This window comes from Thunnus albacares, chromosome 20 (genome assembly GCF_914725855.1).
Source record: "Thunnus albacares chromosome 20, fThuAlb1.1, whole genome shotgun sequence".
NCBI classification, from domain to species: Eukaryota; Metazoa; Chordata; class Actinopteri; order Scombriformes; family Scombridae; genus Thunnus; species Thunnus albacares.
Genome location: NC_058125.1, coordinates 1284837 through 1345784, shown reverse-complemented (window position 1 = coordinate 1345784; position 60948 = coordinate 1284837). Strand labels below are relative to the sequence as shown.

At 39.4% G+C, this 60948-nt stretch overlaps 3 protein-coding genes and 1 long non-coding RNA gene across 8 annotated transcripts; 1 reads left to right on the top strand and 3 right to left on the bottom strand.

Moving 5' to 3' along the window:
• Nucleotides 1-970: 970 nt before the first annotated feature.
• Nucleotides 971-10645, bottom strand: naglu (N-acetylglucosaminidase, alpha). Its single transcript, XM_044336790.1, has 6 exons — nt 10147-10645; nt 6681-6828; nt 6214-6360; nt 5820-5905; nt 4798-5054; nt 971-4558 (listed from the first exon to the last, which is right to left on the bottom strand). Exons 1-6 carry the CDS (start codon nt 10557-10559, stop codon nt 3354-3356), a joined length of 2256 nt encoding a protein of 751 aa, XP_044192725.1. The 5' UTR covers nt 10560-10645; the 3' UTR covers nt 971-3353.
• A 4024-nt stretch (nt 10646-14669) lies between these two features.
• Nucleotides 14670-18743, bottom strand: LOC122970652. Of its 2 annotated transcripts, none has more exons than XR_006399281.1 (2): nt 18678-18743; nt 14670-16877 (listed from the first exon to the last, which is right to left on the bottom strand). It is a non-coding gene; the product is annotated as an uncharacterized LOC122970652 (long non-coding RNA). The 2 variants fall into 2 exon arrangements; XR_006399282.1 differs by lacking the exon at nt 18678-18743 and adding an exon at nt 18243-18660.
• Nucleotides 18744-18759: 16 nt separating this feature from the next.
• tfam (transcription factor A, mitochondrial) lies at nt 18760-25284 on the top strand. Its single transcript, XM_044336796.1, has 7 exons — nt 18760-19018; nt 20041-20183; nt 20413-20483; nt 20695-20844; nt 21619-21714; nt 23477-23533; nt 23624-25284. Exons 1-7 carry the CDS (start codon nt 18933-18935, stop codon nt 23897-23899), a joined length of 879 nt encoding a protein of 292 aa, XP_044192731.1. The 5' UTR covers nt 18760-18932; the 3' UTR covers nt 23900-25284.
• Nucleotides 25285-25551: 267 nt separating this feature from the next.
• On the bottom strand, nt 25552-35590 carry zgc:171971 (uncharacterized protein LOC569690 homolog). Of its 4 annotated transcripts, XM_044336792.1 has the most exons (11): nt 35482-35590; nt 35286-35390; nt 34951-35058; nt 34645-34867; nt 33813-33859; nt 33533-33687; nt 33301-33425; nt 30475-30574; nt 30107-30393; nt 28668-28820; nt 25552-27636 (listed from the first exon to the last, which is right to left on the bottom strand). In XM_044336792.1, the coding sequence occupies exons 4-11, from the start codon at nt 34831-34833 to the stop codon at nt 27496-27498; spliced, it is 1197 nt and encodes a 398-aa protein (XP_044192727.1). In that variant the 5' UTR covers nt 34834-34867; nt 34951-35058; nt 35286-35390; nt 35482-35590; the 3' UTR covers nt 25552-27495. The 4 variants fall into 4 exon arrangements, with proteins under 4 accessions (XP_044192727.1, XP_044192728.1, XP_044192726.1 ...); XM_044336793.1 differs by having other exon boundaries at nt 34645-34852; nt 35286-35574; XM_044336791.1 differs by having other exon boundaries at nt 35286-35573.
• Between the last annotated feature and the right edge of the window lie 25358 nt (nt 35591-60948).

Genomic DNA, 60948 nt, shown 5'->3' with positions numbered 1-60948 from the left:
ATATATATATATATATATATATATATATATATGTGTGTGTGTGTGTGTGTGTGTGTGTGTGTGTGTGTGTGTGTGTGTGTGTGTGTGATATATATATATAGATGTTCAATGTCCTCTTGATGGTGGACTCATGAACATTTACTGTAGCAACTACAAGAGAGGCCTTAAGTTTCCTAGACGTTACCCTGGGGTCCCTCCTGACCTGCCAGAGTATTACCTCTTGGTGTGATCTTTGCTGTTTGACCACTCCTGGGGAGGGTAACAATGGTACTGGGCGTCTTCAATTTATACATGATCTGCCTGACAATTGACTGGTGGAGTCCAAACTCTTTAGAAATGGTTTTGTAACCCTTTCCAGCCTGGTGAGTATCAACAACTCTTCCTCAGAAGTATCCTTTGTTTGAGCCATGACACACTTCCACAAACCGATGTTGTGAAGCTCAGACTTTGATAGTGAAGACCCAGATTTCTCTTCTTTAAATAAGGCAGGGCCTTCCAGACTCACACTTGATTGTCATCTCATTGATTGAAACACCTGAATCTAATTACCCCTTCAAATCAATTGATAATCCTAGAGGTTCACATACTTTTGCCACACACAAATATGTAACATTGGATCATTTCCCTCAATAAATAAACAAACAAGTGTAAGGTTTTTGTCTCATTTGTTTAACTGATGTCTCTTTATCTAGTTTTAGGACATGAATGGCGATCTGATCACGTTTTAGGTCATATTTATGCAGAAATAGAGCAAATTCTCAAGGATTCACAAACTTTCAAGCAGCACTGTATGTGTCAGCTCTGTAATAGATTGGTGAGCTGTCCAGGGTGTATCTTCTTACTCAAAGCATCCTGGGATAGTCTCCAGCCCATTGCACAGGTTAAGCGGTTTAGAAAATAGATAGATGGATATACTTATCAGATGAATGCAGTGTTAATATCATCACTGAGCACAAATACAACAAAGAGGTGGAGAATGAAATGATTGTATTAGTCACATAGCCTTAAGACTTTTATGACATGCCTGAGTTCAAGAATCATACATTTAATTAATCAAAATACAAAAATATCATTTATACAATAAAGAAACTAAATATTGTGCGACATAGAATGTTTGTTGGCACAGTATGAATTTCAGCTGTGCTCATGTAATGACTAACACACTTAAAACATAATCATTATCTTCCCAAAATATTTCAATTGTCCTTGAGTAAAACTACATTTATCAAAAAGGGAAATCTTATCTACATTTTATAGTCATTCAAAACAAAACCAATATGACTCATAAAAATAGACAATATTTAAAGTGATTGCTGTACATGTGAAATGTCTGAGTTTAACACCTATGAATTTTCATATAAAAATAGATTTTTACAGAAAAAAACCCTAAAGGGACAGCAGGAATTACAGTATCTGCAAAGGTCCACCATGAGCCAATATGTCAGTGTAATTACTCAGCCCTAAACAAATCAATGTTCAGAAAACTTTTACAGAAACACATTGGGCCTCATTCACAAACCTGTGCTTAAACCGTACGTACAAACGTTTTAAGCACAAATCTGGGATTCATCAGTATGTTCTGATCTGAATTTGTTCTTACTGTGCAAAGAAATTTAGGACCTCCAAATTTAGACCATGCATACACACAAATCATAAATGTGTAACAGTCTTAAAAAATAATAGTCAATATTTATTCAATTTAAACAATACCTTAGAACCACAATTATTTAAAAAATGATTGGGCCTAAATATACATTTAAAAGTGTAAAAATTCTAATAATACACAATTTATTTACTAATTATAAAATTAATAGCTAAGACATTGTAATCCATAAATCATCATCATAAATGTAAGAAAATTATTAATTATTATATATTAAAATTGTCCTGTTCCCACTCCTAGATGGCAATGGCTTATATATCAGAATTTCCATACTAGAATGTGACATCGATTCATTTCCCCCATCAGATCTGGTCGTGATATATGCAGCTGGTTAACCAGCAGCCTGTTCAGTGTTCCTTACAGCCTGACAGTTTAGTAGTGGCACAGGGAGGGATACTCTGCTTTCAGTACATCACGGTCTGTTATAGACAGAGATGAAACATGATGCACACCTGGTGCAGCTGTAGAGATTTATTTAGATCAATTTCACAGATCTACATATTTACCAACTTTTTATTTTGTTATGGACACACTGCATGGTAGTGATGCAACAGATATGCGGGCTGTATACAGGCTTCACAATCAGGCTCCAAACGGTTGTGCCAATGACATGTTTACCAGCCAAATCTGCCCTTTCTGGCCTCTACTTCTGAAACTATTGTTTGCATTTCACTAGCAGTAAAGTTTTCCTACATTTTTACCATCATGGCCCTCTTTGCAATGAGTGACAGCTCTCTCCATTGCTGCACCACTCCAATAGAGCTTTCCTTATATAGAGAAATGGGGGGCACACACCTTTCCATTTAGAACGATTAGCTAACATAAGGGTGGTAGTAGGAACACAATTGGCCGGTGCGCACGTGTCATGAATCCGACGGTAATTTTACGGTAAGATCATTTCTACAGACATATCAGTGAATGAGGTGTGTAACGGTCCAATTTCACTGACCACATGAGCATGAAATTGTAAATTAAGTAGAGAATTGTTATACAAGATCAAAACCATCTGAATTGTTTGGTAACTGTGCTGCTAGCCTAGTTGTTCTGATGCTACTTAGTGCATTGTCTAAAAACATAAAGTATGGTCAGTCACTTTGAAGAGTAAGGCACAATATTCATATTTCAAATCTATCTAATTAATGAATACATGTTCCCAGATGGCCAAACATTTCAATATCCATCTACTACCTGCAGTTACTGTACAGTGCAGTGCCTGTAATTTAAAGGAAATGTTCAACATTTTGGGAAATGTGCATATTGCCTTTCTTTCTGAGTGAGGAGAGAAGATAGATACTTATCTCCAGAGATAAGAACTCCAAATGCATACTAATTTAATGTTTCTCTGTCTCTGCTGGATGTGTTTCCCAAATTGTTGAACTAATCCTTCAAGACTAAATCAACATGTTCACAGTCATCTGTGAACTACCAGCATGTCTTCATTGCCTTCATACCCTACTTTCCTTCTCCTCATTTATAAAGCATGATTGGATCAGAGTGCATGTTAGGTGTAAATCCATTTTTTCTTACAGTAAGCACAACTTTCCACCACTGATTTTACCACATGTAAAAAAAAAAAAAACATGATTGCCTTCACTAATGTTTGGGATATCCATGGAAAACTGGAGGTGGAGGAAGACATTCTTCTTGCTGCAACTTGAGTCGGGTTTTTCCAAAATGTAGTCTCTGCTCACTATAGTCTCTTCAAGGCCTGTGGGTAGTACTTTAGGAAGATCCTGCGGGCAATCTCATACATGTCTCCCTGAGGCTCGGTAGGGTACTTTCGGCCGTTGTAAATGAATCCCTTTTCTACCTGGAAAACTGCCTGGTTGAAGGAGTCCTGTTTAAATGGCTGTCCACTGTCCAGACACTCCACCAGTGTGTGGACAAACAGGCCCCATCGCTGGGCGTAGTAGTCCTCCATGAGGCCACCCCACTCTTTGCTGGCGTAGTCAATGATCTCACCACTGGGACCCCATAGAGTGAGCTGGTTTCTGGCATTCATCTCATAGAGCTGTGCCTCCTTCTCATCCAGGGCTAAGGATCGTGCCCGCTCAAGCCACGTCCCCAACAGGAAGTTGCGATCACTACTCAGCAGACGATTGAGCTCCGGCAAGAGGTCATAGATCAGCACCCCACCTGCAGTTAGCAGCTCTGGCAATTTCTGGTTCTGGAAAGCATTTGCAATATCCTGGTAAAATGATGTTGTCAGAACTTGTAAAACCTGCCGAGTTACATCCACAAGATCATACCGGAAGGTCTCCTTGGACATGAGAGATGGAGCTGCCTCAATAATCAGTTTCCAGGCTTTGTACAAGTCAGCTGTGTCATACCAAAGGCCAGAATTCATGTGAAATGAAGGCCGGCGCACCAATGGGCTATGGTTGTGATTTCGGTAATGTGGCACAGTGCAGTTATAAACGCTGGCAAACAGGAGCCTCCATACGGCGGTTAAGTTCTCTTGTGTGCTGCCATAGCGGCGTACTGCATACAGTGACACCCACTTGGCCAAGTTGACTGGCTCCTTACGCCAAGCCAGTTCGCTCATCAACTCATATATCACAGGATTCTGTTCAATGCCCTCGGGTGTCATGCCGATGCCGACCATGGTGGAATTTGGGAAATGCAAGGCTTTGAAGGGTCCTGAATTGATGCTCTCCACGGTGCCAAAGAAACCACTGTTGCCCCCAAAGTTTTGCAGCATGCACCAGATGAAGGGCTGTCCATAGAAAGACTCAGTGTAGGAGAAAATTGGCTCGGTCTCTGCAAACAAGTCCAGTACGATCATTCGTCCAAGGGGCACTCCATGTAGTAAGGCCTGAATTTGGGCTGGTTTCCAGAATGCTGCATCACTGAAGAACAGCCAGCCTTGCATCAGCCAAATTGCCTGAGGGTCGACTGAGGAGAAAATTAGACATGGATGAGAGATAAGAAGGGGACAGTTCTCAAACATGGCTGAAAAATGAAAAAAACAGTAGGGAGCTCAAGGGGGGCTGTCTGGGTAAGAGAATTGGACAACAGGTCATCTGTGGGTCATCAAACTGGGGCAATTATTGTACTTGTAACCCAAAATATCAGCATTCAAACAGTTTACAAGCACTGTCGGGTTTAAAACTCAAGAACCTAGAACTTCTCACCTGCAGTCATTGATGCAAAGACAGAGCGACTGACAGCGGACAGGTAGGTGGTGTCAGAGGAAGGTGGAGTCATCTCATTGAAGGTGTCAGTGTTGTAGATGTGGTCCGTCCCGAACTGTTTCACCACCTGGGACAGATAGAGGGATCCGATCTGGAGGAAAAGTGGGTCCTGGGGGTCCAAGATGTAGGAGCACGAGAAGCTGCAGTTGAAATGAGCCCAAGGGCCCAATCTTGTTACATTTGCTTCTGGATAGAGCCTGAAATTAAGAAACAAATCAGTGAAGCAAAAGTTTTGACTGAAATATTGCCTTCTGCATGGTTAGCTGAAATTAATCAGGGAGCTGAGACACAGACATAAAGCCATTAGAACATGCGGACCCTAGAAGGAGCCTGAGTTGGAGTCCCAACTTTATTTTCTTGGAAATCTCCTTAAAGTTGCAGTATGCCTGAAACATACTAGTAGTAAAGTGTTGTCCAAACATGTCTAAAGGCAATGTGGATAACAGAGCAAACTTTCACACTTCCACACACTTGGGTAATGTGTGCAAACAGACATTCAATTTGTCAAGCACTTTGTTTGAAGCATACTGACACCTTTAGACTCCTTAAATAGATGAAACCTATGGAAGTAAGCGTAAATGATTATACTAAGAAGCGACCTGCAAACATTTCAGAGCCACTTTTCAAGGGTTGAGAATCTCACACTCAAAAGATTCCCTTAAGATGTATTTTTCACATATGCATTATTTCAATATATGCAGTGAAGTGTGGGGATAGCATACTCTATAGGATGTGCTAAAAGACTAATGTGCAATAATAGATATAGAATATTAGAATAAATGCAAAAAATAAGAATTTGAAAATAAAATATAAAGATAAAATATGAAAAAAATATAAATATATGTAATATAGGTATTAAAATGTCTTAATTATAGTACCATCTAATAAGTACTTTTTGTATAGGGCATAAAAGAAATTGTAATTGCTTCTGAAATGTTGAAACATTGACAATTTTAAGTCACCTGAGGATTCCCTTGGGAATGTTCCCAGAGAAGGCCGGCAGCACTGGAATCATGCCAAAGGATCTCATTCGCTCCAAGATTTTAAACTGTAAAAAGAGAGGAAAGGTTGTGTAGTATCTGAAAGGATTCATTCCCAAGCAGCCTGTGAGCAATTGTAGGACAAAAAAATGTCATCAGTGAATATTTCAAACACACCTATGATTTCATGCACAAAACTAGTGTCTATAAAATGGCCTTTAGACATCTAAAGGAATGATCTCATATATACATACATACTTTCAGCCGATTCATTCTCAGATAAAACCACTAGGGGGTACCAAAGTCAGAAATGTTCAAATTCTATACATAGTTGCTTTATTGCATTGATAAACATAAACATAACACATTTCAGTACTTGGAGGTAGAGCTGGTTCACATGCCAGGACTGTGGCAGAGGTCCACCAAACTTGAACATGTTTCCCATTCGGTTCCAGGCAAGAAACGCCGGGCCAGAGAAGAACTCTTCAATCTCCGACTGGTTTAACCCAAGAGCACGGTAAACCTAAAGAAAAATAAATAAAAAATTAGAAGTCTATAAATCAACGTTAACATACTGCTGCACATATCAAGCTCTGTATCATGTATCTGCTTCTAAGTTTCTCTTCCTGCTCATCTTAATGACTCCATGTCCTCCCATCTCTCAGAATCTGACTCTATCTTCTGAGAATAAAGCATTTGAAATTAATTAATCTCTCTCACTGAATTTACAACAAAACCTAAGTATATAACTTATCTAATTCAAAATCTAGTATTATAGTGAGAAAGAAATATTTTGTAAAAAAAAATATCATCACTTTCAGCCTAACTGCTGTATACTCTTACCTCTTGCCACAAGGCCTCTTGGCCGGTGAAAGCAAGCGGAAGATTGATTCCATTCAGTGCCATCCAATCAATCTCTCTCTCCCATCTCGGCCAGTCCCACCACACAGAGGAATAGCTAAAAGTGCAGACGTTCTGGTAGTAGCGGAACCTAGACATAAGCACGCAAACATATTGCTTATTGTCAAGATGATAAGACTTAAAATGATATATATATGTCCAAAGGACATAAAATACCAATAAATACCAAAAAACTGAAGCTACAAGACAACAAAGAGAAAGTACATGACAAAAAGAAAACATGTCTTTTTAGCATTAGGCTGAAAAATGCAGCCTGTAATTCAAGCAGCTGTGAAAAGTCAAATATACCATTTAAGTGCAAAAAGCTATTCTGCTTTACATGCAATCAGTTTTGCACCTTGTTTCTGTTTGTGCCACTCATGTATTATCACAAGATTTGAATCAGAGCATCTAAATTTCTGCTGATCTTTCAAAAAAAACATGAAAGTTGTTAAAGAACAGACTCTCCTGGATCAAAAATTCTTCTGTGTGCTCCATCACTTTTAACCATATTTCACATTTAGTGATTCTATTTCCTAATTCAAATGAATATGTCACATATTTCCCCAACTCTATGGAAGTGCAATACTGAAGCACTAGAGTGCCCTTTAATACTTTTTTTTTTTTTTTTTTTAATTATTTTACAAGGCAGGTGTATAGCAAAGGTCCCCCTGTTAAACTTACACAAAGTACAGTCTGAAACTATGTGAAAAGTGAAATGTACTGGAAAATATAATGGACTGAAACAAAACAATAACTATAAAGTAAGTGCTGACTTTCAGTTTTCCTCAACTTCCTCAAACATGCTTTCAGCTAAAATCTTAGAAACCTTACTCACGTCACTGCTGCATTTCAAATCTGGAAGTACAGAGACAAAACTATAGGAAATGTATCATTGTCAAAATATTTACTGACTGCACTGGTTGACTCCATTTGATAAAAGTCACAAACACTTCTCAGTTCCTTATTACATATTTTAATATATAAATATGTGCTTATTGCTTGAGATTCAACCAAAAATACTAAAATACCAGGCATTTTGACCAGTAATTTCAATCAAAACTGTTGCAATATGATGTAGCTAAAAAAAAATGTTAAAATGACATAGGTAGTGCTGTCTTTTAAACCAGCGCAATCTAAGTTTAGTTACCTGCGGCTGTTAACAATTGAAGCTTCTAACTGACTAAAACTTGCTCTTTACCACTAAGACATAGTTATGGGAAATCCAAACTGTGCCATACTTGCCATGGCTTTTTCAGTCTAACTACTGTGCACATGACATAACTGGGGTGAGCTGATGCGGGTCTAATGCACAACAGATAATTGAAAGGAAGGGTCCTTTAAAGGGCCTGGCCGCAGCACAAGTGTCCATAGTGCTCACAGTAAACAATGAAAAGTAATGTGTGACAGCGCTCCATTTGTCATGCACCCATGGGTTTGGCTGTGCTGTGTTGGAGTGGGAGGAAGCTGGAGGTTACACGCCCCCCCAAATACTGCTCTCATAGAATTCAAACACATAGAGATACCATGGAAATGTCTCTCAAAAAGTTTGATAGTGTTGTCATGAAAACGCTTTGTGTCTCATTTCCTGAAACTCACATTTTCAGACATTCGTTGCTGCTGATAAAATCCAGGAACTATCTCTGCCCCTCTATGACTCTTGTGACAACTGGTCATTGGTAGTTGATTTAATAAGGAGTAGCTTCTCTTGCTAGTGAAGCTCCGTGGCAGCCATGGAGAGAGTTGGCACACATCCAATGGATGCCATGGTGAAATGGATATGGTGGGAAAACATGGTTTTCAAAGAAGCTGTTTTGCTGATGTCAGTGAAATTGGACTGTCAGTGAATTCCACTATAAGGAGTTCTATAGGGCATACATACGAGTCACAAAGATGAAGCGCTGCATTTATAAATGCAACAGCCACATCAGTCATCATGTGCCCCACCAGAAGAAGCATACTAACAATGTGACATAAAATGTTGTTTTTTTTTTTATGGAAGATCTGAATTTAAGGAAGGAGCACAGAGTCGGGCATGCAATTTTATTTTCATGATTCATGTAACTAATATTTTTATAGCTTATTGCCTTCCCTCTCTTCCAAAAAAGGGTACACTCAAACTTCCAGACAAGAAACAATTGTGGGAGAAATACTGAGATGTTTTACTAATGTATAAGTAGCAGAGCAGCAACAATTAGTAAATTAATTGGTTAGTCTACATATGATGTAGACTTATGTCTTATGACATAAGATCAATAGGCAACTACTTTGATAACTGATTAGTCATTTAAGTCATTTGTCAACCAAAAATGCCATTTAAAGGTTCTAGCTTCTCAAATGGGACAATTGGCTGGTTTTCCTTAAATTACATTTTAGTAAATTCCATATCTTTGTTGGTCGAACAAAACAAGACATTTGATGACATCACCTTGGGATCCAGAGACATTTACACTGGCATTCACAGGCATTTTAAACAGACCAAACAATTAATTGAGAAATTAATCTGCAGATGAATCAATAATGAAAAGTGTTATTAGTTACAGCCCTAATGAGTAGCAATACCTTAATGTGAGAATACTGACACACTACTCTGTAAGAAACATTTTAACAGAGCTGCAACAATTAATTGATTATTTGCCAACTATTTTGATAATCAGTTAATCATTTGGAGTCATTTTTTAGGAAGAAAATTTACTAATTCTCTGATTCCAGCTGAGACCATTCTGGTTTCTTTAGTCCTCTATGACAGTGAACTTGAGTATCTTTAGGTTGTAGACTATTGGGAGGGACAAAACAAGACATTTGAGGACATCATCTTTGGCTTTATGAAACAGTGACTGACATTGTTACCATTTTCTGACATTTTATAGACCAGTCAACTAGCCTACTTGATTAATCGAGAAAATAATCAACAGATTAATAATATAATGAAAATGATGATTAATTGCAGCCCTACATTTACATTTTTTATCTGGTCAAAGTAAGCTATTTTAGAATATTTCTGTACTGTTGGGTAGTTTAATCTATAGAAATACTTAGGAATATTTTTAAAGCTAATCACAGGTTTTGTATGTAAAATCTTGACCTAAAAAATAAATGTAGCCTATTGTACAAAGCACTTCCTCTATGAAATGTGGCGGAGGAGAAGTAGAATAACTACAGTGGAAATACAAGTAAAGTAGAGGCACCTTAATATTGTATTTAATTACAATACTTGAGTGAGTGTACTTACTTTCCACGGAAACTGAGTTGGCAATGTGAAAAGTTGAACATTTTCAACAGAATTTAAATAAAATACACTCTGACTCTGACTGGTATACTGGATGTATGCCGTATGAATGCGTGGATGATAATGGATCTTTAAACCGTGGATTTGTCTGTCAGTATGCAGACATTGTGAGTCACTGACCTATGCGGTGTGTTGATGCGCAGGACGCCGGTGAGCTTCGGCAGGGGACGCGGCAGATCCAGCTGGTCACCAGACCAGGAAACATGGCAGTTGCAGAAATATTTCAAATAGTTGTAGATACCAGAAGCCACGGCCACTCCGGTGTTGCCTGTGGCGACTATCTTGTTATTTTTGGTTGACCTGAGCTCACACACATCCAGGCTGTCGTTGGACAGGCTGCTGTTGACTGACACTATGAACTCCGTGGATCTGTTGCCGAGCAGGCGTTTCAACAGCTCGACCACTGCTATCCCCTGTGTCTTGCCGCTGGCTTTCGGTTTGATATGGTCCAGAGTGGGAAACTCACAATGTGCAGTTACACAAAGACACAACGCGACGACCAGAACCAGACTGCAGCCGTTTCTGGGTGGCATTTTGAAGCCAGATTTTCCCACCGCAGCACAGGTTTAAAAACAACTTTATTTCTCCATTTGCAGAATACCAGGAAGCGTTGCGTTACGGAAAGACTGGTGGCCAATCAGAAAGAACGCTGCTGCCTCAGTTATAACTCGCAGCCAATCAGAAGATGTAGTTTCTGTAAAAAAACACAAATTTTACGAGAAACCATTGTCATGTGATCAGTCTGTCATGTGATGATATCTTGCGAAGTGGCCTGATTTCAGGTACAAGATAATTGTCATATGATCGTGTAATAAAAGGAGAAGTGTTTTTAACTTGGTGAATGATTGACCTCAGTGCTGAAATCAGTTCAGCACACAGGGTTCACAAGTTGGTTTGTGGGTCATTACCTTGTGTTCTGGTGACAAAGACAGGTGACTTGACAATGTTTGCAGTAGTGTAAAAATGAGCATTAGGCTCTTCTGTTTACTGGTGAAATTGTTTTTTGTTTGTTTGTTTGTTTTGGCTTATATCTACTCATTACTCAAAGCCCCCTCATATGATGTGGTCAAATATTCCACAATAGATCTGTAGTGCAATTAATTTCATAAGAGTTTTGCTCAATAAGCACAAAACACTCTTGCATCAAGTGACACCTCTTACATAAAAGCTGATATTACAAGATCTTGTCAGAGGTTGCAGACTAACACAGAGATAATCCCCCCCCCCCCCCCCCCCCCCCCCCCCCCCCCCCCCCATGATAGACTGTAAATTAATTACATTTACTCAAGTAATGCACTTAAGTACAATTTTGAGATACTTGCACTTTTTTCCCACTAGAGTTATTTACTAACTAGTCACTAGTTATTTTGCAGATTAAGGTTTTACATGCAAAACATATGATAGCTTATAAAATCTAATGCATTGATTATAACAATAAATATAGCCTACTGATTACACATCAATGCATTAGTATATTGTGATGTTGTAATATTCTGACCCCCATGCAGCAGAGTGAGTACTGTTGCTTTTATACTTTCAAGTCCCTCTCCACTCAAAAATGTGCTTTTCGTCTTCTCGTTCCTCCAGTTTGATGTTGTTCTCTACTCTGTGCAGAATGATGTGTACTGCCTGATCGGTGTGCATCATCTGGACCACCTGCTTAAGTTTTCCTGCCGGCTGGCCTCCTGTGGGCCACTCATCTCTTTGGTTCTTCCCTTGGACTGCCTTCTTCTGCCTGACTGTAAGCCTATTTATTTGAACATTGATTTAGTAAAGTCCTTCTCCATCTGTTCTTCCTCAATATCTGCATTTGGGTCTGCATTTGTCAAGTAAATGTAGTGAAATAGAAGTGTTAAGTATTAGAACATGGAAATAATCAAGCAAAGTACAAATACATCAAAATTGTGGGGACCCCTTTTACCCTGATGCCAGCTGTAGAAACCACTGAGACACTGCTGTTATTTAAGTAGCCCTACGACTTACTTACAACCTACTGCCATATTGGCTTTATGTTGACAAAATAGTATATTGCCAATAGCTACTGCTTTACTCTATCCCATTTGGGTTATATTTAATTTAACCAATTTGAAAAATGAAAAAATTAGGAAGACGAGAGACGGTGTTGGTATTTACATTGTTTTTTTCTTGGTCGATATCTGATATCAAATCTGAAGTATGAGAGTTCACCTACCCATCTGTGACTGACCGATGGTCACAGTTTGGCTGTGCTCATGACGTATGTTTGTGGGTTATTATCTGTGTAGATTAAGGTTTTAAGCAAGGAACACGAGAAACTGCTGGAGTGAAGCCTGTAGTTCTTCTCGACAGGAGAAAAGTCCTTGAACCCTTAGTCTTCCGTTCTGGCACTGATACAGCACTGCACCTGGCCCTTGTTTTGAGGCATCAGTGTGTACTACAAAGGGCAGGTCAAAGTCGGGGTATGCTAGTGCAGATGGGTTGGTCAGTGTGTTAATAAGCTGGTAGAGGATACCCTGGTGCTCCACTGATGGATCGAGTCTGATGGATCTCCATTAGCCCCTCACTGATGACTAGCCTCTCCAATGGTAAGCTGTTGAATTTAGATTCAAATAACACCCATGAGCCAGAGGAATGAAGATCGACTGGGACTTAACATTTGACAGGCAATTTCACCAGAATGGATGATGGCCCCTCTCAGACCGACCTTCACCATAACCTATTCTTCCTCAGGTCTCTGGGTCGGCACAAAGCTCACTAGCCTCAGCTTTGATACTGTCCATTTTCATGGCCCCAGCGAAGAGATTTGTGAGGATAGACAGTACTTTGGGTCCACTCTGGTGTCCAATGATGAGCTCTTGAATTACACTGAATCCAATCAATGGCCTGTCTAGGTGTAAACAGCTCACCAGGAACAGCACGGGAATAGACAGGTCTGGATCATTGTTGCCTTGTAGACTTGTGACCATTACCTTGACCCATTGCATCATAGGGTATTTCGTCTCCTATAATGGCCAGAACATCCAATTCTTTGTCAATGAGCTCACTGAGAGATCAGATATCTTGGCAGGGTAAGTATATTTCTTTCCAGGTACGATTAAGGATTCTCACCTTGGCTCCAGTGTCTAATAGAATGGTGACAGCATAGCCAGCCATGCTGCATTTGAGCAGGGATTTAGATCCATTTAGTAGACCTACTTTGTCTGTGATTGGCTGAGTTTTGTTGGACAACTTTTCATATATACTGCAACCTCACACAAACCCACAATAGCTACTGTGGTTGTTAAAACAACAGGATAGTGTCTGGACTAAGGCAGTTAATAATTCCTCTCAAATTCTACATTATAATACTATAAAAATTATTTATTTATTTTTTCAAAAAAGTAGTAGTTTTGACAAATGAAAACCTAATTTGAAAGCATACATTATCAGCTCTAGAGTCACCAAAATGCAATTTACATCTTGTATTATCACAGCTAAGTGAGCACCAATGACACTGCAAACTCACTCAACTTCCCTCCAAGCGAAAAAACTACACTGCACCATTGCTCATATTATTTGTTGCTTATCAATATGCTCAAATATCATTTCATTGGAACTAGAATTCATACTAGCCCAAAAGTAAGCCTACTGACTAGTGATGCAACAGAATGTAGTTGATCCGTGATCCAAACGGATCGCCCCCAGGGTTCGGCATGCATGTGAACCGCAGATTAACTGCAAAATTTAATGTCTCATTGGAGACAAAGTAAACGAACTGCTGTAAGTACAAGTCATAGACAGACAGGGTGTTGCTAACAGGGATTTTGAAGAGCAACGACCAAACCAGCATCTAGCGGGTCTGAAGTGACATCTGCAGGTATGTTTACATGCCATTTAACACCTATTCCTAACTGGATGCGATGCGAATGAATGAGCGAGTGTGCGAACATCAGATTGTTTCAATGTTTCCCAAGATGTCTTAACCTGCTCCGTGTGTCAGACTGAGCGACATGTTGCTTGTTTGAAACACTGCTTGCCTTGGCTCTATTTCTGTGAAGTTTCGCACTCTTGTTCCACCTCCAACCTATTTTCATTGGTCAAAATCGACGCTGATGTCCTTGACATTTCTGTTTCCATTTTCGCTTCAGTGAACAATCAAAATGGATGAAGAGAGATTCTTATGAGGTTGAGAAACAGCACATTTTGTACGATCCTCAGCACCCTTTTTATTGGTCTATCTTAAAAAAAGATGATGTTTGGAAGGAATTCGGGAAGCTGTTGGGAGTTACAAGTAAACTGTCCTCCAACTATATAGAAACAAGGCTGACAAAAGGTAACTTACCATAGCAAGCTAATGCTAATGTTAGCTGCTTGTTAGCAGAACAATACTAGTGCCAACCTAGCTGAGTTTCAGAGGAACACACAACAGTAAAAGGCAATGTTGACAGGCTTTTTCAGGGATTGTATCATTAGTTGACTGAAAAATAGCAGCGTTGGCTAACTAAATAAGCTACATCAACATTTCTGAAACAAAACTATAGTCTCAGAACAGTTTATAACTGTTGGGTCCTAATTTGAAACTTAATAATATTATGCACAATACAGCACTACACATTGCATTATGTAAGTTAATGTGGCAATTTCATCTTTAAGTTTTGAAAAAGATAACAAAACCATGAAAACAGTTCATGAATATAAGCTTTTATTCTTTAACTGCACAGGCCTATATTTCCTTTGGGGGAAAAAAATGGAAAAAACTAAAACAAAGCAAAACTGATGGCTCAACAGCAGAGAAAAAAGGAACAAAAGAACAGTGAGGCAATGGAACCCAAACCAGCTTCCAGTCATGTCCTGATGGAGCTCTAGCCAGTTTCCAGGCAGATTTCAACTGGACATCAAAACTCTGACACAAGCATCACTTCCTCTGACTACTTCAGTCTGAGCAGGAAGAGACATACATCTACACCAGCCATTAATCCAACAATAAGTGAGCTATTTGCCATCCTAAGGAGTTCAATACCAAAAGATGACGAGGACAAAAGCTTTTTGATGAGCTTGGCACCTCAGCTCAAAAACATTGTAACTGATAAAGGACAGCTTAAAATACAGTTGTTAACCCCTATTGTAAACTGGGAGGAACAACAGATGGCGCTCTCTACTGCCTCCTCACAGCGATATGGCCCCAGCAACCAACAACTACCTTACCCCCCTCACCACCATCCAACCCCCTATTCTTGGCCAAGTAACCCTGAGTAACCCAAAATTTTTATTCTTTTTATTTCTTTCATTGTTAATATCGTAATTTGGAAAGTATTTGCTTACATTTTACTGATGTTTCAAGAAGTATAACAAGATGATTATACTGTGCCTTTCTGTGTTCTCTCAAAGAGGGCTCTTTGTTTACGTGTTATTGACTGTTTCAAGAAATTACAGTTACTTTAAGTGTTAACCACTGGGTAGCCTAATGAAAAATATATAGCATATGCCGGATGGTTTAAGTGTTTAACATGTTGATTTTGAGAGGTGAGTAATGGAGGATGGAAAGGATTTATTAACATTTTACTGATGTTTCAAGAAGTGTTATAAGATGATTATACTGTGCCTTTCTGTGTTCTCAAAAAGAGGGCACATTTTACTGACTGTTTCAAGAAATGGCAACTACTTAATTGTTGACCAGTGGGTGTCCTAATGAAAAAGATATAGCACATGCCAGAGCAACAGCAAGCCGTTGTTTAGGCTTGAAAGGCTCCCTGAATGTTGTTGTCTGTCTTCTTAAATCCTCCCCAACAAAGAATAGCAGTGTCTCCATCTGGCTAGCACTTATACGGAAGTAGTTTAAGAAAGCTGCCCTGTGAAGGTTGATTTCTTGCACTAGGTTGTGAAATGCTCCGTGTTCCTTCCTTTTCCTGTTGATGGGATGTACCCGTATGTGGTGTCTCCTTTGTTGCAGCTGCAGAAGTAGCCATGCAGCGGCTCTCCTGTACAGAGCATGCTGGTATCTTGCTTTTGTTAATATTAGGACACAAATTAGGACACACTGTTGTGCTTCTAAATGGCAGAAAAACAACAGAATAAAAACATTTAATCCTAGAAAGCTGTTATTCCAGGTGAGGTAAGTATAGAGGTGAGTGGACTGTGTTTAGTCTACTGGGCTGGTTACAGTCCCTTGGAGTAGGCAGCTGCATGTCTGCAGTGTGGGTGGTAAGTTGAACATTCAACTGGAGGAGTTTGTTGTAAAGCTCCTCATAACTGGAAAGCAACCCCTGCATATCAGGCTCATGGGTATTAGCAGCAGCTGTATCAGCCTGTGTGTGTGTCCCGTGTGTCAGTGTTCACACTAGTCATTTCAGTTAGTATTGATCCAGTATTAATACTAGCAGTAGCTCTGTCAGTGGGCAATGAATGCAGGTGTGTTAATCTCCTCAGTGTTTACCTGTTGAGTCACTGGACTCTCACTATGATTTTCAATGATCCAATCTATGTTATCTTTCAGGCACAGTAACCATGAAATACCCTCATCTTCTAACATCAACAGGGAATTGCTAGACATATAAGCAGACAAATAATCAAAATAACTCTCCTCGTATTTTCATCCAACTTATCTGATTCAAGCTCGTCAACTGGTCCAATGCTTTGAGTGAGATCCCTTCGGCTGTCAGGTTGTGAAGTCCTCTCTTTATCATCCAAACAAGTCTCCTCCTCTTGTTGTCAGACATGCTGCACATTGTCAACTCCCTGGAAACGTTGAGTTGCACTCTCTTGACTTGGATCCAAAGTTCACGGATCACTGGATTAGTATTTGTCAGACCACCTGGCACTGCCAATCCCAGACGAGCCCCCAAAAATCTGTTACAGTTCTCAGTTTGAAAGAGCCCACAGACAGGTGTGAGTGCCTGAGAAAACAGGAAAAATAATGAGGCAGGCATAGGCATTTTCTCGCTGTTCTTTTAAAGTAAAACAGCACACTTGAAAGTTCAACAAATTATCAAAATCAAAGAAATTAATACTCAAATAAACAAAAAAAATGTGGTCATACATTTTGTGTGAATTACATTTACAACGACAGGATAAAGGAAGGAACTTGAACCATAAATCATTTAATAGTGCTAATATTTTGAGTTATGATGATTTCTTACAAATATATAATATTGATTGTTCAGTTAGACAACATTCTTCAGCTATTAAAGCTTTCCTTTTGCACTGATCAATTGACAATATTAACTTCTTGGATATTAAATATAATGTCAAGAATATTTTCTTCTTCCAGTTAAAAGAAATATGTCATTTCAAGATCTTACAAGAGGCGACATTGTCAAAATAAGAACTAGGCCTAGATATTATTCATTCCTTTCATTTCCAAAAATTAGTTAAGAGTTAATTTAAAATGTGTTAGTTTCTGAGAACTAGGTTTAATTTGGAATTTAATGAATGTATATTTTGTGACATGCAAAACAAAGAACTGAAATATTTATGTAACAATGTTGCAATAGCTAAATTCTATATAGCCTAAATACATGTAGATATTTGAAGGTTACCCCAACAATTTCAGCCTTAGTAAATGATTTGAGATGTTATTTTACATCTCTAAGAAAACAACAATGGAAATATACCTTAAAGGACCAGTGTGAAGGATTTAGTGGCATCTAGTGGTGAGGTTGCAGATTGCAACCAACTGAATACACCTCCCCTTCCCCTTCCAAGCATGTAGGAGAACATATGGCGGCCACAAAACTCGTGAAAAACGCGAATGGCCTCTCTCAAGCTAGTGTTTAGTTAGTCTGTTCTGTGCTACTGTAGAAACATGGTGGTGCAACATGGTGGCCTCCGTGGAAGAGGACCCGCTCCCAACATAGCTATAAAGGGCACATTCTAAGGTAACAAAAACACAACAAATCTTATTTTCAGGTAATTATATACAAATTAAAACATAGTTATGAATATTACATTCCATTTCTGCCAAGTCTGTTCCACCATATGCCACTATTCTACACACTGCACCTTTAAGATGAAGCTGCTGCTTTCTTTATGGCAAACTAAGAATAAAAATAAGGCAATCCATCAACTTTTAACAAGACATCATAAGTACACCTTCTGCCTTATCATATTGGTCCACATATGTTGGAGATATTTGTTGGGAAAGAGTTTGGCTATTGCTGTTTTTTTTTTTTTTTGACTATATTTTTGAAAATATTTCACAAGTTTTATCCAACTAATCAGTATTTGCAGAAGCTCAAGAAAGACGATGATGTAAGTTGTACCTTTTGTGGGAAGCTCAGAGAGCAGAGAGATGTGTACATTTATTTTGGTCCTGCCCACATTCAAAACAACCGTTGAATAAATTGTCACGATTTATTGCTGATCATATTTACCATCATGACAGGAATCTCTGTTCGCAGTTTTAAGTGATTAAATTGCTTACTATTTTGACCAAATTGTATATTCTCAAATCCAATTCTCACAAAGCCAAACTTTTCAGAGCTGACTGTCCATATTAAACAATACATTTCTTCAATATCTGAATGCACAAACAAAAAAGTTGTTAAAACGTAGCACGTATAACCACTGTAAGCTTTAGATATTATTATTTTTTTGTCGTAGCCTTGAGTCCCCCTGGCGTGTTTGCGATTGCAGACTCAAGCTGTATACACCATAGGCCATGGCTATACACAAAGTACTGTAAACTTGTTGTATACCTCTATCAATAAAGCTGTTTAAAAAAATAGAAGCGGCTGCTTTCTTTGACCTTTTTTTCCCACAATCCACTGGGGGAGGGTGAAGGCGCCTTTTGCAGCTGCTGCATGTCAACAAGGAGAAGAGTCTTTATATACATCTGTGGTTTCAACCAGAAACATCTCATGTGTGATAATAGCGATACGCTTGATTCGTGGGACAATACGTCTGTCTTTCATTACCCCGCTTAACAGCCTTTTACGTGTATTCACGCTGACATGGCTCCGTTCAGCTTAATGACAGCAAGTGTTAGCCTGCTGGCTAAGTCCTTCAATGTCTTCAGCTGCACAAGCAGTCTTGCAAGGTAGCTAACCTAAAGCCACCGTACTGTGTTAGCTGAAGTTGTGGCAGAGCTAAGTTAGCCTGCTATTAGCTTGCTCTCTTGGTATTCTGTATACTGTAAGGTTGCACTTACAAGGACACTTTAATGGAAATGTGTTTTGCAGAGCGTAGCATTAGTTAGCAATTGTGTAGGTCAGCCATAACGTTAAGTAGAAAAGATGAGTGAATTACTGTGCTTTTACTGAGTATTATGCCATATTAAAAGTGGATAACGTTACATTACATTGAAAGTAGTGCACATGTGCTTAGAGCTAGAGGTGGAATAAAAGTTTCCAAAGTTGCTGTTTTATTGTAGAGCTTAAGCCTAAAACTGCAACGATTAGTTTGTAGACAGAACATTAATCACCACTATTTTGACAATTAATTAATTAATTAATTAATTATTTTGCATAATTTAAAAAAACTGCTAAAAGGTTACAGCTCCTTAAATGTGAATATTTACTGGTTTCTTTAATCTTTTTCAACTAAATATCTTTGACTGAATATGAATTGAATATCTTTAGGTTGTGGATTGTTGGTTGGGACAAAATGATATATTTTGAATGGCATCTTGGGCTTTGGAAAAAAAAGGTGGTCGACATTTTTCACCACCAAGACTAATCAACTATGAAATGGATTATGAAAATAGTGGTTAGTTGCAGCCCTACTTGTGCCATAATATACACAAAAGATAATCCAGTAAGCAGTACTTAATGTAAACAAAACCGATACATTTCCACAGCGGATTATAGATTAAGAAGATTTAATGAACAAGAGGAAAACTGATAGAACATTTATAGACACGTGTGTGTGCTATATGCTGAATTCAGACTTTAAAGGAAAGAGATATTCACACTAGTGTGTTGTGTTGCTCTTGTGTGGGCACCACTAAATTGAAGATTTTTGGAAGGAGTATTGTGTGACGTTCTCTCCATGACTGAGAATGGATGCTAGGATTCTCTCTGTATAATATCATGTTTGTGTATATGTGCGTGTGTGTACTAGGTGTACCGGAGTCCTCCCAGCTGTGTTCATCAACTCAGTGAAATGTCTGACCTCTCAGGCTAGCGGCCCTCCAAAAAGGCCTCTCAACGGATACATGAGATATGTTCTCCAGCAGCAGCCAGTCATGACCAGACAAAATCCAGGTAAATCTGCAACACTTGATACTTCTCCAGAATGTAATTCAAGTTACTGATGTCATAAGCTTGCTACATGAACATGGCGATAATAGCTCATAATACTTTACAGTAAGCAGTGTAAAAGAAGGCTATTAAAATCACATTGAAATGTCATTTCTGAGATTTTTTTTATCACAAGTAAATGACTAAAATGATACAACTCTGTTCTTAATCATCTTGAAATGGTTTCCTTCAGAAATCAAATCAGTGGATATCATCAGGAAGATCGCCCAGCAGTGGAGAACCTTGAGCCCAGAAGAGAAACGGGTATTTCCATCCTAAACATATAAACCATGTGCTTTCTACCTAAGTTTTAAATAGTGCCTTGAGTGCATACATTGTAGGATATGCCAGTGGCAAATCCTCTCTGGGATAGTGATAAAGTGTAAAATGCATACACAGTGTCCTCTGTTTTCATGCAGTCTTTCCACAGTCTGTTGTTGTGACTATAGCTTTTGTTGGTCTCTGCTCCATAAAGCCATTTGAGGAAGCCTCTCTGCGGGCAAGGGAGCAGTTTAAGGTAGACCTCCAGCGCTACCAGGCCCAGCTGACCCCAGCACAAGTCCAGCAACAAGCCCTGGAGAAGAGGCAGAGGATGGCCAAGAGGAAGGCCATCCGCAAGAAGAGGGTAAGAAAAATAGAAGAAGATAGGAAACAGGTGAAGGCTGGGGTGCTTTTTTGTCATGAGCTTCAAGATACATTTTCATTTCTGTGCTCTTAGAAGCTAATCTTAGGCTTGCTATCCAAACTCATCAAATTCCACACACATCAGTGAATCAGATATAAAACATTTTATGACTAACATTACTGCCTGCAACAGATAAGAAAAATATTTAAAGCTGGAGTGTGGGACTTTTGTCTCCCCATTCTGGAAGTGAAAGTAATTACAAAAACACTATCGACACGTGCTTACATCAGAGACTCCGCCGTGGAATTTGATCCATTCGGTCCGACAATATTTGGAAAGGTGTGTGATTAAATCATTTTATCCCCATTCAAGTTAGCAGAGAAGAGAAGTGTCTAGTGTGCATGCTCTGCCCATAGAGCATGTGCAGTATGCATTCATCCAGCCAGCACGGGAATGTCAAACCTGACACCAGACTACAAACTCTGTATGCTGTGAAATGCAGAGAGATTTATCTGGTGGTGTAATCCCAGCATTGTGTGAACTTGTTTGGCAAGGGCTTGAATGTAACGGACGTAAAAGTTCCGCACTGCAGGCTTAAGACTTTTTATCACTGTCTCATAAGGGAATTGACTTCTATGAACATCTAACTCTGGAACTGTTGAAGCCCCAGTCAGCAATCTGAGTGCTAAACCCCATCCAACCAATTGTCACATTGTTGATGGTAAAATGTGTGAACAATATATATATATATGTGTGTGTGTGTGTGTTATCTAGGAGTTAACCATTCTGGGGAAGCCCAAACGTCCTCGCTCTCCGTTCAACATCTTCATGTCGGAGCACTTTGAGGAGGCCAGAGGAACCACAACACAGGTCAGGAATCACAGCACCGTGACATGACATTTAAAGGGACAGTTCAGATTTGTTGACATAAGGTGACATGAGATGCTCTCTGATACATGGAATGGTCTGACCAAAATCAGTCACACATGGTGTCTTAACAAAGCAATTTAAGACCATATGTCTTATGAAGTATGAACGTTTGAATTTTGAGATGATGCCTAGACTTATGAGAAATCACATTAACCCACTAAGATTTAACATTATATCATTGCATATTTCAGTTGTCTCTGGTCTCCACCTAGTGTAGTTTTTTCCCTCATCCCTCCTCCCTCAGCAGATTAGCCTGGTTCCATACAGACTGCCACCTGCTCTCGTGGTTTTCCTGTGGGTACCAAGTAACAGGATTCAGGAAGTAAACAAATAATTTACTGATGATGCTAAGCAAAGCTGAAGACAGCACCAGAGGTCTTCAGGGAATAAGCGAAGACTTATTATATCTGATATTTGTCAAAATCTGGATGTGGATGTTTTAAGATGGTGACCACTTAAGAAGTTGTTTCCTACTTGTTAAAATAGACAAAAGGTTAGTACACATATGGTCACAGCTATAATGATAATACCTTAATACGTTTTTAACAAACAGAGAAAATAAATGTGGAGAACTTGTATTTGGAGACTGAGAGAGACACAGTGAGGGAGAGCTTGTGTAAGATCTGCATTTTACACTCTATAAGGATAACTGGCAGGCAGCGTCTTCAGTGCTGCAGTATCATCATTACCAGGGACAAGCCGCTGTCTGTTATAGTAGCTTTCTGAGACATTTTAATGTCCCCAACATGCCTTCTAACAGTGTTCACGTTTTATCAATCAATCCTCACACACACACACACACAATGAGATGCGCTACCAAGACTGTTGTAAAGTTGGCAATTTGGCTTTCACAACTTGTCCCCCATTGTTTTTACTTTACTTGCTTCCTTTCAGTGGCCTGACTGTCAGGACATGAGAGCTAGCCACTGGAAACTCCCAGCTGGTACTCCCTAGGGGGCTGAGTAAAAAGACTGCACAGGTTTTCCAGTCTGTCAGTGTTTTTTGACCATTCCGTTCAAAACATGTTGATTTATATGCAGCTATGATTTGGGTTTAGTACCCAAAATGCTACATGTGATGAACAGTAAAAGACTCAGAGCTTAAGCCCACCCCGGTACCATCTGTGGTTTAATGGATTTGGTACTTGCTAGTGCAGTGCCCGTTCAAAATGTGATTGCTTGGCCTCCAGCTGCTGCTTCAACACAAAGAAATATTAATACTGTTGATGTGAGGTGTGAATGAGTACCACTTCAGCACCCCACTCTTTCCTTACTCTGCTCAGACACAGCTGAGTGGCTCGCTGTTCGTTTGCTTATATTTATTAATATTATTTGCTGTGTACTTTTCTCTTTTTAGAGCAAATCATGTGAAAATACAAATAAAATTCTCTGACTCACTATACAGCCCTTCTCTGCTGCAAAGCTGAGCAGCTCACTGATCGCTTGTCATTCAAAGTTTTTTAATATTAATAATGAATGTGTTGCACCGAATTCGACACTGCATGTTCTTGGTTCCTCAGTAATACACATGCCAAGTGTGAAGCAGATCAGATGAACAGTTCTCAAGTTATGCAAAGGACAAACATACATACTATACATACAGACAGAAAGTCCTTGTTCTATAGTTAGATCATTGTGTGCTTGTACTGTATAAAGAGAATTTCAGTGTCATTGATATAATGTTGATGCTGATGTTAATGCAGGCAAAGATGAAGTCTCTGTTGGAGGACTGGAAGAATATGTTCAGCCATCAGAAACAGGTTGGCCACACATTCATTCCTTATTCTTTCTTCTTATACTTGTGTACTGTTGTATCAATACTCAGATCTTCTCTTTGTTCCACATCTCAGGTCTACACACAACTGGCTGAGGATGACAAAATCCGCTACAAGAATGAGATGAAGTCGTGGGAGGAGCACATGGTGGAGATTGGACGAGAAGACCTGATCAGAGACCAGACCCTGTCTGCTAAGAAAAAACCTGCTGCTAAAACTCCAGCGGCAAGGAAAGGAACAAAGAAGGCTAAAGCGGTGAAAAAGGCTGGTGCGACAACAAAGTCAAAAACAACCAGGAAGACGACAAAAAGTATCTCCACAAAAACTGTCAGAAGTCCAAAAAAGACGTAAGATTACCTACTGAGTTTAGAGGGAAAAAAGTGTGTTCATGACAACTGCAGACCAAAGTTCTGAGGACCCAGGGCTGTGCTCTGCTTGGTTTTTCCCTATGCCTTGGAAGACAAAGTTTTCAGTTGTCATGAATGCTTCTTAGGTTCAACAGGGCAAAAACTATTACAGTATTCAGATCATCTCACAGCATCCCATCAGTGCCTCTGTTCAGTGACAATAACAACAAATCATTGAAAGCAGGCTTTTTACATGGCAAAATATGAGCTTATTCTCACCCTTTCTATAAATACATCCTGGTGTTAATTGGTTGGTTGAATCCCTCACATAATGTCAAGTGGGACTGTGGATTTCAGAAATGTAGACATTTAAATGAGGTGTTAAAGTGACAATAGGAGGCATGGATACTGTTGATGCTTCAGTCTGCAATGTCTAAAAGGTTTCATAGCCCTGATTGTTACCACAGTATGCTTAAGGGAATGTAAGGATACTGTTACTGTTCCAAAGATAAGATTGCTGTTATTCTGTATTTTTCTTATTGTCAAGAGTTCCCCTGAGAAGACCCACACCAACATGTTTATGTGTCTCTCAATACCTCAATAATTCCCTACACTGTCTCCGTCTCCAAGCCCATTGTTTCCAACTGAAGATGTGAATCTTTAAAAATGGCACAAATATATAGTTTCATTTTTTTTTTAAAAGGCTCAGTAATTTACATATAACAGCTGGCCTCATTACTCAAACATTACTCAAACTAAATCCACATAAATCCATATTTGGTAGAGTATTTCTGGCAGCTGGACTGGACTGTGTGTGAGACTGTCAAAATAAACTACAGTCTGTGTATGGTAATGAAAGAACATGTCATCCAGTGCAACAGTGTGACTCACTGATGTCTTTTGAATAGTTTTTGGAGCTGTAGCACATGAAGTACCACAGACAGGGTGGCTATTGAAAAACGCTTTAATACATGTTGGTTTTGGTCTTTTTATGGGATTTGTTGACAGTCAGAAAACTAGAATAACTCCAGCCTTGTCCTTTAGAGTATGTGTGTTCCAAAGTGCCGTTTGTTGGGCAGTTTCCAGCAACTTTCTACTCTGAGAAAAGTGGAATTGATCGCAAATTTACAGACGGCACTTACTTTGCGGTACCCATGAATGCAACCTGACTGAATTCTTTGCATCATCGTTTTCGTTATTACTGTATCATAAGCTTGTACAGTTGCAACCTCAAACTGTGAAATACTGTAATATCAACTGACCTTTTGGTTTTTAAATACTAAAAGTCCAAATTATGCATTGCTCCAGTAAAGCTTATTCTGTCTTTTGTTCTGTTAACAGCTGTAAAAACCCTGTTATAACTGATAATAAAATGAGCTTTTTTCCACAGCGTGTTCATCCAAATAATTATGTTTTGATGGCATGTAAGGTCATATCAAATGCCAGCTGAAAAGGACTGCAGTTCACACATGTGGCACAAAAGAACCTACCTTTATGTGTAAGAAATGTCAGTTAATAATCCTAAAATCCAGTTTTCCTGGTCGTCATGTTTGTGAAGTCACAGACCTGTTAGTTATGAAGAACATACTTTTGAGTATTGACAGTTCCTTTTGCTTGTAGAATGTGTAAGTGCTAACACATTTAGACATCATTAACTTCAGTTTGTCTTCTTTGTATTATGTCTTTACTGAATAAACATTTACATACACTTTTCTACAAAGTGACCTATTTATGTTGTCAAAAATCACACACAAAAGCCAAGTTAAGAACACAGAACAAAGTAGCAACACAGTAGGCAAACTCTCAAACCCCTGAATGTTTTATCTCGGGCACAGAAGCTAAAAAAATATTGTTCTGGACTTCGGAGGCTCTTGCTGTACAGATGCATTAAGATGAGTGAGGTCAAATTAGGGTAATATGGTTGAGATCATTTTCATAATCTGGATTTTTTTCTGATAATCAAAATATAGCACAATATTCAAATTAATGACCTGCATTCTGGTGCTTTAGAGGCTGGAAAATTATTTACTCTTTTTGTTATTTTTTAATTACACTTTGCTCAATTAATGTGGACTACATAATATTGTAGAACAATAACAAGATCATATCTTCATGTTATGATTTCACAGAAATTCCATCAAAGATCTCATCGCATTAGGTCAGATACTATGGAATAATGACTTCTTGTAGTTCTACTTGGGAGAGTCATCAAGCACCTCACCAAAGTAAAGTTTACTTTGGTTATCCCAGATAAACCTGAAAGAGTTCATCTGTAATATACCATCAGTACAGCATTTTCACCGAAGAGTTACTGAACGCCAAGCTGAAAAGCCTTGTTTCACTAACCTTTTCTGGGTTTTTCACTCAAACCTAATCTTAAAAAGTGCTTTACACAAACAATAAAGACAAAGATACAGAAATAAAATAAAGAAGGCAGAAACCAGAAGAACAGACAGCGCATAAAACACCAGATATCAAAAGGTATAAAAGTGATTGGTATACCCATCACTAAATTTTAGTGATGGGTATTTTTTTAGACTAAATTTTTTTCATTCTAGAGCTGAGGATCTCTGGAGAGTAATATATAACTTTTATACAAAAGTTTCAAATCCTGGTTGGTTGTTAATATAAAAACCTTGACGAATGTGACAACTTTATCTACTGGAGGTCAGCAAAATTTGGATTTTCAGGTGCTGTTAAAATTAAATAATACATATAAAATGTATATAAAGTAATAAAGCAGTAAAAAAAAAACACAAAGACATAAAAAAAAATCTAATAAAAATACTGAAAACAATACTCTGTATCCAAGTTTGCTAAATACTACAAACGTTACAAATTCCAAACTGTTGTGTCCATCATCAGTGCAGTAGCAGTACTTGAGCAGTACAGGAATGTAAATTTGTCTTGCATCTTTTGGTCTCCTGAATCCAAAACATTAAACAAATGGGAAGAGAGAGGTCTACAAAATATCTCCATATTAAGTGCCACATTACTTTGCACAATCCAGGTGACTTCCAGTTGATAACCTTTGATTTCTTCCCAGTGGATGCTGTGACAGACCAAACCATCAGCTACAAGGTTTCAAGGACCCTGGACCAAGCTCATAATCACGTTGACTGCTGTGCTAGTGTGTATAGTGCTGATGGAGGTGTAATCGGGTGATCAGTGCTCAGGTAACAGTATATGACTGCATCCTTTTGGGTAAGTGGGTTGAGTCAGACACCGTGTAAATACCACATCACAATTTGTTTCTTTACAAAAACACATACCCTCTGTCAGCGTCCTCACTGATTCACACAGAGACAAAAACAAAATCTTTCAAATTTTACAAGACTGTTTTTCTATCATTTGAATTTCAAATGTTAACAGCATTTAAATGACTTCACAGCACAAAACGATAAAAGTAGCTTACTGAAGGTAACCTACCTAGCTGCCTTATAAACCTCCAACCAGAAGTTTGAAGAATAGACATTAGACTATATAGAGTTTTGAGCACATTTCCCCCACAGTGATTCTCTGTGCAGTAACAAAATTTACTTGTGTTACAGTTTGTAACTTTCCCCTCTGTTGGGTTTCTGTGCAGTAGATGAGAGATTATCAGGGGCCTTGTTGCTGCTGTGTTGCAGCTTGTTGCAGTAAAGCCTGGAAGTCAGGAGATAAGACCAGTTTGTGTTGGACGTTTCCTAACACCATCATGTCTCCAGTCCGACTATCAGACAGATGCACAGACACCAGTTGCTGCAAAGGAAGGAGACAAGGTCGCTTCCATGTTAATAATGGAAGCATGGCTTTGTTGTTCTAATCATATATGAACTCAGTATTCCACACTTTGATCTGCTGTATGATAATAGTTTGGTGTTGCAGTTTTGTTATCTGTGTTGAGTAGTTTTAGCCTGGAGTCTACACTTGCAAGAATCCTTAATAGCAAATAAAAATGCACTTTAGTCAGTTCACATAAGAGTTGTGCTGAAAGAACTGCTCAATGGATTGATTAGTCAACTGAAAAATGTTTAGAACTGATTAATAATTTTTAATTTGTCAAGCAGAAAAGCCATATCTTCATGGTTTCAGCTTTTCAAATGTGAGGATTTGCTATTTTTCTCTTGCATATTAGTGTGAATTGATTAGATTTTGGTCTGTTGGTTGTACAAAACAAGCAACCTGAAAATGTCACCTTCGGCTTTAGGAAACTGTAATGGGCATTTTTTCAATATATTCTGACATTTTAAAGAAAAAAACAATCAATCAAAAATAGTTGATAATAAGAATAACTGTTAGTTATAGCTCTTTCTATAACTAATTAAAGCCCCAGCCCCCAGTGACTGGTATTAAAGTCACTCTATACAAACAATACAAAAGTTATGGATTGACTCTGAGCCATATCTTGTGTGCAAGAGTTTCCAAAATGGAAATTCTGTGGTTCATGTTGTGGGGAGCATGAAATGTGATCGGTGAATGTCATTACAATCTGCCTGTTAGAACTGTGAATGATTGGAAAGTTTGGCCTCATGGTGACATTAGAGGAAAGGTCAGAGGCTCACCAAAACCATTTAAGATCGTCCTCTGGGGAGCATGAATATCCACTGCAAGTTTCCAAATTGCCTTTCAAGAGGCTCAGATGGATCAACTAGTGTCAGTGTCAAATAATCCCACAAAAGTGAACTTTGTGTCATATAATGTACATGGTACACAATGTTAAGTGGTCAAAACAACAATCTCATGCACTCCAACATAAAAATACACATAAAACACATGATCATACAACACACCTGAAGGAAGGAGAATGCAGCTCCCTCAGAGACGTCCATGACAATATCACCCAACTTCAGCTCCACCTTTCCTGATTTTCTGATCTGGAGTTTACCAAGAAGTCCATCTGAGAATTCTGACAGTACAGGACAGCCCTCCTTCACCACAGCCTCCTGAGGAGACACAAAGATACACAACACTTTGAGCTGCGTTTCATGTATGAAAGGTACTATACAAATAAAATGCAATATGATCAATATTATTACACAACCATAACTGACTCTTTTGAAAGCTAATGGTTTTGGATTGAAACTGACAACATCTGATATAGTAATTCAAATTTTAACATGTCATGTAATACCAAAACTATTAAAAAGGTTGCTCTAATCAATATTTTTATATTAACAATGGATGGCTAAGGAGGTAGAGCAAGTCATCCACTAATCGCAAGATCAACAGTTCGATTCCTGGCTCCTGCAGTATGCATGTCCAAGTGTACTTGGGCATGATACCAATGGCTGCGCCAATGGTGTGTGAGTGTGTGAATGTGCATTAGATTGGCACCTTGCATGGCAGCCTCTTCCATCAGCGTATGAATGGGTGAATGTTGACATGTATTGTAAATGACATGTTGACATGTAAAAGCGCTTTGAATGGTCAGATGTCTAGAAAAGCGCTATATAAATGCAGTCCATTTTACAATCAAAAACAACAACAAGACTATGAGTAATGTAAAGGCGTTGCTCCATAGTGATGAATCTACAGAATCTACAGCATGTACGCCTGGTGTGAAGAAACACATTCTGTTTTTATAAATACCAGTTTTATGTGTGGGAAATAGCATACACAAGTTTTATGCTTATGCATCATTAACACATCTGGCCCCTGGACTGTAAACTGCCATTAGCATTAGCATGAAGAGTTAAAAGTAATGCCTGCAGCTGAAGAGTTGATATAGTTAAACAGCTGATGTCACTGTTTCTTCAGCACTTGAACACACAGTTACATTCAGACATCCAAGCACACATGATAAAAATCTCAAATTCCCAAAGGTTTTTTTCACAGGATTTGGAAGCAGTTTTAAAAGCATTCACAGGAGATACTTAGATCAGTATTTAACCCTAGTTAGCAGCTCTTTCAGGCAGGATGAGGGAGGTTTCACTGAAGGTTTTACAGACTAAAACATGTTTCTGACAACAAATGTTAGACCAACGTCATTTACACAGCACAAAATATCAAATTTGTCACAGAGGTTTCTACAGTTTAAATCAAGAGTCTACACTTAGACCCTTGACTTGGAAGAGAAAAAAAACTCCACAAAACACCTACAAGAGAGAAAAAGGGAAAAGTCTCAAAAGTGCAACAGAGGAGGGATCCTTCTTCCAGGACAGACAGACATGCAATAGGTGTTGCATTTACAAAAAGAATATCAATGTCATCGGTCCTTCTGTTAACTCACTTGTGCTTGCAGATGCACAGGCCTCTTGTCTTCAGACTTGTTGTCCTTCTTGGCAGGTTTCTCTGCTGTAGATCTGAGAGCAGGGTTGGCCTTTTGTCCAGATGCTCTGGCCGGCATACAGTCAGGTAACTGCATGAAAAAGAGCTCCTCTCTGCCAGACAGGCTGAGATCCTGCAGCAGTTCTACCAGGGATGGCTGTCCTTCTTTGGGCAGCTGTGTACTGCTGTGACCTGCTCTACCCTGAGCTCCCCAGGATGGAGGTCTGAACAGAGGAGGGTTCTCTGTACCTGCCAACATGACAATAACAAACACTTCAAAACAACAATGGACCACCAGCATGAAAGATCATTCTGTGGTGGTTTCCTCACATGTCAGTGTTTGACTCTTCATGAAGCTGCTGGACTGAGACAGAGGCAGCTGGATGGGTTTCAGCTTGGCATCATTCTTCAAACCTGGGTCATCGATAAACTGTAGGTGGAAAGACATACAGTGGTATCAGTTACTGCATTCAAATGAACAAATGATGATGGTGAGGGTGATTCTTATTATTATGGTTATACAAACTCATGCTGTGAAGCCACATATTGTGCAAACCCACAGATGATGACACAAGAATGAGACAAGACAAGAAGAGCTACATTTCACTTCATAAAAATAAATCTCCACCCTCCTCACTTGAGACTGTCTGTGCTCCGGGTCAACCTTTCTTTTAGGTCTAGAAAGAGACAGCTTGGTGTCAGGTGCACTGCAGTAAATCAGAGTGCAAGGACTTGCAGTGCAGTGAGATTAGTGCATTATCCAGTTATCTTTGGGCTTAACTTTTTGGCTTTTAAAAACTGGCTACATTTTAAGTGGGGTAGATCACCATGGTAAACTGTTCGTCTGACTACATTTCATTGAAAAAATTGAGTCATCACTCCTACAGGATCCTGGCAGGGACAGTAATTATTACATTTATTAGACAAAATAATAAAAAGCAAGAGAGACATTTTTATCAATGAATAGAATTACTGTGCTTTCCATGATAATTACATATATAGAAGCTTTTTAACACATGTTCATTCTGGGTTTAAAACAGGCTCTCTCACAGAGAGATAACAATGAAAGATGATTAATTAGTTCAGTAAATGTTAAGTAAATGCAAATGCAATCTATCTGACTGATTTATTCATTTCTTTACTTAAAGCCTTTTTTTCCCACAGACTGTCTGTATTTTTCCTCTCTGCTTTGCCAGCAGAAACAGCTTTATGTTACTTTTTACTGGTTCAAAGTGTATCATCTATTCATAATACAGTAGTTTGTTCATCATGAGACTGAAAAGCACAAATGTCACTAGGGAAAATGGATTATTATATGTATTATATCTACAGTATACAGTATATAACAAAATTAAGTACAATCACTAAAATGTTTCCATTTAATACAATTTTGCTTGGTTTTAGACAAAACCCAAGAAGAATTCAGCCAATTCACTGGAAAAACAGAATGTTTGACTAATTAAACTATAATGGAAGGTCCATACTTAAGATCGAACTGCAACAAAAGTCAGCAGAGCCTTCATTAGTGAGATTCTGTTCTTTTAATTTTTAATATTTTGTATATTTTGCCTGCTTTATTTTTTAAGACAGATTGGATCCTCCTGGGCATGGATGATACCAGTCATATACAGTCATATCAGCACACTCCCACCTCCATGTTTCACAGTTGGCACTATGTAGTCACTGTGGTAGTCCTGGCCAGGTCCACTCCAAACATGCTGGACCCCATCTGATCCAAACTAATTTATTTTGGTTTCATCTGACCAAAGGATATGTCGCCAGTATTCATCAGGCTTCTTTTCATGTTCTTTGGCAAAGTTTAATCTGGCAGTTTTGTGCGCAATGGTTTTCTTCTTGAATGTCATCCATAGAGGCTGACTTCATGCAGTGTCCTTCGCACTGTCTGAGCAGTCACTGGAACACCAGTTTGCACAGATAATCCTTGTGCCAAGTCAGAAGCACTTGCCCGTCTGTTTATCAATGCAAGGTTGCGTAAATAGTGAATTGTGCATGCCGTCATTTTTCAAGGACAGCCACTGTGCCTTGTGTTATTGGTAGTATGTGTCCTCTTGTACCTCCTAACCACTGCTGCAGCTGTGTTTTGGCTTCTGTTCAGTAGCCTACTGATGATCTTGTACCCTTCCCCATCTTTATGAAGTCTCACAATCTGGTTTCTTACATGTGATTCCTTTCCATGTGGAGCCATGTTGCATTAGACACAACCCAGGCCAAAACTGAGAAAGTTGTGGTCTTCACAGGTTCTTCTATAACCTTGTTCGGGCAATTAGTCTGAACTGGAAGTCACAGGTTTAATCATTTTTGTTTCAGTGGTCACAGGTGTACTCACTTTTGTTGCACTGAGGTTGTACTTTGACACCTGTATTTTCAATGTAGTCTATCTAACCTGTTTGTTTTTAACTATCAATAAGATCAAATACCCTACACATCACCCTAAAAATACTAAAATTATTGAAAGATGATACAATTTTGAATAATTTAATATTTTAGTGATATTGCACAGGGGTGTACTCTGTTTTTTATATACTGTATATTATTAAAATATCTTAATATTAATCCTTCTGTTTCTATGCCTCTTATTCTCTTCTATATTGTATGTACTGTATTTCACTCTGCCGAACATCACTTCATGCTGCCACAATAATCTTATTTCCCTACGGATACCACAGTTTTATATTAAATACAAAGCTCATGGTTCTGTCGATGTTTCATGTGATTATCTTGTAACGAAGACGTTCGCCTGTTTCACATGAACATGCTTATAGCTGGATTGGAAAACCCAGAGTATCACCAGCTTTTTGCCAGTTATCCAGGATCACAGGGTTCAGCTTTATGAAGCAAGGGTTAGGGTTAGGTTAAGCTGAACTTGCTTTGTGATACAGTGCCCCTATTGGTCACAGCTAGTGTTAGCATTGCAGAGTTAGGTACAGCCTGCTAAATATTAAATATGAATGGGTTAGGGTTAGGGTTTTTTTGATAACTCAAAAAAATTAAATTAAATGATAACTCAAAAGACTGAGAACATAAAAACTGAACCTGTCATATGTGACAATAATTTCTAAACATGTGGGGGCTTCATGAAATTCTCTCATGGATCAGATTTGATAGTTGGGACTCCTGAGCTAGTATGTAACTCACATTATCTCTTTGAAGTTCTCTGAGCATCTCATCTTCATCCTCCTCAGATTCTTTCCTCTCTTTTTTCACAAGTTTACAGACAGGAGAAGCGGTGGAGTCACACAGGTCTGTAGCACCACGCCAACCTGAAGAGAGGAAGAGTCGATAAAGAAATTGATTGATTCATTCATTCACAAATGCATGTTTACATTTTACTGAAAAAGGAAGAATATTACAGAAAAAAGGTCTACACCTGTTTTGCGTACAGTGTCAGCAGGACCCTGCTCAAATATGGAGTGAGACTGGATGGTCTGAGGCTTCTCTCTTCTCCTCCCTCTGTTCTCTCTTCTCCTCTCCTCCCTCTCTCTTCTCTCCTTTTTTGGAGCCACATGCATCTCTTCCTTTAACCTGGAAGAATCAGACATGATGTTTACAATCATTAAACACTACATACGACCAGCACACAATATGTAATGCTTAAAACTTTCATTATGAAACAGGACTCTGGAATTATCTTATGGATAGTCACTCACTCATCTTTGCTTTTCCTCACAGCATGGACGTTTGGCTCAAAGATTTTCTTTGGAAAAAAGAGAACAGAGAGAAATATAAACATAGTTGCACTGTTAATAACAACTATATCTTTATTGACATTAAAAAACTAAGTGCTTACAGATACATGGTATTATACAGTTTATATGCTATAACTATTACATGACCAGAAAACTTGTTGTTACTTGCATGTTAGTGATGATACAGATTTTTATCTTTAACTAGCAGAAGACATTTTTAACTGATATCCTTCATATTAACACCCACATCAAAGTTTCTTACTAAGACCTTGAATTTGAACTTGACCTTAAAGGACCAGTGTCCAGATTTAGTGGCATCTAGTGGTGGGGCTGCAGATTGCAACTAAATGAATAGCCCTCCCCTCCCCCTCCCCCTCCAAGTGTTTAGGACAACCTATGGTAGCTGCAAAACTTGCAAAAGGCCCTCTCTAGAGCCAGTGTGGTTTGTCTGTTCTGGGCTACTGTGGAAGAGGACGTGCTGCCTATGTAAATATAAAGGGCTCATTCTAAGGTAATCAAAACACGACCATTCTTACTTGTGCGTGTGTGTATGTTAACAGTTCAAAACGGGCTGTCATTGGATAACTTGGGCACTGTTTCAGCGTGGTCCTTGTGCATGCAGTTTCTCCTGTTTTTAAATATATATAATGTTAGTTTTCAGACTGTAAAATGTGGAGAGGTCTAATACTGCCTTCTGAAAACATGCAGGGGCCATGTCCCCTGTCCCCTAACACAACCCCCACCCACCCCCTGAAAATTCATATTGAGATTTACACCGTGTAGAATCTCATACCTTTGTTTTTTTGAAGGCTCCCCCCAGTGTCAGGTCTCTGGTTCTAAGGGATGTCAGTCTTCCATGAGGAGTGGGGGAGGACAGGCTTCTGACCCGGCTGGGAAGCCCTCTGCCCGCGGGGAAACCCAGCCCGGTCCCACTGAGGCCGGAGGAGCAAGAAGCACTTTCTCTATCCCCCGAGTCAGTCATTTTGTGACATTAGGTCCTCCTTTTAATATTTACCCTTAATCAAAACACAGTTTTTTGTGCACATAATCAGTACAGATGAGGACACGCTCTACGCTTTTATTTTGGAAGTAAACTCACTACACATCCGGTGGCTCTTCTTCTTGTCTCTTGGCTCTTCTTGTCAGAGTGACTCCTCTTACATCAGATACAGTCCTCCAGCGGTATCTCTACCCGTCTCTGTCCTACCTGTCCAACAAAAATATAATGTAAAAAGTTAATTCACCTTGAAAATCGCGGTGAATACACAGTCCAAACTAAATACAGGTCCATACACACCAGACAACTTAACAACAGCTTATTACCCTCCATCTTGTTCGCAGTAGATAATATCAAAATAGACTGCGCCAGAATGCTAAACTATAGACTCCTTAGGACAAAAATATTTCCGTTTTGGCAAAACAGAAAACCATTACCGGTAGTTATATTCGGTCTCTTGCACAGTATCAGTCCTGAAGGCTACTTAAAAAAAACTGGTTCGTCTTTGACAGTTCCTCTTGGTCGTAACCCAGCGGAGTTTCCTGGCGGTGGTTGTAAAAAACAGACAATACTGAGTTTAAATGTTAAAAATGTGCAACCAGTGACGTTATTCCAACAGTTCCGTTTTGCAACCTGTTCTATTTGGCCAGTTTAAATGGATCGTGTTCCCTTCCGTGCTGTGCTGCTGTTGTTGTTCTTAATAAAACGGTAGTACACATAAGGGACCACCAGAGGGCGATGTTTGTCTGGATTTACAGAGCCCTAACGGTAGGCTTTGTGGTGGAAGAAGTATTGGTCTTTCTTAAATATCCCCTCCCAACATGTTTTAAGCTATATACTATAATACTCTGCTTCAACCAATAGTTTGTGTCTAGTATGGGTTTTCTACAAATACATTTCTTATTTCTTCTTTAAAAATGCTTAAAATTGACATCTCCTCCTTCTGCCTCATTAAAAATCCATTATAAAAATAGTTTTCATTTCAAAAGTTTAACTGCTGGAAACAAAGTGTCTCCTACTTCACTGAAATAGCTATCCATTCTCTGTATGTGAACTGGAGGAACACTGGACCACTTTCTCCAAAATTGTTGTGATGTCACAAATAATGCTGGCACAACCTTAAACTCAGATTTTCAGTGAGCACAAAAAAACTTTCCTCCTTCATCAAGATGAATATGAAAACACACTTCAAGTGTGCACACACATCATTCTGCACAGTGAAGTGGGAACAATTGTAATGTGGTACTTAAGTTTGTACTACTTAACTAGAGTAGTTTTTATTTTATGCTGTTTTATTCTACTCCACTATATTTCAGGGGCAAATACTATACTTTTTATTACATTTATTTGATATCCTAATTATTACCTACTTTGCAGATTAACATTTAAAACATTTACATTTTGCAGCTGAGTGCAATTTGCCATTGTTTTGCACCTGTTTGAGTGAGCAGAGCCTTAAATGTGTCCGTGTCTTTAATTAGCAGAGGTGTGCACACACAGAGCTCTCCAAAATTACAAACCAACTTTCATGTATTTTGCTTCTTTTTCTTCTCTAGTATTGCGTATCTATAACATAATCCACTGAAATGTCCATTAAAATAGGCTACATCTATTAATGTGACTCAGGCAGGTCTGAAACATGTTAGATTAATGTCTGAATGTTACAATAATGATGTTCAGGTGTCACTGAATGTGTCCGAGATCTCACAGAAACATCAGTACTGATGTTCTGTTTGGTGCCCACAGCTGGCTGTGTGTCACAGCTGGCTGCATCACTCAACAGCTGAAACGATAAGTGCGTCTGTGCGCATTTACGCACGCGGCACAGCAGTGATAATTTCATAAACACCAGATTGGTCAGGATCTGACGGTAATTAGTGTTCTGTGTTTTGCTACACATCTACACAGGGCAACTGTTATACACAGATTCAGATCTATACAGTTGAATTATTTGTAATAAAGCAGCCCTTATGGATGAATCCTAAGCTCCATCAGCTGTCAGGACATTTTTATTTTTTATCACTCTAACTGTTTGTTGCATTTTGCGCTGGTCTTTGTGAATTAGGTGTTTTTTATTTGTTTGTTTGTTTGTTTTTTCAATTTGGCATGCCAAGTAATAAACTATTAAATCCATTAATACTGAAATAGTCGCAGGATAAACACTCAGTAGTCAAGAGCTAAAAAATTTTGAATCACAGTCAAACAGCTCCATAAACTTAGTGGTGCTATACAGACTTGAATCAAAAGGATTGAAAAACATATGATTTGAAACAGTTGGCATCCTATAATCACAATTTATATCAACAACCAAGTCATCATCGTCAGTGTCACATTGAAGGAAATATGGAGACACACTTAGAACAAGTCCAAGAGCTCCATTCATTCATTTCATATTCATTGATAGGTGTGCATCTCAGATGGTAACACTTTTTTACAGCAAGTACAATAAACAGTTGGATTTGAAAGGATGTTGTGACAGTGATGACAAAGAGAGCTGTAGTCCATCATGGGCATGGAAGTGCACATAGGTAGACCAAAATACTGAGATACATACTGGAATTAATAAGTATGATACTGTGTGTGTGAATGTATGTGTATGTGAGAGTGAGAATATAATGTCTAATGATCAGAAGTCAGAGGCGTAGCATTGTTCTGCCTTGGCCTCAGTGCAGGTTTCTTAGATGCTGGGTGTACAATGAGTTTATCATACCGCAGGTAGGCAATCTGCCCCTTCTCTATGGCAGCCCTCATGGCTGGAAGAAGTTCTTTTTGCTTCTGTCGCACAGCTTCAGGAAAATCCTCATTTATGAAAATGTCAGTGCCTTTCAGGGCTTTGGCTTTGCTGAGGACCTCCAGTTTGTCCTTATAACGCAGAAACTTGACAACAATGGGCCTGGGCCTAGTGGAGGATGGAAAAAGCTCTCCAGATCTGTGGGCCCGCTCCAACTCAATTTTGCGGTGGTCTATGTGTAGCGTCTCAGACAGCGGCTTCTTCACTTTGTCCTCAGAATCAGACCATTTTTCATTGACTGATTCATTGATGCCATCAATGATAATATTACTTCGTCTTACTTCGTTTTATCATTGAGTGAGATAAGACTTTTGCAGACTGTTTCCACATCATTCTTGGTCTCTTTGCAGGTATCACCCCATGTCTTGCAGTAGTGAATTCCAGACTTACCCTGAGGTCATGAACTTCTCTCAGCAGCTCCCCAACTCTTTTGTTTGAGGAGTCAACAAGAATTTCAACACAAGATTTGAAGTTTTTCTCCTGTTGTTACAGAAGAGTTTTATAAAAGTCCTTTTGCTGCTCAAGTAATTCCCGCACTTGAGCCATGGAGATAGTCTCTTCTGAGTTGTTGTTGGAACTTCCTTTAGGTGGGATGGCAATATGAAGATCAGGTCCAGTGAACCACTAAGACCAGAATAAGGCCTACAAGGCCAAAGACCTGGATGATCCAGGCCAACAAAATTACACGTCCAGAGTTGGATTTCTGGCCCAAATTAATGATAAAATTGGTGAAATCTCTGTTTGACTCTATGAGCAAACCAATGACAAATTAAGGGTTCAAGAAATATTAGATAGATAGAGTCCAGTCAATCTCACAGGAGTCAGTGTTTTGGACTAAATATTTTACTGGATTGGATCGACTGGATCTTTGCAAATCTAACAAGACCCTTTTTGTCGGAGTTGTATCAAACTTTACAAACTTTGTAATTGTTTGTTTGTTGGTGGTCTGACAGAAGCACTGATATCTGTATCTTGAAATAGTTTGCATCAATGGAATCACAAGAATCTTAGCTTTCCAAAGATGTGTGGCATGAGTACCCAATTAAAGATAGGAGTTGTGTACACAGTGTAGTTGTGCACTTAACAGTGTGATGACCCGTGGATGGGTCGCTGGATTATTTACACAATATTATCATATGTGTAGTATAAACATCATTCAAAAGCAGGAAAAAAGTGTACTCTATATATTGTATAGTGGATATATATATCCACTATATAATATATTCCACTATATTATTAACATGATATCAATATTTTATTTTTTAAATATCACAGTTATCATCAATACCAGTATATTGTGACACCCCTACTGTGTAGTATTCACTGTGATGTGTAAGCTGATCTTCATGTGTGAAATCAGCGGAGTGCCCCTTTAAAAGTGCAGAGTGCCTTGAGAACATTTTCAAGATACATGGCATCATCTGTTCTACAAAATCCCATAATAAGCAAGATCTCACCTCAGACTTATGAGAATCCATGTCATGATACCAAACCAAAAAAAAACCCAAATCACCCATTAGGGCCACAAATGGTAATTGGAATAAATGAGTCAAAAATAAATCAGACTAACAGTACTCTCAAAGGACCAGCAAGCAAGCAACATCACTCCATCACTGAGGTACATGCTATCAGTAGTATGATTTTCTTTGTCTATCCCTTTCAACCTCCAACCCCTAAATTCTCTCTGGTTCTCTCTTTATACCATTTACCATAACCATAAAAGTGTAATATAGATATACTATATGTTCACATAACACATATAGAATTCATAAAAAGTATTCAAAGCATTCTATGATTTCCTTGAGAAAGAGAACAGTGACAGAACTGTTAACTGATTTGACTTTGCCATATATATAATATAATATAATATAATATAATATAATATAATATAATATAATATAATATAATATAATATAATATAATATAATATAATATAATATAATATAATATAATATAATATAATATAATATAATATAATATAATATAATATAATAGGATTCATACAAAGCAGGTTAAGGCACAAATCCTTTCTCTCAAATCTAATCTCTCTAAGAATGAGGTGTAGTATAACTGCCAGCCACAGTAGAGAGACACTCACACTCAAAATGTTTGTACTCAAAATACATGATTTTATCCTGTTTCAGCACAACCCAACACTTAATAGCATTTTGAACTTGACTGATGTGGGACTGATGACTGGTATCGATATATATGAAAGCATATAGTTTTTATTGTGATGCTAAAAATGTGATATCAACTGTAGACTATCACGGGGTAGTCAGTGGATTTTGGTCAAATTAACTGTTATACACACACTCCAGTGTATACAATAGACCTACACATCCTCATAGAGCCTTGCTTATTTTTATCATCATCATCTTCATCATGCTTGTACTTGTATCATGGCATCTGATCACACTGGAAGAATCAAATCAGGTTAAAGGCTTCATACAGTACTAAGCCACAATAGATATGATCAGTCAAAAATCACCATGTCTACGTCAGCCAACAATGAGCAACAATACAACTCACCAAGTATTGGTAGAAATCAGTAGAGATGAGAGATGTCCAGCGACTGACCTGCTTATTACATAAGAATCATCAAAAAACATCAGTTTTTAGCCTGGTCCTCTCCAACAGACATCATTTCATAATCAAAAACAACTGTAAATATGCCACAGCCTTTGTCTCCCATGGTACTCCCCAGGGTTATTTGCTTTGTCCCCTCCTCTTCATCCTGTTCATATCACCTCTTGGTCAGATCTTCCATTGGCATGACCTCCGTTTTCACCTGTACACTGACAACAGAGCCTCAAAGACCCTCTCTGCCACTGTCTGCTCTACACTCACCATCTGCCGAATCAAAGTCCTTAGTAAATTTCAGACCACATTACTCTTGTTCTCCATGACTGTCAAATTCTGAATCAGCTATAAAATCCTCCTCACTACCTACAATGTATTAACTTAGCTCTTTTCTACCTCTCTAATGTCCTCCAACAGTCTACCCCCTCATGTTGCCTCAAGTCCAATGATGTCAGACTCTTACAAATCCCCAGGATCTCTCTGGAACTCTACCATCCCTCTCAACATTCAAATCCTCAAAATCCTCAACTCACCTGTTCTGACCTGTTTTCTCTACCGAGCTACTAAAGTCTATGAGGCTAAAGGAGCATGTGGAGTTATTTTTTGGACAGAGGAAAAAAAGGTTACCTTACAGCTAAACAAACTCATAAATAGGGTTTCCATCATATTTTTCAAGACTGTACAAAGACATACAAACTTTACAACTATCAACATCTGTAAATCAGTTTAGAAGCATAAATCTTATGTAACATTTTGTACTGTGTTTATTTAAGAGATAGCAGTTATAAAGTATCCACCAACCCTCTATCCACTGTCTCTGTAGTAACATTACTTTGCTCCTCCATTATATCCCAGGCCTCTGTTGCCCTCTGCTGCATATCAACTGTAATAACCACTCAAACACTTCAAGAAAATCTGCTCAGATAGCAGCATGTGCAGTTGATATGGGTATGTGCATTTGCATGCTCACACAGTGGGTGTTCAGTATACGTTCCACATGTCCTGATATTCTAATTACAAGTTGAGTGAGAGGAAAAACAAGAGAGATAACCAAGTGACATCCTTCTGTGTGCCCACCATCTGTAACCCCTGCAAGCCTTTAGTGGTGTAATGTCTCACTGTTTTACTACTGACACATTTGCTGCTAGCACTTCTCCTGCTTTGTAAGCCATGAGCAGTTTAATTACCTGCAATTAAGATCCAGCTCGTTAGATGAGGAGGAGGAGGAGGAGGAGGAGGAGGAGGAGGAGGAGGAGGAAGAGAATGCCAAGCAGATAGGGAAAGAGGAGAGAAATGAAGAAAGACTTGCCAGCTGCTGATGGTTCTGCAGTTACACTGTTATTGCTGAGATATACATGTGTTTATTTGTGGGTATTAAGTGCATAAATCTATCATTTACAGTTTTTCATAGAGGCAGCTTCAGTATTAGTATCCATATTTCTATATTTGCCCTTGTGCATGTACATACAAGGGTGGGTTTAGGTATGCATTGCAGAGTAGTGTGTTTGCATGTCTGTAAACATGGGATTGAGTTTGTTGGGTGAGGATGGAAGAGAGATAGAAGATGTGCGTATGTGTGTGTATGTGTGTGTAGGGGGGCTGGTGGTGGCGTAAATCATGTTGTGGGGACGTAAATCTCTTTACACAGTCATGTTGTGGGGTCTCGCCTCCCTTGTGGGGACAAGAAGGAAACCCCTTAACCTAAATCATTAATTTTAGGGTGAAGACTTGGTTTAAAGTTAATGTAAGTTTAGGGTTAGGTTAAGGTTAGGGTAAGGGTTAGGGTTAGGCAAGTAGTTGTTATAGGTATGGTTGGGATAAGTCTCCAGTAAATGAATGTAAGTCAATGTAATGTCCTCTGAAGTGATGGAAAACATGACTCTGTGTGTGTGTGTGTGTGTGTGTGTGTGTGTGTGTGTGTGTGTGTCCGTCGTAGTCTGGGCTGTGGTGACAGTGATGTATGGGTAATTTAAAAAGTCGTTCTTTTCCACAGAGCAGTTTGCAGTCAGGCCAGCCAACCGCAGCCCATTCCCCTACAGCACTGAGAAAACTCATCTACATCCACCCCAACACACACACACAAACACACAGACATGCATGCACGTACGCACACACACACACACACACACACACACACACACACACACACACACACACACACACACACACACACAGACATTACAGGGTATAAACAAATACACATTCCCACATTTCTCTTACAAACCACTTTTGATTAATTTAAATTTGTTGTCAGATTTTTTTTCTCATGTGTTGGCTGGATATACTGTATATTGGTCTACCAACTAACTGTTCTTTAAATGTGCCATGTGATCTTAGTGCCTCCAACATAGACAGCAAGTGCCAGAGGTCAGCAGCGTTGTCCTGGAAACCACTTTTCTCTTTGCTCTGTACTTCAGCTTCTGGCACTCCAGCCCATTACTGAGGAAGAGGAAGTTTGTGTGTGTGTGAGTGTGTGTGTAGATGGCGCCATATGATTCTAAGGGACTGGCTTAGACATACAGACCAGACTCTCTCACACACACATAGATATCCATTCACCCCATGTACTGACTCATTGTCATTCTGCTTTTTGAAACCCTCACATGGAGTAAGTCACATTTGAGTGAGCAAACATTCATTTTCTGTTGCAGCAAAAGCACAATTACAATATTTGATCACAAAAATTAAGTCTTTAAATCATTTGTCAGAAATGTGTGGAAGCTTTGGAGTCCCTAAAGTTCTGAATTATACTAATATTGATGTTAGAGGATAAGGTCACATTTTACAACATAACACACATGTCCATATGAACAGGAACATGGAAGAATTATTGGCCATGATGGTCAAAATCCACAGTCCTTTTTTGTGTAAAAATACAATTGAAGCTAATCTGAGTAGTTAGACAAATCAGGTTTGTATCTCCCAATATTACAACCATTTTAGTGTAAATTTCGCGCTTTTTGTTTCCCCAGACAGTGTTTGTTTGTTCTTTGCTGCGATGCAGGGTAATCACAGTTTCTGCACAGACTGACTGTGGATTGGAATAGTGTTAAGAGGGGACCCTTTTCACAGCCAGTATGGACAGGAGAAACAATTGCAGAGACCAGAAACTGTTTCAATGTTCATATGGGCACATGAGGATTGTTTTAAGATAGTCTTGAAAAATGTTCACCTATCCATTACTATGTTGGCACATTCATGAGGTGATCATATTTTTTATATAGAGTATACAAATTGGATCTTCAACTTACATGAATCACTTTTACAGGCTTATGCAATATTTTCCTACGTTCAAAATGCTGGCAGGCAAAAACAGGCTATTGCTGACAGGCTACTGGTCAGGATCACTTCTTACTGGATCACAAATTCTTACTGTGGCTTGAAATAGCAAATTAAACACAACTGATGTCGGAAAGTACCAAATGCAATATATCATGAAGGAGTTTGTGTTTTCATTACATTTTTTTAAAAAATATTTTGCTCTGTGTTACTACAAATAGGGCCAGAGATGGTGTAAACCAAGTCACTTTTTTGGCACATTTGGGTAACACAGACATTGTTAAGTCTACTTTTGGTCTGGATCTGTTTTTCCTGGTGCAAACTAGGTCCATAAAGTCTGTGAGCCAGGCCTTATTGCCCAACATCAGTGTTGGACTTCAGTGATGCTTGTGTGGCTTAATGGGAGCAAATCCCTGCAGCCAGTTCCACACTCCGGTGGAAAGCCTGAGACCAAAGGGGAGGCTGTTAAAGCAGCAGATGAATACCCATGGGTTTGGAGTGACATGTTCATCTATCACATGTTGCTGGAATGTGCCAATGTACTCATGCTTTGTTCTGAAACACTTGAAATTAATGTTATGCACTCAAAAATTGTAGGGGCACCACCTCCATTGTCTTATATCTGAAAGTCATGAACTCTGAATATAGTGACCTCCATCTCTGTTATAAAATAATAGACAAATACGACTTGGCTATAAATCTAGTAGAGATGTAGAATAGGTATATATATATATACATATATATATATATATATATATATATATATATATATATATATATATATACAGAGAGAGAGAGAGAGAGAGAGAGAGAGAGAGAGAGAGAGAAAGAGAGATAGAGTGAGAGCGAGAGTCAATGGCAGAGTAAGCTGTTTGGTGTTGGCAGAGAGGATTTGGCAAATTTTTCATGGGTGCAACCCACATACTCAGCTCTGCTGCTCATCCCACAAATGCATGTTCCTTACAAATGTGGCACCATTTAAGAGGGAAATAAACAGGCTTTCCAATGGTATAAGATTTATTACCAAGAAGCATTTGTTACAACAAAGAAATAATCTACCAAACACAAATTTCCTTACTTTTTGTGCGAAGTTTATTTCCTTGGTGATGAAGGGCTGATGATGAGGAACTTCCCGTAAAGTACCAAGTAAGCAGACTCAGTGATCCGAGGGTCGCCAGAGTAACAGCCAGATAAGAACTGTTGCAGTAGGTTCAGTGAAACAGCTTTGGTTCACTGCCTCTCAGGAGACTGAATCCAGTCTCAGACTAGCTGAGGCCATGTAGTGGACATACACACACAATAAAAGCTGGTTGAATTCTCTAAATGCTAAGGAAAGGTGCTTCAGTGCTTCCTTTCTTATCTCCTTTAGCATAGGGTACACTTGAACATCCTTTAAGAAAGGAAAGGAGATAATTCCATCCCACAATTCCTTGCAGCAGCAATATTTAAAACAACCAAGCAATGCATCATTCACAAACTCAAACAAAATGATACGTACAGTAGTAGATTTGTGGGACTAACATTTTATGCCTATCTTGCATACATTTAACACTTATTTTCATACAGTTATTGGGATCCAGGAGAGTAAGCGTGAGCAAGCATTCTCAATGTGACAATTTCATTTCAGTTTTGTGACTGGTAGCTTATATTCCTTTTTAAATTCAATTCTGACCTTGGTAATGAAGTAATATTTTTCACCACAAGCACATAATCACCGCGGGGGATGGGAGTTCATGTATCCGCCCACCTCCCCCAAAATATGACACATGGAGTTTTGACCCCCTCCTAATATTTATAAATGACACAACATCAGATTCCCCCCAAAGCTGAAAGAAAGCTGATTTGTTTCCCTCAATATTCAGTGTTAAACAGACTCCAAAACACACTGGATGTGTATAATTTACAGAAAACCTCATGAGTCTCGTTTGTTTTCATTCTAGCAACAGTGAACACAACAGCGACTCATGAGCGCAAGTGCCATAGTTTTGGGTCTGTTCTCTATTCTTCATGCGCCATGCACAGATCTCTGATCTACACAGGTTCACTCACATGTCTACACAAGTGGCAAAATCTGATATTTAAATGTGGGAGAGCGGAACTTTAGTCTACTTGAAGCCTCAGAGGGAGGGGGAGAAATATATTGCACAGCACATAATAGAGGCACACAGATCATGGATGTATTAAGGATGTAGGCAGCAAAGTAGTAATGGGTGGACCGATTCTTTTTACAGTATCGGTTCCTTCGAGTTGATACATGTAAATGTATTGAACCTTTTGAGTTTTGATACTTTTTGCAAAATATGCCGTCAGTTTCTCTGTGACACTCAGCTATAGTACATGCACATTTGACAGCTAGCGCTGCCTGCCCCACAAAATTTCTCTTCAATGCAATAAAGATAAAATATGAATTTAAATGCATGGATTCAGTATCCCACTTGTATGTAGGTAGGCTATAGAAGCTCAATACAATGTTACAGAAATGTGATGTGACACTGACTAACAATCTGTCAGTCTTTTTGAGGGGCAGGTAGCAGACCTCCTAGTTCAAGAGAGCAGCAGTTCGTTCAGTCTCGTTCAATTTAACCTGCCGTCTGTCTCGACTCGAGTCCGATTAAATCGCTTCTCGTTCACTCATATGTCCTAGTTCGAAAGAACTGTTCATTTGATCTCATTCAGTGAGTAGCTGCCAGGCTGTCTCAACTCAAGGTTCTTCTTGTTCAAGAAAGTGATTCCCACTCATTCATTGGTGCTCATTCATGTTTTGAGCGACTGCACCACCGTAGCAGGCAGGCAGGCAGCGTGAGCAGTACCCTACGAACAGTGAGTGGGTATGGGTGGTATGAGTGGTAAAAGTCATGAGCACACGGTATGTTCGACAGGCTAACTCGGTACATACTGGACAGTAAAAAGATTTGTTCAAAAAGATTTGTTAACTCATTTTTGCCCATCACTACAGCAAAGTTATTTTTACAGCAGCAGTTTCTGTGGCTGTCTCCAGTATTTCAGGATTTTCTTCACATTTCAGCACAGAGATTTTTCCGTAATAAAAAATGCATAGAGCACATATATTAAACTGACAAAGTTCATTAAGGAGCCAAAGTATTGACATTGAGGCAAAAATCCCAGAAACCGAAATCTCCAAACCTGGACAAATAAAATGGAGGTAAGAGAGGGAAAAAAGGGTGAACTGACCCTTTAAATGGACTGGTATGAAAGCGTAGGTCAGGTGTATCTGAGGAATTAAAAAGTTCACCTCTGTGAAGAACCTACCATTAAGTCCCCGAACACAGTAACACTGAAACTCCTGTCTATGGATAATAGGCTTATCTGTCCAATCAGGCAACAACTAACAACAAAATGTTATTCCTTTAATGGTTTACTTTAAATTAAGTTATTATAACTAAAGTTCAGGAACAAAACCATGCCCCGCTCTCTCTCACAAATTCAAACATCTGTACCTCATTAATCCAAATCACATGTGCCTCTATAAGCCATTCACCTGTGTACAACTATATATGTGTTTCTAAACATTTCCTCTCCCACTCGTATCAGTTCTGTCGACCGTTTGTTTGCACTTTGACAGACACATTATCTCAAGTTAATTTACGATTGCTTACCTATCATGGACCATCTTCCGTCCCCCTCTAGCCATATGACTCTCCCCCATTTCACCTTCCCTCAGACAGCAGATATTGTCAGGTAATTATGTTGACCTCGCTCAGCTTCTCCAGCTATCCACTTTCACTACCGCTAGTCCGAGGGTGCTCTCAACACCCCACGGTGCAGCCCAGCTCAAGCGTCCCTCACCATCACGTACCATGGAACTCATAGCAATTGAATTTGCCTTTGCTTTTTCTCTGTAGCGCAACACCATCTGCTCAGTCTTCCCCGACTGCAGGGCCAAGCCTGATGACTACCTGTCTACCATCTTGGATTTGGCTCTGGGGTTTGGTGGCATCCTTCTGCCCCATCCACATGTGCTCCTTTCATCTTTTCAAGACTTGGTCCCGCCGCATCTCCACTCCCCATCACTACCAACCCCCTACCAGCTACCATGCCACCGTCAGGCTATGGTCCGACTCCTCATGGGGTTGACAAGAGGGGAAGGCCTGTCCTTTATCAAGGTGGCAGAATGGTCTGCAATAATTTTAATGACCTGGGTCACAACATTTCAAGTTGCCGCTTTCTCCATACCTGCTCTTTCTGTGGTGGTGCCCACACCAGGTCTAGGTGCCCCCAGAACCCCACCAAGCATGCCTTATGACTACACTGATACCTTGAAACACCTATAAACATTCATGCTCTGGAGTCCGCCCTGAGGGACCACCCTGATCACCAGTTCATCCATTTTCTCATTCACAGTTTCACCTTCAGTTTCCACCCCACCCAGGCATCGAGGTCTTCCCCAAATCATCATTCACTTGCCATAACCTCCAGTCCGCCCTTGCTGAGCCCAAAACAGTGGACAAGCTCCTGGCCAAAGAAGTCACTAACAGTTTTATAATAGGTCCATTTACTAGCCCACCTTTCCCAATCTACCGCATCAGCCCTATCGGCATCACTACCAGAAAATACTCTAGCAAAAAGAGACTTATCATCGATCTCTCTTCTACCAATGGCACCACTACCCCTAGCATCAACAGCCTCATCCCCAGTCCTGATTTTTCCATGCATTACGCACCCATAACACACACCACTAACCTCATCTGTCTTGCTGGCCACGGCTAAAGCCGACATCACCAGTGCCTTAAAAGTTTTGCCCAATCGCCCAGATTTCTGGAGGTTCTTTGGAGTTTATTGGAAAGGTCATTACTATTTCGCTGTCCGTCTCACTTTTGGGTGCAAGAGCAGCCCCAAGATATTTGATTCTCTTTCTGAAGAACTCTGCTGGATCCTGCTCAATAACCACAAACTCCTATACGTCTTCCACCTCCTGGACGACATCCTCACTGTCACTCTGCCATCCTCACCCCCAATGTATGGTCTCTCCACCTTCAAGTCTGCCTTTCTCCAGCTCAGCATTCCCCTTTCCCAGGAGAAAACAGTAGGACCAAGTACTTGCCTCAGATTCTCACCTTTCAGGCCTCCATCATGAAGTTCATACACAGACTGACCCTAATCTCAGCCCAGCACCAATTCATCGTCCGTGCCGCCCATGTTCCAGGTTACAAAAATACCATCGCTGACTCCTTTGCCCGTTTTTCATTTCAGAAATTCAAAGTCTTGGTAGCAGATTTGGATCATCATCCAACAATAGTCCCTCCATATTCAGACACAATCTTCACCTAAACCCTCAGCTTCTCCACTTGGTCACCACATCGTAATAAGCAATCATAAATAGTCTCGCCACCAAAACTCTTTCATCATACTATTCAGGATGGAGCTGTTTCAAAACCTTCCATATAGTCCTTTTCCATCCATTGACATTGTAACATTAACCAGCTTCATCACTTAAGCCCACTCGGCTCACAAAGTCAGAACATCCACTATCCAAGTGTACCTGAATGGTATAAACTTCTTCATTAAACTGCTTTCCAGAGCTCCAGCCCCTTCCATTTCTCATGTCAACATGTTAATCAAAGGCTTAAGAAAGGCAGAACCTCAGCTTACACCAAAACATTTACCCCTGACTGCAGACCTCCTCATCCGATGTATCCAAACCCTTTGCGTGGGTTACTTATCCCCATTCACTGACTCAACCCTTGAAGCCATGTTCCTCCTTGTATTTTTTGTTTTTTATGATGCTCTGAATTCATGGCACGCTAGTCTCCCCAACATTTCTATCCACTCACCAGACATCCTCAGATTTAACCTCAAACGAAGCAAAACCGACCAACTTGGTCTCTCTCATCCCATTTTTCTCTTCCATTTAAACTCATACCTGAGCCCTTTAGAACCCAATCAAACTTATATTAACCAGAGATTAGCCCACCATGCTTCTCCCCAAGGCCCACTCTTCACCACCAAATCCAGCAGAGTGGCCACATGCTTCTGGTTCAACCACCATCTCTGCCAAGTTCTGTCCAATCAGGAATTTCACCCGAACTATACTCCGGTCACTCCTTCTGCATAGCATGGAGTCACTTCAACCATTTCCAACAAGGAATCCCAGACCACACAATTAAAATCCTCAGCTACTGGTCCAAAGAGCCCATTCTCACCTCGTCCAGTGAAGTAACTTGATTAGCTCATCGAGACGTGCCCTCACCCTGGGTCTCCACCCTCAGGTTCCTAGATGCTCCAGCCTTGACTAGACTCCAACCGGCCCTTATTTATCCCCCCCATCCCATCGACCCACTTTCATCTCTCCCCTTGTCCCCTATCATCCCACTGCATATGGCCTCGACCAACTTCCCAAGTGACCGAACCTCTTTGCCCCTCTCCTGAACCCCAAATATCCCACCACAATTGACCCTCATCCTATTTTCCCAAATCTTTTTGCCAATCCCAGTAAACTATTCTGTAAAATACTGCACAAATGGCGTGGTCTTTGTTGGTGAATGATTAGAGAGGGTGCATTCAGTATATGGAAACGCTTCCATGCATGCAGTAATGTCACTACATTTTATTTCTACTTTTATTTCTAAAATTTTAGAGAAAGTTGTTGCCAAACAGCTCACTTCTGTTTGCTTTTCCTATGCTTCCCTTAGGTCAGGTTATCAGCAAATTTAGTGATATTTCCTATCACCGTTACACTGATAATATTCAGCTCTATGTCTCTTTGAAGCCTGATAACCCTAACAAACTGTGCTGCACAACTGTCTGACTGCCATTAAGGACTGGATGACAAATAACTTCTAACAGCTTAATACTGACAAGACAGAGGTTCTTATCATTGCCTCTGATAGTATTGCTCCCAAGTTTGCCAAGAGTATTTGGTCCCTTTCCTCAGCTATTTGGTCTAACTTAAGAAATCTTTGTGTTATATTTGACCAGGCTATGCATTTCGATCCACATATTAAATCACTGATGACTGTTTATCCCATCTAAGAAATATTGCAAAACTCAAGTCTGTCGTATCACAACCAGAGCTAGAAATGGACTATTGTAATGCCATTTTCACCTGTCTCAGCAAGTCATCTCTGAACCATCTGCAAATGGTCCAGAATGCTGCTGCAAGGCTGTTAACCAGGTCCAGCGAGATGACTCACATTACACCTATTTTAAGCTCTTTACATTGGCCTCCCATCCAGTTAATGATTCATTTTAAGGTTCTTGTTGCCATGTACAGCACCCTGCATGGACAGGCACCTGAGTACATCAGTGATCTTCTCCATCCCTATATCGCCAGTAGGTCACTTAGGTCTTCTGACGAGAACTTACTGACTGTCCCTTGCTCTCGACTGAAAACTAAAGGTGATCGTGCCTTTGCAATTGTGGATTCAACACTATGGAACTCTCTTCCTTTAGACATATGGTCTGCATTGTCCATAGATGCTTTTATAAAACAATTGAAGACCCATCTTTTTAAATTGGCTTTTGTGTCACCTTGAGTTGTGTGTGTGATGTGAAGTGATCGTTTGTTTTCTTCTTGGGGTCCTCTGTTGCCTGTGTTTTGTTTTTATGTTAACTTAAACCTGTGGCATATGTTCTAATTGTTTGTATATTTCTATGGTCTTAATTTTAACTTTTATTCGTGTGAAGCATTTTATGAATTTTATTCTGTAAAAGGTGCTATACTAGATAAACTTATTATTACTACAGACATTGCGGTTAAACAGCAAAACTAAAAACTGTAATTACTTGACAGGTTAGAGGAAACCCTACAGAGGAAACCGTGCAGAGGAGAAAGAGTTTGGACTTTTAGCTATTTAAAATAAATATGCCCCAACAGCTGTGATGGACATGAGAAGGGCGATTTTATTACAAACTGTTTCACTGTATAAACCTGGGCATTCATGCCACATGTAATTATCCTCCTGAGACCCAAGCTTTTGTTTGGTATGCATTTTTAATTTCTCTTAGCTATTTGGGATTAGTAGGACCTGACCACTGAAAACTAAGCATTTTATTTGACCAGGAAGTAGTTTTTGAGAAAAATAATGTCCTCATATGGGGACCATGGGTTTATTTTACTGTATAACACAATAAAGTCACCAGGGTGTAACCAAGTATAAAACTGTTTATTTCAATGCCTGAACATTGCTGTGCAAACACAAAATTGCAAACAATGCAACATTTGTGCAACATTTTGTAACTCTGTATGAATTTTCCTTGCTTCACACTCTCTCATACTCTAAACTGTCTATAGGAACAGTCTATCCAACCTCTTGGCCTGCATTCAGTTTCCAAGCATGGGAATGGTGTGTAACAAAGTATAAAACTGTTAATTGTTCATTGTCACTGTTCAAGTTTAAAACTGTTCAAAACTGTTCATTTCAATGCCAGATCATGGCTATGCAAAAACAAAACTGCAAACAATGCAACCTTTGTAAAAACCTTGTGATTTGTTCTTTTGTACCTTTGTATGAATTTTCCTTGCTTCCTACTCCAAACTAGGAATTTCCTTTTTGTCTATAGGAGCAGTCTGTCCAACCTATTGGCCTGTATGAAATTCTGCAAAACAGTTGCATTCAGTTTGCAAGCATAGGAATGGTGTGTAACAAAGTATAAAACTGTTCAAAAACCTCTCATTTCAATGCCCGAACATGGCTGTGCAAAAACAAAAATGCAAACAATGCAACCTATGTAAAAGCTTTGTGACTTTTGTAACTTGTAATTTTCCTTGCTCCATACTCCAAACTAGGAATGTCCTTTTTTCAGTAGGAACAGTCTATCACACCTATTGGCCTGTGTGAAATGCTGCATAACAGTTGCGTTCAGTTTGCAAGCACAGGAACATACTACATGTAACACACAAGATTTCCCAGAGCAGCCGTTTTCTCTGCGACGCATTGGGTTTTTCAGATTGACCATGTCTGGAAGATGTGCAGCAGAAGTTGACATGGGGTACTGGAGTGACCTCATGTCTCTTGCCTTGTTGCGAAAGGTGTGCATTTTTTTCCTGTACATGTTCGACATCAGTGTCACACTTGGTCAAGTATGCCTGAGCCACTGTCATGCGAAACTCAAGGAAGTGCATTATGCCCTTTCTTGGTGTACTACATCCAGTGTTGTCTTTGCGATACAATAGCCAGCTGTTGGCTAAAGCGAGATCAGTGAAGTGCATTAGCATCTGAATAGTCCACTTCTTGGTTCGGACACTCATTCGGTAGTAACTCATCATCCTGTCTACCAAGTCAACCCCACTCATCCTGGAGTTGTACTTGCAGACAATAGTTGGTCGTGGGACAGTCACATATTGTTTGTCTTTCTTGGATCATCGCTGGCAGGTGTCTTCTGGCTGTTCAGCATGAACAGCAGAAAGCATCAAAATGGGTTTGTTGTCATACCACTTCACAACACATACCTTCCCATCTCCCTTGGTAACTGATGCTGAGGCACCTCTTCCTTGCTGTTTCATGGTTTGGTCACTTGGTAGCTTCTGCAGTGCTTTATTGATACGGTTCTTCATTACTGTACCAGTCAGGTACACCTGCTTCCACAGCATTTGATCCACAGCTTTCATGGTTGTGAAGAACCGATCACAGTATACTTTTGTACCAGGATGCAGAGTTTTAGCCAGATGTTCGATGACCAAGCTCCCAAAGCCAGTCCCTCCGCTTCCTGAACCTGTGAACTCGTTTGCACCTTGATACACTTCAAATTCCACCACAATGCCATCTGCTGAAGCCAGCACAAAGTTCTTCATGCCAACTGGATTGGGCTTTAGTGGCACATTCTGTTGAAATGGACAGGCTCCTGTTACTGGGATTATCTGCTCATCAATTGACACACATTCTGGTCGAGCCTTAAGCAAGCAGCCTTTGAGAATGCGATCCATAAAAGGCCTTGTCTTCCAGACTCTGTCAGCTTTCCTCATGTCTTCTGGAATGTCATCATCAATGACTACTTTTAGATGTTTCCTCAGATTGAAAAATCTGTCATGCCTGATTTTGGCGCTTATGGTAGGGATTCATAAGGCATTAGACCAGAACATTCGTGGGTAAGGCACGCAAGACATCAAAATCATTGCTCCAAAAAAAGATAAATCAGTAACACTTCATTTTACGGGTCTGCAAATTTCATGGTAATTAGGTGGTAATTAGCAAGTAACTTCTTTGAAATGTCTTTGAAATTACCCCAAAATTTACCTCAAATTTCATGGTAATTAGGTGATAATTAGCTAGTAACTTCTTTGAAATTACACCAAAATTACCTCAAAATTTGTCTCAACTTTCATGGTAAGTAGATGTAGTAGATAAATATATATATAATAAATAAGTAAGTTACTTGAAATTTTGTTGAAATTACCACAAAATTACCCCAGCATTCACCTCAAGTTTCATGGTAAATGAGTGAGTTGTTGCAGCTTAATTTCCGACTAGTTTCTGTCTAATTTCTATTGAACTGACCCCTAAATTGAAGTGAATTGTTGCTGCCTAATTTCCAAGTAATTTCTGCTTAACTTCTGGGGATCATACCAACTTAATTACCAACTAGTTTCTGTCTAATTTCTACTGAGTGGAGCCCTAAATTGAAGTGAGTTGTTCCTGCCTAATTTCCAAGTAATTTCTGCTTAACTTCTGTGGATCATACCAGCTTTATTTCCAACTAGTTTCTGTCTAATTTCTACTGAGTGGAGCCCTACATTGAAGTGAGTTGTTCCTGCCTAATTTCCAAGTAATTTCTGCCTAGCGTCTGTGGATCATACCAGCTTAACTTCCAACTAGTTTATGTCTAATTTCTACTGAATGGACCCCTAAATTGAAATGAGTTGTTGCTGCCTAATTTCCAAGTAATTTCTGCTTAACTTCTGGACCCCTAAAGAGATGCTTTGCATGTATAAAAAGAAGCTATCAAGAAAATGAAAAAGGACAGAATGCCTTTATAAATATATTTTCAATTATTTTTCCTAAGTCAGCGGTTGTGTGTGTTTTGTGTGGCCTGGAGGTCTTTTCTCCTTTTAGAGATATTATATTTTTCTCTTTTGAATTAGCCTGTTACTCTATACTATTTTTGAATTTCATGTCGAAATTGGTTTAGCTTCAGTTTAATTTTCAGTAGTTTGTTTTTATTAGTTTTGTTTTTATCACAGATTGTTGTAGAGCTTTTCAAAGACTGTCATAAGATGGTTCCATCCATTATCATGCCAACCATAGGCGACACTTTGTGTATCTACAGACAGGTCTCATACACAACATATTGAGAGAGCCTGGTGTTCTTGTAAAGAGAACATCTACCACTTCAGGGGGAAGTGAACGGCCACAGCTCTTAAGATGAACCTCAGATTCATCGAGTGGAACCACCAGTTGGCCAAAAAATATGATGGAGTGGTTGGACGCCTTTTTAAAGACATCAGAGTGTTTTTTTAATGTGTAAAAGTAGCACAATACAAATGCTGTGTTTTCATGTCAGAAACTGTGTATTAATTTAATATCTTTGTAAATGTACTGTCTCAAAATATAAAAGTGACATTCGTTGAGTGCCACCATCAGCCACCATTGCATAATTACATAGCCCAGTGTAAGTGCAGTTAGATTCTCTTAGCACTGCCCTTGTCTTTTCCTAAGTCCTTATGAATTCTCCTTCACATCTTTCCTTGACCTTGTGACGTTTTCCATGTCAGCAAGTTTTCTAAGGAAAAGTGGTTAGGAAAAGACGATAGGACGTACTTTTTACTTTTCAACCGCAGTCTCAGTCTCAGTGCATTTAGTGGCAGGCTGCAGAGTTGGATGCATGGAGCTCTAAACTAATCAGAAGAGTCCTTGGAAGAGTCTTTAAAAAGTTTAACTACACAATAAAAATAGGAGATTACAATATAATAGACATGTCAAATGGCATGGCTGGGCTTGTGGCTTAGGCATCTTTGCACTCTTTTGCTTCTTAGTTGAGTCTCTTTCTGGAGCTCTCAGCTTTCTGCCATAGAAAAAACACCCACAATGCCAGGCCATCCCAGCTGCAGGGCCAAGAGGAACACAGAAGAAGCAGCAAGAAAAAAAAAAACAGAAGAGGAGCAACAGCCAAACAGGTCATGAGTGAAGAAGAGGCAGACAAAGAGTTGTAGAACTTCTTATAGTTAGGAGGCATGATTTTGGAGAAAGAGGATCATTTGGCACCCTTTTGAGGGACTGCATTGATTACTAATTAATTACTTTTTGTGGAGAGAAAACTTCCCTCCATCTTTAAAGGGGAATAATTTTATTCCTATCGGATATCTGAAAATTACGTGCTTGCAAATTGAACACTCACTTGTTCTGTCATCAATGTCAAAAATTTAATAATTGTAATATTGATTAACCACATAGTACAAGTACAGAATAAAATCAATAAACCTTAATTTTCTAAACTGTAATTAAATCTATTAAGGTAGCATTATCCTAGCAATCAAACCATAGATAAATAATACACGTACACTGGTTAATATCAAATAAATCAAATGCAATAATGTGTGTGACTTTTAATTAACAAATTTTGAAGCAGAGTTTGAATTTCCATAATATCAATCTAATTAATAGTTCTAAAACAGAAAGTGAACATTGGTCAAGTCTATACATATTGATACATATGTTTTTAGTGGTATCTGACCAATTCAGACACTTACCATAAATAACAGAAAACAGAGGAGGAGAGCAACTCAGAGGAATGGAGCTTCTCCCAAAATTTACGACTTAAGAGATAGGAGCTAGCAGAAGAAGGGAGGGTGGCCCATCCAAGTTTGGATGGTCTGTTTGTATCTGAAAAGAAAAACAAAGTTGCTAATTTCCAAAACTGTCCATTTTCCTCCCATAGCTGGAGGTGAGAAGGCTGGGTTTTTAGTTCTGTCCAGTGTTTCCTTGACATCCATATGCCTTTAACACAGAGGTCATTGGGTCCGTGTGTGTGTGCTTCTGCACCTACACAGACAGATTGTTAGGCCAAATGAAGCAAAATGTTTTCGAAAGAATTAAACTTTTCCTCTTATATTTATGGGTTCATTATCCTTCATGTATATAGGCTAGCTGACCCTGATGCCTGACACCTGGAGTGGGATGCTCCTCAGGCAGGAAGGTGTCTGTTCAGGCACACTGTTCAGCATGTGTGGATTCAGCAATAACCATGCAAGTGATGCACTGGTGACAGTCTGCCAAGGTTTCCTCTCTGGGCCTGTCACTACACTGCTTCCACTTTACATTATTAGGCAAAGCAAGGCAAGTTCATTTAGATAACACCTTTTAAAGAACAAGACAATTCAAAGTGCTTTACAGAAGACACAAAAAGGCATTAGCCCAGTATGTAGCTTTTCCACATAAAAATGTCAGCCACCAGTAGCAGTGGAGTGGACGATAAGACTGCAGGGCTTCCCTCCTGTTGGGTCTGTGATGGATGAGGGTTGTGTGTGATCACTCCACGATGACACACAACTAATCCTCTCCTCTCTTGTACTCTCCTTCACTACTTCCCCTCTGTTTTCCCCTCCTCTCCTCCATTCCTGTTTCTTTCTTTTCCTTTCTTATCCCTTCTCCTTTCTACCTTTTGTCTACATTTTTCCCAACTCCCTTTATCTAAGCCTGTCTTTAACCCTCTTTTCTGTCCTCCTCTCCTTCTTTCTCTCTCCTTTCCTGTCCTTGCCTTTCCTTCATACTTCTTTTTATTTCAGCACCTCTTCCCCCTGTTTTTTCTTTACACTTCTCCCTGTTTACATCCTTCTTCTTCCTCTCGTCCGCTGGTCTGCTGTCCAGAGGAGTTATAGGGGGTAAGTCTGCGGGTTAATGCTGTGTGCTCTGTGGTGTCAGCATCAGCAGTGACAGATCTTGACAACTGTATTCATGGGAAATGCAGTATGTGTATGCTAATCTCTCCCTGCATCCTAACAACATGTCTGGGAGGTAGAGCTGTCACTGCGCCTGATGAGACACACACACACACACACACACACACACACACACACACACACGTTATTCCAAGTCCTCGGACAATCTTTAAGTGTCTGCATATAGAATGAATCCTGAGTATTCTGCCTTTCCCTATCAGGTGTTATCCTGTTCTATCAGATGCATTCCCTTCAAGATGATAGCGTTTGAAGAGTTGGTGCACAGACAAGTCAGCTCTTAACCCAGGTGATTAATGAGCTTGTTTTTTTCCATACCATATGCAAACACTGTATAAGAGAGTCAGAATAACAGGGGTCATACTATGATTATCAGAAACCTGCTGAGATGCCAGTCCTTATTTGCTTATTAGAGTGTACTAAAAGGAGCTCACATCAGTTTGTCAGAAGAACTGAATCAAAATTGAGTTGAGGGGCTTCTGCCACCACAGGTCCGCAGATGGGTTCTGTTAATGCTGTAGAGGGTGGACCGACATTGCCTAAGATTGGTGCACCACATATGGGCTGGTGATGATGTTTCACAGACAGTTGTGCAATTCTCCACAGCTTGTGACAAAACCTTACTTGCTCAGCATCAGTCTTATATTACCACCTCAAAAAACTGCCACAGTGATCCATCTGGGTCCCCACGCATGGACCTTATTTATTAATCTGTGGTTGAAGAATGCAAAACTAGAATTAAAATAGTTTTCTTTCTACATCAAATTGGACTTGTTCTAAACATTTAAATGATTGGTTGTAACCATAGACTGTAAAAAAATATGGATATAGTCACTTTAATGTCACCCATTGGTTTGTGAACTGCTGTTTTGAAGCTATGAGTGTAGCGATTTGACCATTGCCATCTTGGATTTGACCATCACCATGTTTGATTTTTGGAGCCAGAAGTGACCATATTTTCTTTCTGCAAGAAAACACCTTTCTGTCTCTTCCTGGGTTCAAACCCTCTCTGTAGCAACATGCTTTCAACACCCTTTATGAAAACACTGGACTGGCAAATAGGAGACTTCCAGGCTTTCATACAGTATGTGAATTGAAGCACCACAGTATCTCCATGGGTCTAGAACAGTGACAGTTAAATTTTGGCATTGAAAATAAAATTTGTTGAAAACAAACCTGAGCTGCAAAAGGAAACTGCAAAAAGTTCCACTGAAAAATAAAACACAGGCATTAAAAAAATTACAATCTCATTATCTTATTTTATTTAGACATTTTTTGTATTATGATGTGTTTTTCAATGTCAATCTTCAGATTTTTGTCATGTCTGTCTGTCTTTCAGTGACAGTTTTTTTTTTTTTTTTACAGTGTCAGTTTTTTTCAGTGTCACTGTGTTGTTTTCGGTTTCAACTTTCTGTTTTTCGGTTTCACCTTTCTGTCACTGTTTTGGCATACAGAGGAGGGCCCTTGCTGGGCCTACATTACCCTGTATGCCTTGGGGTCTGACAAAGATAGCTCTGTGTCAATTCAGGGAACACATCCTTTGAAGGACATGATCTACAAAGGTGTGTCCTTTGTAGACTGCAAAGGCCGAACCGAGCGCTGCTAAATAAGACGATCTGGTCTACGGAGAATTTCCTATTTGTGTCTCCAGCTGTTCCCGCCCTTACTATTGTGCTGCAAAGTGCTGCTCCTGTCACCTAGCAGTCTTGACAGTTGCAGTTGGTAATCGGGACACAGCCAGGAGACATGGTGCCAGAAATTTTAATTGTGTTACTTTGGCAGCCCATCCAGGTCCAGCAGCACCACCAGGGACTCCCTGCTCATCTGAACCAAAAATGTACATAAACACATATTCTAAGGCCTAATATTTATAAAATTGAATTTAAGACTTTTTAAGAACCTGCAGACACCCTGTTATTCCACTTCTTATGTACTTTATTTAACTAGTACAGACCACTGTAAATGAAATAAACAATGTATTTAACAATTACTTTATTTTAATTAATTCATTCAATATTTATTATTTTTCAGTTAATCTGTCCAGTAGAGAGAAGAGCCTGTCCATTCTCTATATGCTCTCCTTTCCTCTGCCTCCCTGTGCAGCAGCATACTTGCTGACAGCAGCAGCTCAGCTTCAACACAGACTGTAGTGTGACAAAATAATCTCAACTCAAAGCTCTACTGACACTTTTTTTCACAAAAAAACCCCTCATTGACAGAGATGCAGTAAATTGTTATTAAGTCTGTAATGTAGCTATAATAAAAATCCATACTGTTATATAGCTTAATAAAATAAAATAAAATTTAATATAGACTTATCTGTTCATCTTAATACATTTATATTTATTGAAATGTGGTGATATCTGTACATATAGAGCCTCAGAGGCAGCGCTGTTGTTCTGTCTAGTAAAAACATGAAGCTTCACTTTACATTCAGATAAAGTAATGTGGCAGCTACAGTTGTTAGAGTTCATCTTTGAGACCAACATTTATCTCCCAAAAGGAGTTATATCATATTTCAAAATGCTACTGAGACATTAGAGCCAGCAGTAAATTACCAAAGAGCTGCACACATCAGTTCATGGATGATGACAGATGTTTACCGGCCAATCATCGCAGGAGTCGGGCTGCTAGCAGCTGAGATGACACTGATCTCCCCCGGCCAGCAGCTTCCCACATGTCTAAAAATGTCCAATCAGATTTACAAAGACGTTATTTGGATAAACTGACCACATCTACATCTTACTTTCTTGCCTGAAAACATATAAAATCTTAATAAAGTGACATATTAACAGTCCTGGAGCGAAAATTACAACAGTCTGACTCAGAATCTCTGCCATGACGCCATCGCCCTTGGACATCTTCATTGGACTGCAAAGCATACTGGGTAATGTAGGCCAAGCAAAGGCCTTCCTCTCTATGCTAAAACAGTGACAGAAACTTGAAACTGAAAAACAGTAATTTGCGACCCCTGTTCCTGTGGCAATACTTGTTTCAGTACCAATACAACTTTTTCCAATAGTGTTTCAATGCCAATGTTTCTTTCTTCAGTTCAGGTTTTGTTTTTAATGCGAAATTTTATTTTTGATGTCAAAATTTAACTGTCACTGTTGTAGCCCCATATATCTCCTGTGTGCAAAACACTCTATGACAACCGTGCTATGAGCATTAAAGGGAAGATTCACCGCTGTGAATACAATGATTTCTTAAAACTAGGTCAAGTCAAGTCAGTTTTATTTGTATAGCACCAAATCACAACAAAAGTTATCTCAGGGCACTTTTCACATAGAGTAGGTCTAGACCGTACTTTTTAATTTACTGAGACCCAACATTACCCCATGTGCAGGCACTTGGCGACAGCGGCAAGGAAAATCTCCCCTTTAACAGTAAGAAACCTCAAGCAGAACTGGGCTCCTGGTGGGCAGCCATCTGCCTTGACAGGTTGGGTTGAGAGAGAAAGAGGGAGGGCGAAAGGATAGAGAGAGACACAGAGAAGCACAGCAACAACAATAATAACAATAACAACAAGAACAATAATAATAATAGAAATATGACTAATAATGATAGCGATAGCAGTGGGTAATAATGACTAATAATA

Bases quoted from the DNA above. Each gene is read 5' to 3' on its own strand.
- naglu (XM_044336790.1), bottom strand. From the start codon at position 10,559: ATGCCACCCAGAAACGGCTGCAGTCTGGTTCTGGTCGTCGCGTTGTGT. The intron at 6,361-6,680 runs GTAAGAGTATAC...ATTTTTCTTTAG, and splicing joins AAGAGGCCTTGTGGCAAGAG to GTTTACCGTGCTCTTGGGTT. The intron at 4,559-4,797 runs GTGAGAAGTTCT...TTTTCTCCTCAG, and splicing joins CTTTGCATCAATGACTGCAG to TCGACCCTCAGGCAATTTGG.
- tfam (XM_044336796.1), top strand. From the start codon at position 18,933: ATGGCTCCGTTCAGCTTAATGACAGCAAGTGTTAGCCTGCTGGCTAAG. The intron at 20,484-20,694 runs GTATTTCCATCC...TGCTCCATAAAG, and splicing joins TGAGCCCAGAAGAGAAACGG to CCATTTGAGGAAGCCTCTCT. The intron at 21,715-23,476 runs GTCAGGAATCAC...ATGTTAATGCAG, and splicing joins CCAGAGGAACCACAACACAG to GCAAAGATGAAGTCTCTGTT.
- zgc:171971 (XM_044336792.1), bottom strand. From the start codon at position 34,833: ATGACTGACTCGGGGGATAGAGAAAGTGCTTCTTGCTCCTCCGGCCTC. The intron at 33,688-33,812 runs GTGAGTGACTAT...TGATTCTTCCAG, and splicing joins GTGAGGAAAAGCAAAGATGA to GTTAAAGGAAGAGATGCATG. The intron at 28,821-30,106 runs GTGAGTTAACAG...GTGTCTCCTCAG, and splicing joins CTGTGCATCTGCAAGCACAA to GAGGCTGTGGTGAAGGAGGG.